This window comes from Phaethon aethereus (assembly GCF_964289735.1).
Source record: "Phaethon aethereus genome assembly, chromosome: 2".
Taxonomy (NCBI): domain Eukaryota; kingdom Metazoa; phylum Chordata; class Aves; order Phaethontiformes; family Phaethontidae; genus Phaethon; species Phaethon aethereus.
The window spans coordinates 132,765,933-132,838,021 of record NC_138582.1 but is presented as its reverse complement, the minus strand read 5'-3'; the positions used below and the strand labels follow the sequence as shown (position 1 = coordinate 132,838,021).

General features: G+C 40.2%; 2 protein-coding genes across 2 annotated transcripts; one reads left to right on the top strand and one right to left on the bottom strand.

Annotated features, from left to right (window-relative positions):
• Positions 1 to 12,271: 12,271 nt before the first annotated feature.
• WIPF3 (WAS/WASL interacting protein family member 3) lies at positions 12,272 to 34,019 on the top strand (the record flags this gene model as incomplete). Its single annotated transcript, XM_082015292.1, has 7 exons — positions 12,272 to 13,551; positions 27,393 to 27,525; positions 28,193 to 28,321; positions 29,757 to 30,521; positions 32,067 to 32,213; positions 32,919 to 33,020; positions 33,979 to 34,019. Exons 1-7 carry the CDS (start codon positions 13,468 to 13,470, stop codon positions 34,017 to 34,019), a joined length of 1,401 nt encoding a protein of 466 aa, XP_081871418.1. The 5' UTR covers positions 12,272 to 13,467.
• Positions 34,020 to 40,348: 6,329 nt separating this feature from the next.
• On the bottom strand, positions 40,349 to 67,328 carry SCRN1 (secernin 1; the record flags this gene model as incomplete). The annotated part of the gene is made up of 7 exons (XM_082014706.1): positions 40,349 to 40,507; positions 42,554 to 42,734; positions 44,627 to 44,792; positions 46,285 to 46,479; positions 49,428 to 49,630; positions 55,609 to 55,790; positions 67,170 to 67,328. 7 exons carry the CDS (start codon positions 67,326 to 67,328, stop codon positions 40,349 to 40,351), a joined length of 1,245 nt encoding a protein of 414 aa, XP_081870832.1.
• Positions 67,329 to 72,089: the final 4,761 nt, after the last annotated feature.

The following is a 72,089-nucleotide window of genomic DNA, read 5'->3' as shown; positions in this document are numbered from 1 at the left end:
TGCCTGTGCGGGGAGGAGTGGAGGAAGGGTGTGTTTGTGTGGTTCAACAAGTTCAGCTCTAGGACTAGGAAGGACACATTAGGCCGGCATGCTTTGTTTTCTTTTGTTACTGAAAGTGGAATATTACTAAGTGAGATTTCTGAATGGCAGCAAAATAAATCTGATTTAGAAGACACTGAGAGATAATATAAAGGCTGATGATTTCAAAACAGAACAGTCTTGGGACAGTCTTTTCTGGGGTAAAAGTTGCAAGTGCTTCTGCTGATTCAGCCAGTGAAATATTGCTGGAATTGTGATAACAGTGATACCTGTTACCATGCATGATGCATGAATAGAATTGTTGAACTGCTTCCTGATGCAGTCAGTATTTTCAGTTTCTCCATCTGTATATCCAGCACAAACTCCCGTTTATTTAACAACGTGTGTTTGTGTAATCAGTGTTAAAAGTCTTCAGTTTGCATCCCTTGCACTGAAAGAGAAACCAAAGGGAAGATGATGGAGGAAATGAATACAACTTTGTTGTGTGATGGCAGTCCGAGCTGGGACGCTTGTTAGGTAGGGGTGTGTGTGTGAGGATGGTTCCTGTTCACTGCGTGGACCTGTGACCCGAAACAGTGTCCTGGCTGGAATGTGCAGGCGGTGCAGCCACTGCTGCCACACACGGCTCGTAAGGGACGTTGCCCAACGTGAGGTGGAAAGATTGAGTCTGCTTTACTGTCAGTTACCAGCTTCCATGTACAAGGTAACATATAAGAAGCTCGGCGTGGGACCCTTAAAGAGGATTGCGTAAGTGTGTTTTGTTTCACTGGTAGAATGCTTTGGATGTTTTGCTGTAGGTGATGATGACAAAATGCAGGTTAGATGCATAACCAGAAAGAAATTCTGTGGGAGTTGATTCTTTTCCCGTAGAAGGTCCTGGTTGAGGAGTGGGGCTTACTAAGCAACACGCAACCCCTCTTGATGTTAGAGTGACTTTGTTATTAAACATTTTTAAGTGTTATCCACAACATATTATTAAGATTGAGGCTCCAGTAGGCTAAGTGGCGTAGGAAATTGCACAAAAGTGCAGATGCCTGTACCAGCTTGCAATATAAGTATGAAACTTGATTATTATTTTTTTTTAAATCAAGGATATACATTCTGTGAAGACGGGGGTGTATAAATAGTTTGATCAGCTTTGCATACAAACCTTCGTTGCTTAGGGGTAGATGCAAAGCTTAATTCATTAACTGTAGCGCTCAAGTCATTGCTCATTTGGATCTGTTCCTGAAAATGATTGAGATGCACTTGAGATTCTGATTCTGTGATTGCACTGGAAAAGTGGGGAAAGAGCAACATATGACTGTATGTATCAAATCATACAGTATAATACAAAGCAACTCCCTCCTTTTTTTTCCTCTCTCTTCATCGGCACCTCCGAAAGGGAATATAAATAAAGATCCTGTAGCATCTCGATTTCTATTACTGCAGTACATCAGGAATGGCCAGGCTAGGGTTGCGTACATAATGACCACTAAATCTGAATTTGCAGAAAGTATTTAGATAATTATTTTTTTTAAACAGTAAATCAAAACATAGCAGTGTCACATCTCAGTAATCACACCATAAAAACCAGCAGTGTTTGTTGAATGTCTTAACAGAACATAGTGTAGATCCTAATAGCTGCTTTTAATACCTAATAATTTTGTTGGTTGATGAGGTCAGTATTTTGGGAAATTCATTGTCCTCTGAAAAGAAGACCTTGAACTGAAAACAGTATCTTAGTCATAACAAATAGAAAAATATTTGCACATTTTAAGAGATATATGTTAAAAGCTTCAAAGTTGAATACCATTATTTACTATTTTATATTACATCTAAAGTAAGTATTAACTTATATTAAATAGTTTAATATTTTAAAACGGCTCCAAAGAGAGGCAGAGTAGTGAAAGGATTACTGTCAGATTTCTTTGTATGTTTTTTAGTCATAACTCACCAATAAGAACTACATGATTTTTCAGAAGCATCTGCTTCTGTGGAAGCTTCTCTTCTCTGTACTCAGTGACTGGGACAGGTTCTGTTCAGTTCAAAAAGTAGGTGAGATCGGACTAGCTCAGTTCAGCTCTTTTATTCTTGACTTCCGTAAGTTACTGATCCTGGATGCGTGTGAGCATCTGCTGCATTATTATGTGGGGTTTTTTTATGCCATTCATTTTAAGGGATAATAAATGAGATCACAGATGAAAAGTTGAAGCAGATGATTGCTTTGGGAAAATGGTACTAGGCTCTGTTGTGCCAAAATAAAGATTCCTTGCTTCTTCAGAACATATATAAATCTAATATCTGAATAAACATAATAATCAACCATAATATCAAGTAAATTCTTTTAGATAAAAGTCTTCAGTACTCACCTTACACTGAGTTACTACTGACTGCTATGCAGTTTAAAGGTATAGCTTCCTAGAATGCCTTTACCGTTACTCTTAGAGATCTTCGTCAAGTAGTCTGTGCTCTTAAACAAAGTAGTTACTCTCTTTGAAAGACTGAAGCTTTCTGAAAAATGGCTTATAGTTGCAAAACCTTAATGGCACTTCACAGTTGCTTTTTCATTTGTAGTCATTCTGTGTCAGGGTTGTCCAGTGGCTTTGTAGCCAGGATGAACAGTGATGTACAGTGCTAAACTTGTAAACAGAAAAAAAATGTACTCCGGGCTTCCAAATCGGAGAGAGAGTGTCTTTTTACACGAAATTGTATTCTTTTGAATATGCCCACCTTAATTTGACTTCTGCATATTGTCAAGTGGACTTATTCTGTATTACATATGTGACAGCTGGAAAGCTGCCTTTGGATTGCTTTGAAAGTATGTGAAACAAGTAAAGCATTTTCAAAAGGTGTGAAAAGCGTGTTTTCTGCCTTGGTAATTCAAACAGCTGAAATGGATTTCCTTTAGGTGACCAGAAATAGCGCGCTCAGATAAGATCATGCATGGGGAGCCTGATTTTTCTTTACATTGACCCTGTGTCATCTTTCACCACCGTTAAACCTTCTGTGATGAGAATGGTATCAGTTTGTAGCCAGCCTAGGCAGAAGAGAGCAACAGTTATAACAGCTATACTATAGCTACAGTATAAGTAAAAAAAAAACCAAAACAAAACCAAAACTAAAACCAAAACTGATATAAACTGGGCCAAAGGTCCCTACAAGATAAAGTTCACTAAACATAAGAACAGCAAATTCGCCGTGAAAGCACTGCTCTTACAAATGCCTAAGACAGCTGCCTCCTGTGTCTGCTCTGCAGCCTCTGTGTAATGGATATGCTATATCCTTCATTTACACTGTTGGCAACTGCAGTGTCTGCCTTGATAAACTAAAGCACTGGCTAGAAATTACAGGGCTTTTGCTAGATTCATAAGATAGGGGTAAATGCTTCCTTCTAGATGAACAAAGTGAATGAACGGGTTTAGAGATAGTAACCCCTTTGTGTTGGTCCCTTTCATGAGCTATATGCAGGTCTGTAAATGACTGCTGTAGCATTTAACTGTTTTTATAGTTACTGTATCATGTTTTTCTCTCTTCATTATAAGTAACAAAAAGGGAAAAAAGAGGAGCGCAGAATATCATAGCGGATCACAAGGGAGGTCTTGGGATCTTCTGTTCCTGCTTCGTATCCTCTTGTTTGAGAGGTATTGTGTTATCGCTTTTGTAACTGGCATAGTTTTGTGCAGTGAAAAATGTACACGCAGCAGTGCTACTGACTGCATATAAAATAGTCCTGTCAGGTTTTGGGCTTTTGTCCAAGTCAGTTACACTTTTGTCGTATGCTAAAGAAGAAAAGAAATAACACTATATCTGTACAAAATGTATAGATGTGCTGTGTTTGTTGAGTAGACACAGAAGGAAAATCATGAGGTGCAGAAAAGGCAAGCCACGCATATATCAGGAAAACAGACTGGTTTTTTAGCATCTTATTTTCAGATGGAATGTTTGCTCCTCTTGGGGATGTGTGAATCACTGCAAAAGTATCTGTCAAATTCTGCCTAGGATTTGGACAGAAAGTTGCTTCAATTGATCAGCTGTGTGAGCACAAACAGCTTAACACAAGTTAGTGATGTTACCTGTGTTACTGCAGCTTGTATTTGCTTGAGTGTTTTCAGAAGTAAATCCTAAAGAACTGACCTCACTTCTACTGAAAACAAAGGAAAATTTAGCATAAAAATTACTAAGAGATGGATTAGTCCCTAAATTAGTAACTTAACAGAGGGGGTGGAGACTGTCTCTGTCGTGTGCTGTATGACTGACAGATGAAGGGCCCAACAGGGCATTTAATGCAGACTTAAGGCCTTTTTTAGCCTTGAAATGACTAAGTGGCAAGGAAATTATGCAAAAGCAGATTGTACAAAATATTCTTGGATCAAGTGATCATGAGTTTACATTGACTTAACTGTAGGATAAATGATGCAGTGCCATGTGGGGATGCTTGAGCTGGCTCTGAACAATCTGTACCAGGAGCTGCGAAGGCCTGGAGGAGCTGCAGAAAGTGTATATTTCGATTGCTTTGCCACTTTCATCTGCCCAGACTGTTTTACCTGTTTTGTTTTTTTTCTCCAAAATGTCAGTCTTGTATCCAGTCTATCATGTGAGCTTTGTGCGTTGGCACTAACACTTACCAGCTCTAGTCAGGATATATCTCCTGGTACCTCCTAGAATCACGTTTCCTTTCTTCAGAGCCGAGTCAGCCTAGTTCTGCATTTTTCTTTGTTTTTCTCAGTACTAGCAACCTGTGCTGAACCTCTAGTATCATGATGCAGAGTTACTTTTGCACCATGTGCAGTGTTTCTTTCCCCAGGGCCGACAACTCTACCTTTTAAATGAATTGTTTCCGTTTGTCTTGCTTTGCGCCAGCAGCAGGCAGCAGGTGAGGTGAATGCTGAAAAGAGCAGAGACGAAGAAGAAAGTGGAGAGGGGGAATGGAAAACCACTAGAAAAGGAGAGAAATTTTCACAGTGGGAAGTAAAGAAAGAGAAGAGTGGCCAGATCCAGACTGGTAAAAGTGAAAGCTGCAGTCCAAAACCAGCATAAAACTTGACACCAGAGTTGGTGGAAACGAGTGAGTCCTCATCTTCCCCCTGCTTGGTTTGATGGTAGCAGATACTGCATTGGAAGTATTCTTGGGAGCTGATTCTGGCAGCTGATTCTGATCTATTTCTTCAAAGAAGAAAAATTGTAGAAAACCACCTTGCTCCTTTGTGTCTACGATAGAAGATTTTTCTGAAGTTGTTCTCTATTGCCATTTAATGCCTAGAATTACTTTCCTTCTTCAGCAGGCAGCAAAGTTAGTTGGCTATTTTTGGATTCCTAGTGTTCATTGATTATTCTGTGTGTACAGGTAGATACCAATCACATTGTCCTTTCTGAATATAATGACCTCCACAAAGACTTTCAGCTGAAGTCCTTTAGTAAGACAAAGGGCTGAATTTTCACTTTAATAAACCCCTATTGTTTCTTCTGAAAACTTTGTTTTACTAGCAATTCAGAAATAGGCCTAGAAATCAAAACATCTTTTGTCAGGGATTCTTTTGGGGAATTAACAGTTGCAACTGACTTTGCCATTTGTTGTTCTTTGTACAAAGTGAAATCATTGTCCTGAGTAAATGGATGTAAGTTTGGAGCTAGATATTTTGTCCATTGTCTTTAAAACCAGCTGACAATTTTCTGTACGAGAAAGCATATTTACACTTTTATGCACATAGGAAGTTTTATAAATATATCAGCTACAACACTTAAGGAGCAATAAGAACACTTTGCATTTTATTTATTTCAGAACACTGAATTAGGTAAAATACTAAAAATGCAACACAATGGTAGTTGTAGCGGGGCTTCCTTAACAGCATGGGTTTTATATACCTCTTACTTATAAGTATGGAAGCCTTACCCTACTGTGAAGAACATCTAAGATGAAGTTACCAACTATGTCATTGGAATGGAGCAGCAGTTTCATCTAGGTTGGCAGATAAGAGCATGAAAGCAGGAATGTATAAGCATGTTCAGAAGTTGTAGCTTAATTTGTCAGGACATTAGGGCTGGTATTTTTTATCATTGGAAATAGATTTGGAAGGGAAATGAAGCAATCACAACTTCACTGAAAATCAGGATCAAAGCTTCCTGTTCTGTCTTTGAGGTGAGGATTTCCCTGGCAACTTACTCCTGCGGGTGATCAGACCATCACCTTTTACATGCCTTCTGAAAGACAATTCTCCTTACAGCACACAGTGACTGGAGCCTGTCCTGGGACACAATACTGATACTGTATTGTTGGGAAGAAAGACTCATGTTGAATTACCAGATTTATCCTCCTTGCATGGCGAGTATTAGACTGTTTCTTGAGCTGGTAGATATCAGCCTGATGTGGCATGCATACATGTTTCTATAAATTTCTATTTCCAAGATGGAAAGTTGCAAAAATAGGATCTCTGATGAAACATTATGTAGTTGAAAGTGAAAATTTTAAAATTGAGACATGGATTTTGAAAGTCTTGTAGTTTTCCGATACCCATGTTTGCAAATTCTTTTAACTTGACTGGCATTTGAAAACAGACATTTGTTGAGCTGTGTATAGCAAATATAAAAAAGCAAGATGCTGAATACTGCCTTGTTTGGGTTTTCTGTTTTGATGCTAGCTACTTAATTGGAAAGGAAAGCTTTCTTCTGTTAGGGGAATCAATTAAACAACTTCAGGAATTTCTTTGGTGGAAACCATTCTGTGTACAGGCACACTTTTGAAATATCTCTCTGTATATTATATGAATGATAGTAAATAAATATATTAATAACTTTGAAAAACTACATTGTGAATAATTAAGTGAAAACATACAATTTCCTTCTCTGCAGCGATCGCAAAACTTGCAAATGTTAACTTGAAACATCAGATTGCTTCTACTGAGAGCTCAAGTGCTGTTCACAGTGAAACTCTTGAGGAGCACAAAAGTAAACAGTTGTCTTCAGAATGTGGCAGTGACCTTGAACTTCACTGAGCTGCACTTTCTTTATTTAGCTTAGGCCAATGATTAACTTTGCTAATGACTATGTATCAAATTCGCCATTGTTGATATATCTGGCAGTGAAATAAGCTATGTCTGTTTTGTGTGGATGGTACAGTATATTTAAAGGAAACCCTTTGTAGAAATTGTTTCCTTTGCAGTTATGTCTTTGTGCAAGTCCTAATTGCTTCTAATGTACCTGATTTGTCTTTGGATTTTAGTTTGACGGTACAGTAGGCGTAATATATTTCTTCTTATGTGTTGTTCTTTTTTCTCGCTCCTTATTTGAAAGAGGATAACGAATTCTCTTATTCTGCTCCCTTACAGCAGTTAGTCTTCTGTGGCAGATCCCCACAGAGCAGAGGAAGCTACACCCTGAAATAGTCATGTATAGGGACGTGAAGTCATCTGCGCGGCTTTGCCTCTGAAGGGAAGTTTGTCAAGGTAGAGCACTTTAATTTCTAGCCTCAGCACCACAGGGAACCCAGCAGAGAGGTCTGCCCATGGCCCACATGGAAACAAGGCGTCTTCAAATTCCTGTAATCTGTGCTAGGTCAGCCCTGGCCAGTTTGTTGTGGTGTTACCAGGCTCCTGACAGAACAAGAGTCGTGTTGTTTTTTCAGGCAGAAGGGGGATGCACCCTGTAGCTGGATCAAGCCTGGTGGAAATAGTGCAAGCGGAGGAGAACTCATGTTCCTTGGCTTGCTGTTACGTGCTGTGAGACAATCCCACGGACCCCATGTAGACAAATGCTGCTTAAGAGTGTTTTATCGGATATTAAATGGAGGAAGAGCCCCCGAGGTTTGTGCATTTCAGCGGAAATGAAAAAGCCAGGTTCTGCCTTTAGTTGCAGTGATGTAAATGATGACTGAGAGCAGAAATTTGTCTTTTAAGTTGTATACAATCCAGGTACCTTCTATCAGGAAATGGAGAAAGGCTAGGATTTTATTAGTCAGCTATAGGAATACACCTGTGAATGTCTTAAAATATATATAGTAAGATGGGTATGTATACGAGTGTTTGCATTTCTTGTGAGCTGTAAAAGTAGGTTGTAACAGTTTCATGCTTCTGCTCTTAAATATCTCAAATACAGCAGAGACTGTCAAATATTTTGTGGACAGGGTTATTTTTGCAGGGGGGAGAGGGACTATGAGGATACTCAGAGGCTGTACCTTGATTCTTCCTTGTTCTGTTCTCTAAACGCAAAAATTCATTCGCACTGAAAATGGTAGAAAGAAGTGTAGCTTTAAAATTACATTATTTGATTCTGTTATAAATAAAATCTAAACTAGTTCATTCCAAACAGAAGTTTTTTCCAAGTGATTTCCAGTTGTGTGACAGTGACAGCAGATGAATTGATCTGTGTAACACACATCTACTCTTCTCTGTTTTTTCTCTTCTCTGCCTCTACATGTGATGCACTGTCTTTACAAGATCTGTGGTGTGCTTGTACCAGTGATTTCAGCTGTTCTCCAGTGATGTTTGACAGGAGCAAATGAGGGCACAATTAGGCTCATTGTCTACTTTTCAAATCATGAAAGTTAAGCAGATGCTTATTAATGCTGTTCGTCCTGTGTAATTTTAAAATTCTGCTAGTTTTCTGTTAATATATAAGGATTTAAAAGCTATAACTCAGAATAATATAGTTAATGGAGATTATATAAAAGCTGATTAAAAGTTAAAAATGGAGTTTGTGGTCTACGTTTTTTCTTCAGTCAAGAAAATAAGACCAATATTGTAGGTAAGCTTTCCTGCACACCTGTGAACCATCTACCCAGCCTTCACTTTGAAGCAAAAAACCTGTATATTTCCCTAAATTACCTATCTCGGAGTGCATGGCTGCAATGATTGCAAATCCAGTAATATTGAATCAGTTATTCTGCAGTCCTTTCTCCAAACTGATCAAAAGGGTTGCATTTTCAATTCCAATCATGTTGTTTCATGTTAATGACTGTCACCTAAAGACCTGACTATAGCCATTTAAAAAAAAAATGCTACTAGTAAAGAAATATTTCAATGTATAAATGCATATTATGTGCACTTAAATAATTGTGATTTTTTTTCCTCTGTCTTTTCCCCTTCTAGACACTGTTGTAAATTGAAGGTACAAGCTGTTTCATGCCTTCCCTTTCCATGATGGGTGAAGGTGCTTTAGCATAGCCTTTTCAGACAGACCAGTGGTGGTTCTGCTGGGTGTTAGTGTGGCATGAGAGACGTCAGCTGCTGTCCAAAAACCGCGTTGTTTCTTCGTGTGGCTCTGTGCTCCCAGCAGCACTTTGTCGTAGTGACGCTTTAGAAGGAGGCTTTTGAGAAGCACTTGGATCAGAGCTTGTGTACTTGATGGCTGGGCAAGGTGAGACCAAACCTACATAAAAGCTTAGGCAGAGGTATTGAGTTTCCCACAGGGGAATCCAGCGCAGGACTGAGAGAGCAGTCCATGAAAAAGAAGGTTCTGCACCTACTCTGTCTTGTCTGACACCTCAGAATGAAAGTCTGGGTGAAGACTTTATATGTGCCTTCAGAAGTTTGGAGCTTGAGTTCTACATTGAGGTCTGTGCTGCTGTTCTTACTTAAACCCAGCTGCTATTCAAGCAAGCGCAGTGAGAAGAAGCAAGGAACAGTCTGTGACACCTGAAGTTACCAGTCTTAGAACTACCCTTACCAAGAGGATAAAAATGACCAATTGTTTTGAGATCAGAGAACAGCACTAATGTTCACTGACTGATGGGACGACTTGGTGAGAAGTAAAACAGCTCAAAAAATATAATTAGTCCTTGTAAATGTACTTCTGAATTACAATTCTTACATTTCACAAAGCTGATGCTGACTCTACAAGGTAAGAGTCATCTGCGGTGGAGTGCAAATGGGATCAAACTAAGAAAAGGAGAAATTAGGCTGAGTGTCAGGCAATCTGAACTATGAGAGTTATTTGACTATGAAAGAGTTTCCCAGGGGAAATAATACAAGCCACATTATTTGGGACACCTAAAATTAGATTTCAGAAAGCACTAAAAAAATGTACAACCTTGCTTTGGTAGGGAGGTGGACTAGAAAAGGCAGGGTTTGGTATTATCCTTTTTTTTGCAATAAATTCTGCAATTGTTGAGCCTGATTCCATTCTGTGGTGTGAAAGTCAAGGGAAGTTTTACATTATTTTTTGCGTGAGAAAACCAAGGCTAAACACACAGGCTTTTCCCCTCTGACTATTGCTAACTTCTAAAACTCAAATACCTGTATCTTTTTGTTTCTCAATATGTATATTTAGAGGAGAGGAGAAGGGGAGCCTTTGTGGCATTACCCTCTTGTCTGGCTCTTAACAGACACTAGAACTGATGAACACGATACTCCTTTTTTTGTTTTTAATTCAGGGTTTATGTTGCTTATAACATGCAAATCCATAACCCCAGCATGTTCTAAGCTATTGTCTGAAATTGCCAACCATATTTTAACTAGCAACTTGATGGGGGGGAAGAGGCAAATGAAATACAGTCTTTAGCCAAGGAATAGAGGCCTCCAAATATGTGTGTTGATATATTGAAAGTGTTGCAGTCTTCTACATAATTTTCTTTAAATAGAAACTGCACGTGAGATAGGTGCAGTGGTACAAAAGGTTCTCGTATCCAGTCCTGCATATTAAAATGTGTAGATCACATAGTTATGACTAAATTTTAAGAGCCAATTTTTTTAAATTGTAAATTAGTTTGAAGATGCCTACCTTCCTTTCTTTGCTATTAGTATCTGCTTGTGTAAATGACAGCACTCCTGCTTCCAAAGCCTGCTTCAACAAATAGAACCCTTACACGGAAACTGTTTCTTCATTGCATAGGTATTAGATGTGATCACCTTCACACAGTATTAGTACCAGTATAAAAAACATATGAATTTGTCTGTGTGCACAAAAGCACGCCAAGATCAGGAACATCAACCCTCTGAATTTGTGATATGAGACAAAGGCAGGCACATACAAAGAATTTCCTGAAAGATAGTTCATCTGTAAAGGATCTGAAACAACATGGGAGGAAAGCTATAGGGCGTCTCCAGTATTTCATTCGAGGACTGTGTGTTATAGTCGCCTAAAATGCATTCTTCTCCTCTGTTGCTGGACAAAAAAGGATGCAGGGTAGCAGAGGGGGATACATGGTGAAGTGAACACTTCCTGTGCACTGAATTTTGGGTTGCAGGTGGCCACACAGTTTCTGGTCCTGGAACTTAGGCTGCATCACTTGCAGGCTTGGGTTCTAGGGCTGGGACTGGTGACAGGGGCACTTAGAAAAGTCACTGATTGCATTTCAGATTGTGACTTCTAAATGCCAAGAGCTGATTCCCGTTTCCTCTCTCCCACTGCTACTCGCCTCCAGTGTGCTTTACCTCCTGCTGCCAGCCACATGGTCTGCCACAGAAGCGTGGGTTGTATTTTTTTTTCTAATTTGACTAAGAGCATATTTCCCAATCTAAATCCTTAATGAAGACAAAAGGCCTGTATTGCAGGGTAGGAAGATACTAACCCGAAACATATTATTAGCAGGGAAGAGTCATTCTCCTTATGTCCGTGTTTTTGAATTACTTAATTGAGGAAAAGAGATATCTTTTGATAATAGCTTTTTGCACAGGGCAACAATGAGGGTGGAACGGTGGAGACGCAGCGCTGCAATGCCAGCTTTCTTGGAAAGCTTCGTTAAGCCATTATTAAAGTGATTGCAACCAATTCTGTTACAGATTGAGGGTGCTTTGATATGCTAGTCCTTTGCATAGCAATCTCTCAAGGGAGAAAGCAAATGTTGTAGAGGCTCTGCATAGTTAATTTTTGATCTATCTCCCGTAAAGTATTTTAAAAGATGCAGCAGAAGGAAAATACTCGGATGTTATCTGGATGTTGTTCACATACACTTGCTAGGAAGTGGACAAGGCTGCATATACCTTTTAACTTCATGACCTCTTCTAATCTATCCGTCTCTAACAAAACAACCAAGCATTCCCTTAAAGATTGTAATTTGCTTCATTTCTGTCTTGTCCTCTCTCCTGAAGCTTTCAAGATTGAACTGTTTCATTTATCCTGCTTACACAGGTGATCCTTAAATTACTTGACCAAAAGGTTTCAGGCAGCTGGAAAAGCATACAGTGCCTGCTTTTAAAAAAAGGGAGGGAGGGGTGAGGGGTATAGGGCTTGGGATTTGTGGTCCTTTCAACTTAACATCAATTTCTAGAAAAACATCAAAATGAGTCAAATGTGTCTAAGTGCTTGGAGGAGACAGGAAAACAAATTATGAACTACAGAGATGTATAAAGAACAAATGTGTCAAATCAATGTAATTTCCTGCTAATATAAAGCCTTACAGAAAGGAAGGAAATAGCAGATGTCATATTTGGTGTTATTGTAGGGCTTTTGACACTGTTTCACATGACATTGTGAAGAGTCTCAGAAGACAGTCATGACACGATGGATGTAAAACTAGATGTAAAACCACATTCGGAGCATTTATCCAAGAGTCACTATCAGAATAAAAGAAGCCATCAAGTATGGCTTACAGAGGACTGTTGGCACTGCCTAGTACTTTCATTTGCAATTTTACTGATGAAATACAGGGGTTCCTTGTTAACTTCACAGATTACTTCAGACTGAGAGGGGATGCAATCATTCCAGAGGCTGGGTTAGAGATGAAAAATCAGTGAGTGATGCACTGTCATTCTGCAGGAGATTTTTTTTTTTTTTTTTAAAGCATATAGCTTTTGTTGGAAGATATGTGTCTTTTTAGTCAATGTGTTACTAAAGAACTGTGAAGAGTTAACATTTTAAAATGGTAGGAAGAACACATGTGACATACTTGAAATGTCTGGTCCTTATACGCTGTCATTTGGTAATAGAAGCTTTAATTTGTAGATTTATTTTTTCATTTATTATTCAATCATGTCTCTCTTTTTTTTTCTTCTTTCTTTCTTTTTAACATTGGAGCAAGTCTAGTGAACCTTACAAAGTTCCTTACTCTGTCCTTAGAGCAGCAAACCTTTGGCTTAAAGTCAGTGGAGTTTTTGTCCCAGCACAAGTGTCTACATGTGGTTGACTGATTTGTTCTCTGCAGAGTTGCATTTCAAGGCTGTGGGCTAGATTAAGGCAAGGCAGAATAGTTAAAGCTGGACAGTTTGGCATCTATGCATTTGGTATTCATGGCACTTGTCCAGATCTGTGAGCTTGGTCTTTATATGACTGTTGTCATCAGATAACTGTAATGAGGTTGTTCATACTGTAGTTTTGGAAGCAGTGCAGTATAAAAGTCGTCAGTGCTGAGAGCTAGAAATTTGGCTGATCTTCAGCTTACAGTGTATAAACACGTTCCTTTTCTTTTTTTCCTTTTTTTTATTTTTCCCACTTTTCTTTCTCCTCCCTTCCTTCCCCTCAAGGACATAGACTTTGGCTATATTTTTCATAACTGCGTGAAGCTAGACATCTTAACGGATGCCTGTGCCGCCGCCTCCACCACCACCTCCTCCTCCACCGCCTCCACCACCTTCTGGAGGGCCCCCTCCACCACCGCCTCCGGTAAGACTGACTTTTCATCTCTATTAGGAAGGGCTTAGCTATAGCAGCCAGCTCAAGAGCCCCTAGAATTTTGGTGAGGATATTCATAGCAAATATCTGGGGCAGATGCTTGGCTTGCTGCCTTTGGTTCCTCTGTTCATTAGAGCAGTGGTCTCCAAAGTGGGGTACGTGAGATAACCCGTTGGGGTGTGGGAAGAAAATGTTAGAATTTCAGTCATAAACCTGTATAATTTATAAATAAATATACATACATTGGGGTGCATGCTCAAAATTTTTTTTACTGCTAGGGGTGCGTGATCAAAAAGTTTGGAGATGATTGCATTAGAGTGCGTGTGGTGAGACTTTAGCATTTGTGAATACTTCTCCAGCCACAGGGAACTAATTTTTGTATTGGTAATGTGCAGGCTGTAAGTGCTAATTTCTTCATCCTCTTTCTTACAGCTTCTGTTAAGACTCACAGTGTTCAGCTGTAGGTGTTGCTCTTTCTAGCACATGCCATCTTCCTGGGGATACAGCACAATATGCTTTTATACATGCGTAGGAACAATTCCGCCTTGTAACGGATCATTACTCAGTGTGTCATGAAGTAGAACATGTGCCCTGCCAGCGTGTTTGCAATCAGAGGAGGATGCTCTGAGTGGAGTTTCAGGGTATTACATTTTCATACGTTCACAATCAGTTATTTTACCTATGATAAAACATGATTAAGTCATTCCTCATATTCTGCAATCATTTGTTCATAGCCTGTTATGCATTGAAATTCTTAGACCATTTTTAAAATAGTTGGCATGGTTGTGTTCAAGACATAAAATCTGTCCTGCCTTTTTTTCATATATTTTTCTGTCGCTGTAGTACTTACAATGTATGTTAGTCCCTGTAGCTAAACAGTACATGGTACTTCAAATGTACTTCATTTCAAAGGTACTCCAAAAAAATTTTTTTAAGAACTTTATTTCTCCGTTGCATTCTCTGGCATCTCTGCCTGTTTTGTTCCCCTGAAGGTCTGTTGATTTTGTTTGATAATGTTCTTACACTGTCTTCTTCTAGAAGGAGGTTTCCTTGCATGTTTCTCTCTGCTGCTTTGCAGGCTGAATCATTTTGTAAACTCTTCATGAATTGTGGAGACAAAGAGAAAGAAGATAAAGACAGCACAGGAAATAAGCAGTGCTTGATTCCTTTTATCATTCTGTTTTAACTTTGGGCACCATGAGCAGTGTTCTCAATTAGCAGCTCCTCCGGGCTGGTACACGACCTATAGTTAGATACTGAAATTAGTGGGCTAAATTTTGTGAGCAACTTAATGCCCGTAACTGCAATTAAAGTCAACAGAAGCTTCAAGTGTTCTTACCCTAATATGTTTAGCTTGGTAAACATTTAAACATTTAAACTTAGAGACACTTTTAAACTCCTCTAACATATGCCAATTTTAAAAAGACTTGAGAAAGCTAAAAGGTATGAACAAGTTTGTTTTTTTGTTTAACCTCCTTTTCTGATGACTAAACCCACTACTATGATAGGGACTATGATATTTTGATACAAGAAGGCTTATACTGTATTTCCATATTTTAGTTAGATCGTTCTATTTCAAATGTGTTCTGCTGTACATAGACACACAGAATTTAGGGTCAGTTTTATCTTGGTGATATGATACAAACTAAACGTATTTCTAATTAATGTCTGATATTAAAGCCTTACAGGTGTTGACACTGAAAAAAGCATATGAACCAACATAAAGGATTAGTAAAATAATGTGAGGGAACATTGTTTTTTCTATAACAGCAAAAGGATTTTTCCCTGTCAAAATTGAATCAGAGAGGGCTAACTTTGAGAGAATCTGTAGTCTGACTGGTGAGTTCAGCAAAAGCACAGAGTCAGAGTCAGCTCTCCCGTTGGTGCCAATTTGCAGAGTAAAATCTTGTAATTGGGGAATCCATAAAACTTGCTACAAACCCTATTTTCTTTTACTGGGAAGCTATTTTCTAGAACTTGGCATCTGTCTTTTACAGCTGCTAAACTGCCCAGCTGTTGTTACAGCTGCTAAATCTACAGTTGGAGGATGGAAGATGACAAATTCTAACAGGCACTTAGGTTTAAGGAAAACCTTCAAAACAAGTAAGTTTTATTTGGCCAACACCTGGAAACGTTCCAAAGTAAACAGCACTGTGATTTTTATTATATTGATATAATTAAACCAGAGTAATGTTTACATGTCTGCAATTAAAAGTTAGGTTTTAATTGTGGTATTGATATGCAGGCGATCCAGTAGTTTAACTTACTTGATTTAGGTTGAAAGTGTCTCTGTGTAGATTGAGGTTTTAGAACTCTCTCTTTTTGCATGGTACTAATGCATGCATACCATAGGCTTGTCTTGTTTTTGTGATTGCATTCGTTATTAAGAGATTTTTTTTCCTGCACATTTGCTTAGTGAATATTATGAGCCAGGATCCCAAATGATTTTGCAGTCCTTCATTGAAATCCTAAGCACTGTTGGCACTGGACTTTTTTGTACTATTAACTCCCTCTTAAGGCAGAAGGAAGTTAGGTTCTTTCCTACTATGTTCAAATATTTGAGACTTGCAGATATCATGTAAGTATTTGTACTGAATTCTGCTCACAAAAGTTGTTGCAAGGCAATACTAAAGTGATTCGGAGATGGTATTTAAGACATTGTAGGAGCCACCTGTGCCCAACAGCTGAAAAGCTACTGGCTGTTAGAGTGTGCTTAAAACAAAGTGGATTTTTCAGGAGGGAACTGTAGGATATCTGCAACAGCAGATGTAGGTGGCTGAGTCAAATTGTAAGTATAGCCAATTGGATTAATTGAGCATGTCTTCAAATGCCTGCCTTCTGAGGGTCATAGATGAAGATGGGAGGGATGAGTAGGCAGAGTAAAACTGTGCCCCAATGTATTTTCTGGCCCTGGCTTACAGAATGGAGATCTTTTCTCTTTCCCTTTCCTCCTCCGCCCTAATAAAGGAAACTTAGAAAGGAGACATTAGGATGTCTGTCCTAAAGCTCTTTCAATGCTATAGGCATTTGTGCCTCATGTAGGGTGGCTTTTTTGTTGTTTGTGTTTTGTTTGGGTTTTTTTAAAAGCTTTCTGCTCCCAGAAAGCTGCTTTTTATTCCCCCGCTCTATGTCTTTTACCCCTTTTACCTTTTAGATTGGCATATGAGGCATTGTGGTTAGTTTTGGTTTGTCATATTTCCTGGAGTGGATACCACCACTGAGACTGGTGAAAATTTTTTTCTGCTTAATCTCCCGAGAGGGGATCAAGAGAGAATTTTGCTTTGATAAACTATGTTCACTTTTTATGTGCAGTGGAGGCTGCTCCCTGCTGTGCAGCCTTTGTCTGTACATTTGAATTCCTGATGTTACGATCAGTCATCACCTATTAAAATGTTAATATTGAAGGAAGTGTGTTTGTGTGGCAGCCCTGCTGGGTTGTGCCTTATTCAGAGAAGATGTTTGTTTAGTGATTCATATGTTTGTGGAGTTCAAGAAAATACTTCTATTCTCTTCAGAATTGGTAGTATTAAAGTCTTAGCATAGAAATTAACCCCCAAAAAAGCACAATGGATCAAATAGTAAAAGCTAGTAAAGTAGCACCACAAGTTTATTTGCCTTATTGGCATACTGAAAACTAGGAGAGTAGGAGAAGAAAGGAATCTGCTTACTTTGGTGAGAGAAATGTGAAACTTGAAATAATGGTGAACACCAGACTGGCATGTAGATTAATCTTAGATGACTGCATTCTTATTTACTTTATCTACAGCAGACATTCTACTTTTTTTTAAACATATGTCGGTGTTTACCAAGTTTGTTATTCTGACCTTATTTTCTATTCTTATAATAAAAAACTTAGAAGAGCAATTCCTCGTGGTATAACACTGTGATAAGTGCATAATTTACACAGAGGTAGGATTTCCAATGTTAAGGAAAACATCAGCTGATAGTTTTCCTCAGGGGGATGGGTTTTTTTTCCTGCTTCATGCAGTTGTCAGAGTGTGAACCTTGTTGAGCTGTTCTCCCCAACCTTTCCAAGAAATTCAGAGTGCTACAGTGCTTATCTGAAGTTGTGTGGGAGTTGTTTTTGCTCCTGTGACATTTAGTACTACTGTTCTTTGGAAGGAGAAGAAACACCGTATGTAAAACAGCTTGACTGAAGATCCTGATGATACATGGTATTTTGATTTGATTTTACCAAATGTAACATGAGAAAGAGAATGTGCACATATAAGTGTGTGTGTGTGCGCCCACATAAATGTGTGCATATGCCTGCTAATTATTTATTGTAAAAATGAAGGTAATTTCTCAAGTTTTCATTCAGACCCCTGCACGTGCAAGCATAACACTGAAAGCTTAACAGAATCATGCATAGTGCCAATTACAAAATATTTAGTAATGTGTTTGTTAATTTTATGTGAGCTGTGAGTAAGATGAGACTTTAGTACTTTGTCATGAAGTCCCTAGGTCAGGAGATGCTAAATCATAATATTTATTGCTGCTAGGTAAAACATATGGGAGGGAAAGAAAGTGGAGGCTTAGTAATCTTGTTGATCACTGACCATCGTACAGACTGTGCTAAGGGCTGGGCAAGGTGCAGCTGAAATTTCTGAGAATGCTTTGTTCCAGCCAAAATAAAGGAATTGATTTATAGTGTTTTAATAATGTATCACATCTTACACCACTCTGCTTTCATAAAGAAGTGAAAGGCAATTATGTAGAAAAAATGCTGTGTCCTACTGTGGTTTATTTGACTTAATTTTCAGTGGAAAATGTGGGATTGCATAGCTATGGCAGCTCGAAGTATTGCTGCTGTAGCCTTCTATTGTAGTCAACAAGTATAGAAAGGGTAAGTGGGAGCTATGAAAGGTGGGGAAAATTTAAAGAAAACATAAATACTAGGTTGATGTTGCTCCATGTATTTCATCTGGAGAGGTACAGGGCCATGAACTGCATATATTCATATGTGCCAATCTTCTTGAATGCTTTACTTAGGATCTCTTAGGTCACCACTTCTAATGTATTTAGGTGGTGAGTTCTGTTTTGTAGGTTTCTTCATAATGTCATGTGTTGTACATGTTGTCTGAATGGACGGCCTTTAAATCTATTTTTCTTGCTGTTTTTCATCTGTATAATTTTCCATATAGAAGTATGGAAATTGCAGTGTGTCACAGAGGTACCAGCTGTAAATGATCAAGCCCAGGTACTAGAAGCAGCCTAGCTGCAGAGAGCTAATAGGTTAATTTACTATTCTAATCACGAGGTAATATTGCCCTGAAAAATCAGTACTCCATCTGTAGTGTATGCAGTGGCTACATATTAAACTCCATCTGTCAATTAATATGACACTTGTAGCCTTTTAATTAAAAAAGAGAACGCAGAATTATAGCAATACTAGAGTTGGACTTCTCTGCATGGCGGGAAGGTGACATTGCAAGAAATGTTAGTTTCTCACTATTCTCCTATCAGGTGTGACCATAATTTTGCATGGATGCTAAAAGGCGTTTCAGAATTACCAGTAGCTTCTACACAGACAACTGGGTAGGAGGAATGGCCTAGCGTTCTTAGAACAGAGTGAGATTAAATTGCGATATGTGTAGGTTGTCACATGTTGAATATTTTCTTATCACTACCCAGGGTAGCCCTTGTCGTTCTGGGGACCCTGCTATGGTAGACAGAGAGAACAAACAGCGGTAGGGTCACCAGTTCCCATGGCAGTATTTTCAGCCTTGTGCTGTTTGACATTTTCATTGCAATGCCAGGGCCTTATTATTTTTTGAAGCCAGTCGCAAGGTGGTTTTGATATATGACTTTCGTGATATTCCTGAACTGCTGGAAACAATCTTAGAGTAGTTTTGATTTTATACTGCCTCCATTTTGGTGGCTTTCTTTCAGTGAAAGAACAGCCAGAATTTATGTTTAAAATGTGGGCATCAGTAAGTTAAATACCCACAGAAAAGCTAAATGGCTCGGCAGGTACAAATCATCATATTGATTCTGTTGCATTTTTGCATTCAGGTACAAAAATTTAGCAACCCACGCTGGAAACTTCAGGTACACCCTTGTTAATAAGCCCACTGCTCGTTTCTAGCAGGAGCAATTCAGCCTCCACGTATACAAGATTTTACATTGTCTGATGAAGCGGTGCCAACATAAAATGAAGAGGGTTTTATTGGGTGCAGTGGTGTTGATTGCTGGTGGTGTTTGAAATGAGCACTGGAATAGAGATGTAGAAGAGAATTACTCCTGCCGTGCTATTTTTTTCCCTTTTGTTGCCTGCCGTTGTGTCTGCTGGTGCACTTGGAGCAGGTAGATGCTAGCGCAGAGCAGGCGCTGGGCTCCGCTAACACTGAAACGCCTCATTGTTTGGGACTAGTGCCAGGACTAGGCGGTGGCTAAAACGCTGGGGAGAGATCTGTAACAACTTTTGCACAGTACTTCCCTGGCTAGAAGCTGAGGAACCAGCTGGTGTAGACACAGCCTATCTAAGTACACACATTGCTCGATGACCTTCTCAACCCAGCAAATTCAGATTGCAGAACTTTGTGCGATGGAGGCTGAGATCATGGTTAATCGTTACTGAGCTGGGTGTAGATGGAGTCATGAAAACGCTGGTCCTGTCATTCTCTTGAAACAATGACTTCATTAGCTGCCAGGAAGCTATTTGGCAGGTCCCCTCATGCGGGTTCCCTCAGAAAAAATGTTGGCTGGAGAGTGACCCCTTGCCTGGGAAGAGTTTCAAGCTCAGCTTGCTAGAAAGTTGAGCGATTGCCTTGTTTACCCAGGTAGACCAAGTGCCAAGAATTAATTAGTTTCAGCCTATGCTGCACAGCAGAAACACAAGAAGCGGCTCTGATCTTGCGATTAACTGTGCAGGTGGAGTCTTGCGAGGTTTCCCATAATTAAAAAGCTTTAAATCAGAGATTGGGGCTCTTTTGTGAATAGATGAATTGAAACTCGCAGGTACTAGATCTTGAAAGCTTCTTTATAAACAACCATTTTAAATAATTAAAATAAAAGAAGTAATTTGTTGTTGACATTTGTTGGATTTTTCCTTAAGCTGGAAGGGGAAATTGTTTTGATTATTTTATTTTGTATTCGACAGTGCATGAGTGAAACCACACCTGATGCATATTTAAGTAAATGCAAGAAGGATGTAAATGTTGTTCTCCGTTTGTGACTTGCTGGAAACTAGGTTTATTTTATTATTTTAATAAGCTCCTGGGTTTTGTTGCAATTGCATTTCTCAGCACATTCCCAGAGGAGACTTTAGCTGCCAGTTTGAGAATTCTTTGTAAAAGTAATGCTCTTGCCTGCTGGGCAAACTGCTTCTGCTGCAAATAGAAAATTCTGAATCCTTGGCATAATTCTAAGTTAGTAATAGTGGATTGATCTTGGGAAGACAAGTTCCTCTGGCGTTTCAGATTTCTTGTTGGGCTACAAATGCGTAGATGACTTTTATAATCCTATGCTACATCAAGGAAAACATACTGGACAGCTTACACTGAGATTTCTGCTCATCTTCCATATTCTACCTCATTCCAAAATCGCCTCCTTCTTTTAATTAAAAATTACAACTTGGTAGTTTGCATGTTCTGGCATCTTACTGTCAATATTTTTTTTCTGTCAGTTCTGGTTTTGAAAAGGATGCAGTTTTTAAGAGTTGAATTCATTTAAATATGTCAGTCTGGATGCTTCTAGGGATCTCCTTATGGAACACCTGTGGTCAGCAGCTTGTGGTTAAGTGGAAGGACGTTATGGAGTAAGGTGCTCACAAGCAGGTCTTCCCGGTTCTTAGTCCACTCTTTTTCATCAGCAGTGCTCCCAGAAGGGTATTGTAGCAGGATGTTGCCCCTTATGGCCCCTTACTCTACATCTGTGCCCTTCAAGGCTGTTGTGAGGATCACCCCTGTGCCTGGCTTTCATTCAAGGGAGCAAGAACTTCATGGCTGGATGGGGGACCCAGTCACCATTGCTGCCTCCATGTTCTCCTACTTGGAGAGCCTTGCTATGCCATATGGGGCAGTGAGAACACTCATAGTCCTTTCTGAGATGATTTACGAACCCCAAGTGAGCTGTGGTTTCCTCTCGATATTCTTAGCCATCTCTGACATGACGTACATAGAGTTATACAGCTAGCTTCACCTTTATGGTCCTCTTCCCTGAACATTCCATATTTGTCTACACCAGAATTCCAGTTATTGTTAATATAGGAATAATATTTGGGGGGGAGTTGCTATATTTTCAGTCGTTCAGGCTCTTCCTTGATGCTTTGCAGGTCCTTGAATTAAGGTTTTCGATGTTTCAGTTGTCTCTCACTGTTGATGCATGGTTTCTTCAGCCAAACTTGGCACTGTCACATCACTGACTGCATTGCCTACGCAGCTATTGCTCGTTTTGCCCTGTCTGCTGTGCTACATGTTGGTTTTAATTGTCTATTGCCATGTTTGTCCATTTGCCTCTGTTTTTCTTGCTGCAACATCTTTCCCCTTCCTTAACAGCCAAACCTGAGGTGCTTGCATGCTGCATTGGTGAGGATCCCTTGCCTCAGCCCATGTCTCTACAGATTTGGCTGAGTACAGCAGAGAAAAATAGTAAGAAAGCAAGGGTTTGTTAAGGGGTGTCCTCAAACTCTTCTTTTACTAAAATATATGCTGTGTATGCCTTATGCCTGTATCTGTGCTTGATCTCTGCATTGAAGCTTTTTTTTTTATCTAGGGGGAAAAAAATTGGCGTGGGAGAGAGTAAGGGTGATTGACACCAGATTCACAGAAATAAATGACATTGTCAGCAAAAGAGAGATCTCTCTGCCCATAGTAAAATACTGCATGTCAAATTGATTGATTTTTAATTTTATTGTTATATGTCTCACTAAATAGATAGTTAGGGATAAGTTAAGTGTATTTAGACTTCTCTTTTGGTTTAGTTTTTTTATCAACTTCAGATAAATAAATATTTTTTTCTGCACAGCTGTACTTCCTGTATTTCCTATAAAAAGTGACCAGGAAAGGGAATCTACTATGATGATACAATTCATTACATGCAGGGAGTATAAATACTTAATCCTGTAAGTTTTCTGAAATAAAAGAGAATGTAGTGCCTTTGGATGGAATTGTGCTTTATTTTATCTTACTTATGTGTCCTACCTATTATAGAGGTAGGAGGAGTATATATTATACTCCATAATATACCTGTTATGGAGTACTGGATCCTCTTTTCCCATCAGCTGATGGGTTTATTCTGAAACAAAGGTGTGTGCAACTGCCTGGCTATTAGGATTGTCCAGACAATGCTGGAGGTACATTTTTGCTGCAACTGTCATGTTTATGAACATCTACACTACCCTGAAGTATTTTGCAAATTCAGTGAAGAGCATATTTAAAAATCAGAGTAAATATAACTCATTTATGGGACACTGTAACCTGAGATACCTGCCCAGGGTTCAGAGGGTTTCCCCTTTTCTGTGTGCAGGGGTGCTCTTTAAAATCTGAAAGAGAATAATTAGTACTTCCCTATAATTAATACTAATATGAACTTTTTCAAATGCCTGGTGCTTTCTGCATGTACATAATTTTCGTATCCGAGCACATATACCTCTTAAATATTTTAAGATCATAGGAGCCCAGAGGGTAGGTCGATGCTCCCACCTGTCTCGCAAGATGTAAAGTGACTTTCTCAAGGTGATGCAAATACTGCAGCAGCAATGTACCCAGAAATGGAGCTCATGGCCATGGATTTCAGTCCATTTTCTTAAAAAAAAAAAAAAAAAAAAGTCTCTCTGATCTTAATTTGCCTGATACCACCCAGTTTAGGGTGGCCCATATATACAGTGTGAACAGAGTTGTTCTGCTAAACAAAAAGATGCACTTCCGCAGAACTCAAAACTGGAAGAAACTGTTACGAACCACTGGCTGCCTCCCCACTGCATGTCAGCAAGTAGCTCTGTGTGGGGCCCGGCAACTTGTGCTGCACGAAAATCACTTCTGCCAGAGAGGATCCAGCCTGGATCTGAAAACCAAGAAGTCGATAATCTGCTGCCATCTGCAGCCCTTTGCTGCGGGGAATGGTCGCTGGCTGCTCCCGTACTTGCTGCTTTCTGGTCAGAGCTTGTCTGGCTGTGTCTTACATGAATTCACCAAATGCCTGCCTCTGCTGGATTAACAGACCCTGAGTCCTTACCATCGTGTCCCTGTGAAAGTTTGTGTGTTGTGCAGGCAGACCACCTCTCAGATAGACTTCAGGGCTGACGGACCAGACTGAGCCGCTAAAACCTGAACTGTGTCCTCTAGCTTTTTGAGTACCATGTTGGCTCTTTCCTGTGCATCTCCAGTTTTTCAACATCATTTTACCTGGAGACCAGAACTGAACATACAATTCCATTTTTGCTCACATTATTTTTTCTGAAAGAAACAAAATACATCAAAGGAGTGTGTTATCCGTCTTTGCCATGGCACTGTGCTAGGAGGTCAGGCACATTTGCTCATGCAGACTCACTGCTGGAGCCCACTGGCAGGTTCAGGCTTGTGGCACTATGGATGTAGGCTTTCATTTCAGAGGTACGGCCAGAACTTTTCATCCAGTCATTTGACATCTGTATATTGTGCATCTTCTTCCACCCCACCCCACCTCCTTTTTTTTTTTTTCTTCTTCCCCTAGCAGTGGGGGAGCATGTTTTGGTTTGTTGTTCTTTTCGAATGGCCTCAAGGTGCAGTGATTTGGATCTCTCTGTATAACTGTGCTGTTCTTATTAATTTTTCTGCCAGTCTAAGTTCTCACCTGCAAATTTTGAAATGTTTTTTTCCATCATTGATGACTTGTATGCTGGAACATCACTCTAAATATTGTTATTTGATGGTATTTTGCTGTTTACAGCTAGTTTGGAGACCTGTCAGGTAGCCCAAACCATGATCTTATACCATGATCTTATACCTTACTGAACAGCATAGCTGAGCATGTAATTTAGGACACTGAAGACAAAAGTAGTGGAGTTTGGTGAGATGAAAAGGAATTAGTTCTTTTATGTTCAGGCTATTTACATGTGTGGTTTGTTCCATTCTGTTTCCGAGTATGTATTGAATGCGCCATTCTTTATGGTAGAAATAGTAGCAGAATAACCTAATGGTTACCAAAGTAATGAGAACCCATCGTTCCCTTACCAATTCATGTAAATCGAGTATGGAATTTAATTTCATTCTGTCTTACCTGAGGCAGCTCTGGCAGCTGATAAAACAAATGATCTTCACATTCTTCTCTGGCTTCCCTTCTGATTTTCATTGAAAGATTGAGATGTTTCTCTTTATAAATAAATGAGGCTGCCCTGCAGATGGGGGTTAGAAAGTAGCCTAAGAATTACATCTTTTGTCTTGCAGCTGTTTTTCCTCTGTGGCTCAAAATATATTTGTCTTCCTGCTGTGATTGGGATTGAAGATTTGACACCCATAAGAGTTCCTCTTTATTTTTCTCTTGACACACAACTTACACATTTAGTATCTGTTCTTGTGCTATGAATTGCAGGCATAGCATGAGTGTGAATTCCAGATTAATTTCTTAATCAAAGGAAGGAAGGTTCCTTTGTGATTGTGTATCAAAAAGCAATATGGTAAAACCACAAATTTGCAAACACAGGACACCAGTAGATGAGATGGTGGGATACTTGCCTGGTGAAATGATTCTTGACCAGAATCGTCACCGGCCTTGGGAGTGCAGGCAGCAAACAAGAAATCCGAAGGAGCTCCGACTGCTGTGCAACCAGGCAACACTACACCCCGGACCATCTTGACTTTGTAATGGAAAAAGAGAATCCCTATCAAGCTACTCAGCAGCTAATCAATCCCCCAAGTCCACCAGGCTGGGGATGGAAGATTGTGTCTCTTACATACATGAGGAGGAAGAAGAAACAGCTGGGGCATGGGATGGAGTCGTGCTTGAAGTAAGAGGATCTATGGTAAGAGAAAGGCAGCCTGTTACGCTGCATTACGGGCCTGCAGAATAGGGCTCCTGTTTTTTTTATGCTACAAGCGGTGACCAAATTAGTGTCTTAGCCACGTTAAGGTGACATCAAGCCACAGGTCACGCACAAATATAAGTTGCCATAAGTGGGGTATTTTAGCCTAATAGCTATCAAGACTTTATGTTCCAGTAGCCTACCTGCTCAGAGAAGGAGATCGGGAAGATGAAGTGGACAGCTGGCATAATAAACAGACACTTGAACCCGGAAACGAAAACACAGCTGCTGGATCTAATTTTAAACATAGGTCTTGATCGGATCCCTCTAGATGCTGGTTGTCCTGCTACAGCAAAGCCATTAGCGGGAGTAGAGAGGCGCAAAGTTCAAGATACTGGTAAAAAGCTTTTGTGAGAAGGGCAATCTCCCTTGTTCCGGTTATGGTATTTCCATTTTTCACAGTAAGTATGGTCCGCTTGTAGAAAATGAGTGGCAATAGTTCCCGGCTGGTACACGGTCTAACGCTGCTTACACATAGAGCTTTTCTGGGCTGTCTCAATGGGCGGTCGGACTCACCGTCCTGAAAGCACAAGGGCAGGCAGCGGTGTTCCAAAGTAGAAAACCATGTAACAAAGTGGGGTTTTAAAAAATGTTTTTGAATAATATATGGTTACAGTGCCAGTCACAAGATTATAATTCCGAGGTTTTACATCAGGTGTCAGGAATGCAGCGGGCATTAGCAGCGATCTGGAGTGCCATCTAGTGGGACTCTGCAAATCTAGCTTGCCTTTTGTTTGTTTTGTTTAGCAAGTACAAAAATAACCACAAGTAATATCGTACCGGTATAATTCTTCATTTAGGATTAGCAAATTAGACATTTTATTAATTCAGCCGCTGGTTAAGTATTTTCAAGTTTCTGCTTTGCTCTCAGAATGCTATTACCAAGTTTGGGTTTTTGTTTTAGAGTGTGACAGTATAGTTCTGCTTTATTATGACTGTGATGCTAAAATTGAGGGCTATGGAAACATTTCCTTCTCTTTAGGAAGTTAGATAACCTATGGGAATTTGCAGTAGCTGTGGACACATGCAGCACGTTGCTCCTCTGACATGAAGATTCCTCTCTGTTAGACCACTCTGTTATCCACAGGATAGGTTTAGAAATAACAGCTTTACTGGTCTATATCCACTTTGGGATAGTGAAACATCCATACTTTTTGAAGATTTTTTTTTTTTAATAACAGGCAACTTGATGAAGTAAGAATAAAGAATAAAAATTTTTTTGTTGTTTTATTATAAAACCTTAAACTACAACTTGACTTTACATTTACGGACCTTGATTAGGCTAGAAAAGGTACTAAAATATAATTGTATTCTTCTAAAGACACTCTGCTTAAATTGGTGTAAATCTCCGGTACAGAGACAGTCTAAATTAGTTAATGATCATATTCAGATATAAGTGCAGTATGCAATTAGCTGTCTTTTTTTCCTAAGGCAAAGTGTGTAAAACAGAAAGATGTTTCTTCTAAGGTGGCATACAAAAACTTTGTTGTAAAGCATTGTAAGTAGAATGAAAACAGCTGAAGAGAGAGGCACTCAGCTGGAGTTGTGGGGCAGAGACTGTAAACAGCCAAGCAAGAGGTCACATTCCATTTAAGCATGTCCCCTAATTTCCTTTCAACAGTATTAGCACAGCTAATATTAGATTCATGTTATATTTAAACTTTCAGCTTTCCTGCCTCCTATACAACTGAATGCTGTTTTTGTTGGTTCAACTCAAAGGCTTTGAAATGACAGCTGCCAAGGATGCACTTGCTCCCGTGTTTGCTTATGTGTCCTTTCTAAGCATGTATTTTTGTCTGTACCTCCCATCTAATGCTTTTATTGTCAACAGGCAAGTTCAGAGGTACCAAAATTGCGAAAGGAAGACCAAAAAGCACGAAATGCACTCTTAGCTGATATCCAGCAGGGAACTCGCTTAAGAAAAGTAACTCAAATCAATGACCGCAGTGCACCACAGATTGAAAGTAAGTATGTGCTCCTGAGAAAGGTCCCTGGGCAGGCTCTGCGGAAGCCTCAGTTGTGGAGGTTGGCTGGGCAATTTTCGAAGTGAAGGGCAGGTTTGAAGTTCAGCAAAGGTCTGCATCTTCATATGGCTTTATGGTGCGGAGAGGGGACACTTTCTAAACTTGCATCCTGCTTTAAGATCAGTAACTATTAACACTTCATAATAGGTCTGTTACTGGATATCACTTTAACAGGCATGCCTTGTCCAAAAAAAAAAAATCATGACTGATGAAATCCTTGAGAGTTTCTCAATAAAGTAACTGTTTAAGCAGGAATTGTTGGCTCTGGCTAAAGAGTTGTTCTATACTAGATAAAAAGAACAAAAAATGCCAAAAAATTCTGCAAGCATAAATTTAATGTCATCTAACACAACTTCTTGCTGGTGCCATCATTGGTGTGAAATTAAAAAAGCACCAGAGGGTGCTGTCCTCCATGATATGGGTCAGAGAGTAATGGCAATTTACTGTATTAAAAGTAACTTTCCTTGCTGAGCCTGCCTGAAGAGGGAAAAGTCTGCTCTTGACTGTTTGTTGGTGCTAACTCTTAGCAGCCTGAGGGTAAGGAGGAAATGACTTTCTGATATATCCTGAGTGGTTTTCTGATTTTTTAATTATTTTTTTTTAACAGAACCTAAAGGACCTAACAGAGATGGAGTTAATCCAGCCACTAATAAAGGTGGCTCTCAGCAGCCTCTGGGAGGTTTATTTGCTGGTGGCTTTCCTGTTCTCAGACCAGCAGGCCAGAGGGACATGCCGGGTAAGGGCTTCATTTATATGAAGGAACAACTGGGTGGAACTGCGATTTGGGATGAAGGTACTTCGGGGTTAGCTTTAGTGATTGATTTTTATAATGAGCCCTTAATTCATCTTGTGACCATGGAAGGCTCAATTAACAATGTGCTTGAAATCATCTTTCTAGCTCTCAGGTGCCTTATTCCTTAAAATGTCAGTAATAAGCTATCTCTACACTGGGTAAGAAGGACATTGAATAGATTGTACAGAGTTTTAATGGAGATTTTTTACATTTGTTCAATGAAAACTTTTAATTGTGCCTTGAATAGAGTATTGAAATCTGAGTTTACCAACTTCAGCACAAATGGCAAGGAAGTCGTATTTCCTTTCCTTCATTACCATGTGTTTCTATGCTATTACAGATTTGTGTGTTACTTTAAGGATTTATATTTAACATTTCTGCCCTCTGGACTGTATAAAGTACCGCTTTGATCCAGCAAGGTAATTTACTGACCTGAAAAACAAGGCAGTTGTCACTTCACAAGGACGGGAGGAAGGCACGTGTGGGAGCCCCGCTGCTGCTTTCACCTCAAGCAGTGCCATCATCAGGGAGGGGTGACTCTGCGTGGCAGCAGTGACCTGGCGCTGTCGGGCAGCTGGTGCCTGCTCAGGCAGCACAGCGCAAAGCAGGCGTTCGCGGGGAAGGACAGAACTTGGCTCTGCCTGGGGCTGGGGTTTTTCTCCTGGAAGGCAAGCCCAAGAGGTGCAGCACTGCTTGTGACTGGGCCTCCTCACATAGCTGCAGTAGCTGCTTTAAGTTGTTCTTCAGACTGCGACCATGCCTGTCAGACTGTGTGAACATAGAATGAGATGCCTTTTTTGACATCTTGCTTTGTGAAAAATCCTTGACATTTACTCAGGAAAATACATTTTTGTAAGGCCAAGTTTTTGGGCATTTGCTGTTGAAAAGGAAACGTTTGAATCTATGCCTTCTGGAAAGCCTTTGAGGCACACTACTTTTAAGAACCTGGCTTTTATCCATGGGATTGAGATTTATGTAACGTCTGTGTGAATTTTTTCATCTTAAGCAAGTATTTAACTTCAAGAATGCAAGCTGATGTGTGTACCTGTGTTCTTTGAGGCCTTTTCACTAGGGCTCTCAATTTCTCCACGTTCAACGGGCTGTGCGAGGCAGATGAAGCCGCTATGAAGGACCCCAGGCCTCCGCAGGAAATCCCCCTCTCCTTAAACGGTTTCATTTTGTAGAAACTGGGGGACAGGGAGGGGAGCAGGGTCTCTCAGCAGGTCATTGTGTATCTAAGCCGAGTCCCAGGTACCCACTGGAACCCATCACCTCCTGAGAGTAACCAGGGGCGGATGAAGAGTTTGCTCATTGCGCCGTTTCGCCCGGTGAGCGGGAACGACGCCCTCACGCGATCTCTGCCATCCCTGTTTTTCAGCTGGGCGGCCTGGGCAGCTTCCCGGAGCGCGAGCAGCGGCCTCCCGGGCCCCTGCCCCACCGAGCAGCAGCGGCACCGCCGCGAAGGGGAGCGGCAGCCCCTCGCAGCCCGCCGAAAGCCCGCGGGCATCTATCCCACCAGAGCCGGCCAGCGCGCCCCGAGCCGGCCCCGGCCCCGGGCGGCCCAGCCTGCCCGCCCCGCCGCCGCCGCCGCCTGCTTCCAGCAAACCCTCCCTCGCTTTCCCTCCGCCGCCCCCGCTCCCCGCTGCAGCCGAGCGCCCTCCCCGGGGAGTGTCCCCCGGCGCCGCTCCGCCGCCCCCGCTCCCTCCTCCTCAGGCTGACAAACCCACCAAGTTTCAACCAGGCGCTTCGCACCCGCCGCCCCCTCCTCCTCTTCCTCCTCCCCTGCCCCTCGTGCCCCCCTGCGGGTTTCCCGCCAGGACGGCCGATTTCTCTACCGCTGCTTCCTCTCCATCTGAAGGAAGGGACTGTCCCCCTCCCGCACCGCCTCCCCCACCTCCTCCTCCGCCACACACGCACCCCCTGACCTCAAACAGGCTCTCCTTTCCCCCCTCCCCAGCCTTCAGCAGCGCTCTCGGCAGTGCTGACGTGCCCCCTCCGCTGCCCCCCAAGTCTCCCCACTTGCTGTCCCAGTTCCATAAGCCAAGCAGCAATATCCAGTCGCTGCCGCTTCCTCCCACCCCCGGCCTCCCTCAGCCCGCAGCGGTGGTGGAGACCAGGAAGAAGAGACCCGGCCGAGGCGCAGGTGAGAGCGGCGCTGGGGGAAAGGAGGCTTTCTTCTCCCTTGTGCTGACGGCGGGAGAGCTTGGAGGGGTGGGGATGAAGAGCACAGGTAGCAAGAGGGAGACGTCCACCGTCTGGGAGGAATGTCTGTAGGTTGCGTGGCATGTAACACGTCAGGTTCTTCTTAGCAGTGGGCACGCACAACATATAGCATATCTGTGATTCTTGGAAGCGACATGCTGATCTGTGAAAGCAACCTTTTGGGACCACTGGGCTGCCTCTTGATTTTGTGTTGGCACTGGTGCGTCTCCAGTAGCGCAACGACTGAGCTCAGTGGTTCGACAGCCTCAGGTGGGGCAGCAGTCTGCCAGATCTGCAGCTGCTCGAGTGCCAGCCTACCCGTGACTTCCCTCTGCTGCGGTACCTGTGCCATCTGGAGCAATAGTGGCAATGGCTGGGGAATGTTACAGGAAAGAATAAGACAAAGATGGTGTAGCTACAGGCATGGATGAGCAAAGGCAAACATGGAGGCAGCCCTCTGCTTTGCAACAAAGAGGAGCAGCCGGTGCCTCCCGTGATCGAGGTGGTAGGGCCAAAGGTTTCTCAGAGCACTTGGGAAGTGGGGATATTAGCTAGTGTTATATAGCGTTTGCTTGAGCAGATGGTGGAAGGAACTTTTGTCAGACTTCTCTGATACAATGAAGATTAAAAAAAAGGAGCCTAGATCTGTGTGGGTTTGAGAAATGGAGACAGCTACTTAATAAGGAACATCTGAAGAGAATGTTCTGTACCCTGTATTTTAGCAGCTACATGTCGAGAGAAAGATTACTGGTTCCCTTTGACAGCCCTGGGAGAGGCCATGTAAGTACAGCAGATCAGGTGCTTTGTGACAGCGATTAATGCTGCACAGGAGCTGTCTGATCAACTGTTATTTTATCGAGATGCCTGTTTCTCATGGTGGTTCAACTGCTGAGGTTTCCATAAAATTAGGCTGCCTTTCTGTTGGTTATCTAGGGGGGGAGAAGCAGTTTTGAGAGGCTGCTAATTTGGAGGCTTTGGGCTCCCTCCTCCTTACACAGCTCCTGTGGTAGGTCTGCCCAGAAGAAGTAAACTTTGAAGGCTCTTTTAACTCTTCATTGAAATGCACAAGAATAATGGTAATTCCACTGCGTAGCTGCCGAAGTGTCAGGAAATTATTTTTTTCTACAGATACCATCTAGTGTGTTTGGTGTGGGCTTTTTTCCTTAAAGAAACTGCTTGTCTTGTGAAAGTGGAAGGACAGTCTCCCCCTCTGGTCTGGGACAAAACCATACTTCAGAACGTCAGTTTCTCTAGAACTAGAAATAGTAAGCCCCAGCGAACTCCAGTAGTGACTTTAATACTTAATGCTATAAATCCATGGTCAGGCTCGACTAACAGCAGCTATGAAGCACCGTACAATAGCTGGGTAAGCGTGCCCCAAATATTGCGTTCCTTTTACTCTCCCTTCACTTTTGTGTGAAGCTTACTGTCAGGTTTGTAAAGTCATGATGATGTTTATGTGCTAGTCTGCTGCTTCTTTTTAAAGGAACTGGTGCTGGGAAGCTAGTCACTCCTCCACAGCCACCAGCAAGATCACCAACAACTGAACTGACGAGCAAGTCTGGAGTCTCAGCCTGGGCTACAGCTCATGACCCCTACCCACCACTTAAAAATGGAAATATGCACATCATTGGTAACATCATCTAAATCAGATCTCTTGGCCTTAATGACTTCAGTACAAAAGCCTCTGTGTGTGTCAGACTCAGAAACTCATTTGAGACTTTGTTGTGGGAGTAACAGGGCAATAACGTAAATGTGGCAATAACTAGACCCATTAGAAACATTTATGTACAACCTTACACACTGAGAGAAAATTAAGGCTTTTTCACAAAGGTTTTGAATCATCTAGTAGACAGGAAAAGCATTCACGACCTGTAAAATTATTTTGTGAAAAGTTGCTGTAGTGTGCTTATATTACTGTTCTTAAAACCAGTTCATGGTCATTTAGTAGCTTCAATCCTATAAAGCAAAGACTGCTAAGAATTATTTCTGCAGTCTGATGAATTGGCCATTCATTCCTGCTTATAGCTAAATGGCTTGAAAACCACTTAGGAATACTTCTGTTACCACAACATCATCAATGCCAAAAACTGGAATGGCAGCCAGTTTAACTGAAGCTTAACTTCAGTTAGTAGCAGGCAACATTCGCAATTAAGCCAGAAAACTTGTATGGCTCACAGAAGTACTCGTCAGGATTGTTTATATGGAGTAAGCCGTTATCAATTCCAGGGGAAAATGAGTCAGCATTTTTAATTGAAATTACTTGTGGCAATTTTTACTGTTTTTTTTAACTATTTCTCTAACAGTGACTAATGTTTATTTCCCTGAAACTTCCCAGACGACTTTGAATCTAAATTTACTTTCCATTCTGTGGACGATTTCCCCCCACCTGATGAATTCAAGCCATTTCAGAAAATATATCCCAGCAAGATAGCTAGAGGTAAGTGTGTAAACATGAGAAGGTCTGATAATTATCCAATAGGATTAAAAACGGGGAGTGAAAACAAAGGAGAAACCAGCATTGACATGAAGGACTGGGCTGCTAGCATAGGCACACACAGGAATGGGATTTGTTACAGTGGTAACAAGGACCAAAGATACAATGAAAATCACTTAATTAATTACTTTAAAGTCTTAGTAGCTAAAAATAAAATTATGTGGCTTGACATGCAGTCTGTGTTCTTTAGATTGTTGAATCTGCAGAGCCCTCGAAAGGTAAAAACGATGTCACTTAAATAGACTTAGGCAGCTGCTGAGTTGTTTTTTCTGTTTATGAACTTGTGAAATCACAAAAGACTTGATCCATGTCTTCTGTCATGTGTTTTCATTTAAATCCTATGCATGGTGTTTTACCCACCTGATTAACGAAGGGACTTAGAACCAGAACCTTGTCAGGAAATTAATGAAAGACTGAACCTTGTTCTCCACCCCCTCCTTCTCCCCCCTTAACTTAGGAACTTGGTATCTGGTCAGTGTTGTAAGGAGCAGAAGTTCACCTATCCAGCTTTAAAAACTGGTAGTTGAAGGTGCTGAAAGGTCTCATGCCCATATTCTGGTTTCTATAAAACCTATCCTTCTCTGTATTATTAGATCAACTGTTGACATCCAACTTTTCATTCAGGTGTTTTTTGTTTTGTTTCTGTGCCATGGTACTTTGTGTGACTTTCCACAGCAGCCTCAGTCAGTCTAAATCGTCTGCTGTATGACCTGATCAAAGGCTTTTTACTGAAGGGCTACAGAGCATGAGCTATATATCTCTCTCTTTATATATATATATCAGTTCAAGGACTGGAGATAAATGCATCATCCCTGTTGTAGAACTGCACTGAAAATGTGTATCCAAAAAATGTATGTATCTATCTATCTCCTCTGATTAAACCTGTCCTATCTATTTACAGATCCCTCTAAAAATCCTCCATTAAGAACACATGTGAGATGAGAAGAATCTTCTGCTGCTGTCTGGATTGGTATTAAAAAAGAAGAACATTAAGATAATATATTAAAACAGAAGGGGTCCCCATTACAGTGATAGAGATTATAGTTGAATTGCAAGTGCTGCAATGTTTAAGATTTCTATAAACCTGAACGGTGATGCAAATGATACTTTTTGAACTGGCCTACAAACCGCAGGAACATTAGCAGAGGCTTTTAAATTACTGTATATAGGTGGATATTTTTTAAGCAAAGCAGCATAAAATTTAATTTCTTTGTAGTGTTGAAACAATTCGCATTCTTATGATGCTGACAGACGATACCTCAGAATACTTTTTGCATTACATGCCTGCAGTTCATTTTTTCTGCTTCCATCATAATTTTGGAAATCCTCCAGTTATTATTCAGACATTTTTCAAGGAACTGTCAGAAACTAACATCATGCCTTTAGTTTCTTTATGTGTTTCTTCACTTTTGTATTCTGCCTATCCTCAGATTGCAGCAGAATGGGACTTTCACGAACAGATGGGCCCACAATCCTTTTCTCATCAAGCATGAAGAGGAAAGAGATGACAAGGAGCTGTGGCTGCTGTTGAGCCTACCTCCTAATGATTACAGATCCTTATAGGATAGTGTCTGAAGAAGCCCAGCTGGGTAGGGTGGTCATGGACTTCACAAAGACGACAGAACTTTTCCAAACTTGAGGAAAAAAAAGTTGTTCTACTGTAAGCAAAAACAAGAAAAAAAAAAAAAGTGTGTGTAAATACACATGCCATGAAGTATGTATGTAAGGGCATGTCTCCTGTCTTTTCCTGCTGGCAAAGCGGGTATTTACCATTTGTGTGACAGGCTCTCTTAACCCAGTGATTAGGAGGCCTTGGGATGAGGGGTCCAACACCTACATTTTAAACAGGCAACTAGAGCTGCTGTTGTTCACTCATAGCAGCAGTGAGGCTTCACTCTCCAAAACACACCACATTGGAACAAGCAGTCCCCAAAGTGGTTGTTCCCTTGAGCAGAGTTGGTTGAAAAAAAGTAACAACCTAGCAGCAGACAAGACTTGAGCTTCTACTTTTAATATGCGGCCTGGCCTTTGGATCACAGATGTTCAGATCTGGCCATAAGATGTCTTTTTCCAGCAAGAATTACCCTTATTCTTGTGCATTTCATTGCATTAGGAGGAGTGTTGCCAGCAGGCTGAGGGAGGTGGTCCTTCCCTTCTGCTCAGCACTGGTGCGGCCACACCTGGAGTACTGTGTCCAGTGCTGGTCTCCCCAGTACAAGAGATACGGAAACACTGGAGAGAGTCCTACAAAGGTCCACTAAGATGATAAAAGAACTGGAGCATCTCTCCTATGAGGAAAGGTTGAGAGAGCTGGGACTGTTCAGCCTAGAAAAGAGAAGGCTCAAAGGGGATCTCATCAATGTATATAAATATCTGAAGGGAGAGTATGGATGGAGCCAGGTTCTTTTCAGTGGTACCCAGTGGCAGAGCCACAGGCAGTGGGCACCAACTGAAACACCAGAGGCTCTGTCTGGATATCAGGAAACACTTTTTGATTGGGGGGGGGACATGCCTGAGCACTGGCACAGGTTTCCCAGGGATGTTGTGGAGTCTTGCTCCTTAAAAGACGCTAAAAAACCATCTGAAGACAGTCCAGGGCAGCTGGCTCTTGGTGGCCCTGCTTGAGCAGAGGAGGTTTGGACCAGATGACCTCCAGCCATTCCTTCCAACCTCAACCACTCTTTAATTCCCCTTCGTAGAGCTTTCCTGGGTTCCTGCACTAGGGTCAAACAACTCCATGTGATACTACAGGCTTGGGGAAGAGTGGCTAGAAAGCTGCTCAGCAGGCTAAGATGGCCAACAGCATCCTGGCCTGTATCAGAAACTGTGTGGCCAGCAGGAGTAGGGAAGTGATAGTCCCCCTGTACTCAGTACTGGTGAGGCCACACCTTGAATACTGTGTTCAGTTTTGGGCCCCTCACTACAAGAAGGACATTGAGGTGCTGGAGTGTGTCCAAAGAGCAACAAAGTTGGTGAAGGGCCTAAAGCACAAGTTGGGGTTGTTTAGCCTGGAGAAAAGGAGACTGAGGGGAGACCTTGTCACTCTCTACAACTACCTGAAAGGAGGATATAGTGAGGTGGGTATCAGTCTCTTCCCAAATAACAGGGCAAGAGGAAACGTCCTCAAGTTACGGCAGGGGAGGCTTAGATGGGGTATCGGGGGGAAAAATTTCTTCACTGAAAGGGTTGTCAAGCATTGGAACAGGCTGCCCAGGGAAGTGGTTGAGTCCCCATCCCTGGAGGTATTTAAGAGACCTGTAGATGTGGTGCTCAGGGACATGGTTTAGTGGTGGACTTGGCAGTATTCAGTTCACAGTTGGACTAGATCTTAAATGTCTTTTTCAACCTGAGTGATTCTATGATTCACCAGCTTGAAAAAGGGCACTGCTGTTCCAAGGTGAGCCTGGTGCTAACAGACAGGCTATTTACAGTTCTGGCATTAAATTCCCCTCAGCTGCAGCTGTAATAATAATACAGATCACGGGTGAAAATCTTTCCCTACAGCCATGCCCTTGAACAAAACTATTTGGAAAAAACAGGTAACTGCATCTTTACATCTCTCTGCTTTTCTCTCCGTTCTTGCAACAGCTCAGTTATGCTGTAACTCCTGCTCCCTCACTCATGCTCGTGGTGTGGCGACAGTGCAGGGTAAGAAGCTCTTCACCTGTAGGACTCCAAGAAAGCATCATTAGTCTTTTTCTAGCTTATTATACCTTGCTGTACGTCATGTGAAAAGAAGGAAAATTAGTCATGCTTTGACCAATAGTTACTGTCACTGTCATTATTATAGTTACTTGATAAATATGCATGATGTAGTAATAAGCAGGGGTCAGCATATATACTGCTTCTCAAACAACTGGAAAAGTTTAATACTGCTTTGAAGAATATTTTGCTACAGTACTATTAAAGGTGACTTATTGTTGGTTCTCATTTGTTCTGGAGCTTGTGTACTGCTCTGTAATAAGTATCTTCATAAGGATTTTAAAGCTCACTTACTTGAGTTGCTGGAGAGTGGCCAGAGAAGGGCAACAAAGGTGGTGAGGGGTCTAGAGCACAAGTCTTACGAGGAGCAGCTGAGGGAACTGGGGTTGTTGAGTCTGGAGGAGGCTGAGGGGAGACCTTATCGCTCTCTACAACTACCTGAAAGGGGATTGTGGTGAGGTGGGTGGTGGTCTCTTCTCCCAAGTAACTAGTGACAGAAGGAGAGGAAATGGCTTCAAGTTGCACCATGGGAGATTTAGACTAGATATCAGGAAACATTTCTTTAGTAAAAGAGTGGTCAAGCATTAGAATAGGCTGCACAGGGAAGTGGTGGAGTCACCATCACTGGAGGTGTTCAAAAAAACACATAGACGTGGCACTTTGGGACATGGTTTAGTGGGCATGATGGTGTTGGGTTGACAGTTGGACTTCATGATCTTAGAGGTCTTTTCCAACCTTTATGATTCTATGATAATACTAGACTACCTGCCAGAAGATATCTAAAGGAGAAAAAAACAAAATCACTCCTGTTTTTATTATGATTAGTGGTATTTTAGAAGCAAACAACATCTTTCAGGGATTAAATAGAAAGCCTGTGCAGATTTGCAAGTGTTTGTGAAATGTTATTTCTACACATACTGGATTGTTGTTCAAGATCCATTGAAGCTTCTGAAGTTGCTATTACCCAGTGAAACAGAGAATCACGGTGGCAGTTGGTCCCACTATGTCCTTGTACTGAGCCACAGCTGCACTCAAGACCACTGAATGTTTTAAGGCCATGGTGCTGCTCTGGTTTCCGAAACTTGTAGGACTAGTGACTGTACTCAAGCATGTTGCTGGAACACAGGTTGGTTTGAGTTTTTTTAAATGCACTACACAGCTGAAGAAAAAGCAACATACTATTAGAAAATTATTACCTGGATCACCATGCTCAAAACAATTTATTAGTTCTCTCATATAAGCATTTCCAAAAAAGGACATAAATTCCCACAAGATAATTGCAAATGTTGATTTCTTCTTTCTTAAGAAACAGGCAAATAAGATATATTATACTTTTAGCAGGAACAGCTTCCTCTTTCATCCTGCGTCCTCAAAGGTTAGAGGTCAGAGTTGTGTGAAGTGGTATATCCTAATTTTGTCCCTCTGGATGGGGCAATCATTTTCTGCCTGTTCTCCCCTTGTTCACAAATATCCAGCTACTCCTATCGGGTAGCAAAGTGCAACAGCTCCTATCAGGATGCAAGCATAGAAGCAGCTTTGAAGTCCAATGTGGTATATGTTAAGTGTACTCTGGTTAGGAGGTTTTTTTTCATTCAAAGTACCCTTTCATTCCAAAAGTGGATTTCATGGGAAATTAATTTATTTCAGTTGTGGGCAGTTGGCAAAAGCACACTGCTCTTTCAGCTGGCTTCATCCAGCACAATGCGCTCTGAAATGAAGTGTGCTCTTTGCAGTCCCTATTCTGGCTAGGTAGACGGAAGCTAAGTTTTAGGGTTTACTTGCCTATTTTCTCCTTCACTGTCACTGTTTTTAGAATACCTAGGCACAGGAGCTATTCCTGTGATTAAGAACATGGGAGGACTGTATTGTGAATGGAAAGATTATTAGGTCATAAGAGAAAATATCTTCATATTTGCTTTCTGTAAGTGAAAAGGCCAAGTGCTTTCTTGTCCAATTGCCAGCTGTCATATAAGGTAATACCAATGTAATGAGTTTGAATGGAACAATTTCATAAAAAAATGGCAATGACTATTTCCCTAATGCACAACTCCCACTGTTTCAAGTTGAGGTGTTGCTGCCTTCTAAGGAGCTTCTATTTCCTCAGTACAAGTTCTTCACCATCCCCTTCCCTGAACAGTGAAGGATTTTAACTCCATATGCTGACTTCTTGTCTGAACCTCCTCTTAAAAAAAAAAAACAACCATCTTCACATGACACAGGAATACTGGTTTAATTTTTGAAGTCTTTGCCCTATCTCACTTCTACAAGAAGAAAATACATGAAAAGGAGGCCTGTCTGTAAGACTGTCAAGGAAGGGAAGCATGCTGCAGAACTGCACATACTATAAGGAAGCACGACAGCCATTTCTAAACCTGACCAGATGGATTGCCACACCCCCCACTAACTCACTGGTACTTAATGGATTCATCAGTCACATACGCTCACCACGGAGATTACTAGGAACTGTTCAGCAGTACAAAGGTAGAAAGATGGAGAATAGTCAGGTATTGATCAATGTCCAGCATCTATTCCCTCAAAAAATTCTGAATTTGTAGCTTGTATATAAATATGATGCTATTAATTGCATCTTAGGAGCCAACAGGTTATGCATAGAGGTCTTAGGCATCCAGACTGGCTCTGTGTTTCAGTACTCTGTACTAGAGTGGCAGCTAGGTGCATTACAAACCCAAGCTTCCCTAAATGGGGTCCAGCTGAAGGCAAAACTTAAGATGGGGGACCTAATTCTGATAATTTGTACAGGCATAATGTCAGATGCTGAGTTACTGTAACCAGATATGCCCATGAGGCCAGCACAGCAAGGTCAAGAACCAGGACTTACCTTCCTGCCCCCTCAGACCTGGGATTTCAACTCTACCATTCTTTGTATGAATTAGCAAGAGAAAAATGCAAGTCAGCTTTGCTGCAAGTCTAGTCCTGAGCAACAGAGGAAAAAACCAGATTGCTTGCAATGACAATATGGCAGTTAGCCTGATGAAGTTAATCTTTGCTTTAATTGGTTGCCCAACATACATACTTAAACATTCTGTACTAAATTAGCCAGCATGCACACAGTAATTGGACCAGTCAGTGACTTTCTCCTTTCACTATATACATACACATATAGGAACACCACAAGATTGGACAAAGGAAAGCAATTTGTTAACCAGATACAGCTAGCAAGTAACATTTTTTCCTCTAGAAATGTTTTTCCTACAAATTCACAAGTGTGAAGACTTTCTTTCAAGGCTTGAAGAACTTTGCAGTCTTCCAGTGAAAAGGCTAACAATAGCCACTGTAGCTGAAATGAGATAAAATTTGTTTAAAATCCATCCCCAGCAAGAGTGAAAGGGAAAAAAAACTGCCTGCAATGTAGCATAGGGGAAAAGGGACTTGGGAGACAATCCAAGCAGATGCACTGAGGCAGAAAGGTGGCTTTGGACCTGATTCTGAACACCCTTAGCTTAGTGTAAAAGAGAAGACAGAGGGTCAGAATCGGATCCAACATTTCACATTCACTGATACCTGGTACCAGAAACTCAGTATCTAAAGAACTGAAGTGTTTGCTTACTTTATTTGAAGAACTTTAGTTCTGTGTCAACACAGTCATAGAAAAGATCCACTACTTCAGCAGGATCCAGAACCTCTGTACGAGTAAGGATATCTTCCATTGCTTCTAAGCCTTGTTTTTCAAGGTCTAACATAATCCTCATCAGTTTCTGGCCTTTATCCTAAAGGCATGAAACAACCAAACTCAATTAACCAACAAACAGGCTGTTTAAGCATTTTACTGTTCTCTTCTGTTATGGAGATCTTTTCAAGTATTTTTAAAAATGAGAAAGCCTTTTTAAGTACAAACTATTTCTGTTCATAGTTTTTCAGTGGTCAAAGGCTAAAAGGAACAGTGCTGGACACTTTATGCATTAAGAAAAATAATCAAGGAGTTGCTAAGTTTAAAGCAGAGAAGGAAGATGGAGTGAAAGATGGATAGAGGAAAATGGTATAAGGCTTGTACACATGATGAAGAGGTAAAGTAACTTCTTAAGCCTGTAAACCTGCAAACAGAACTATATAAGAAGACTATAAGCCCTGAGGATTGTACAGGTCATGGTATGTACACATGGGTACCCCTCAGATCATCACCTGCAAGATGATGATTAGATCTGAAATGATATGTAAGGTAACAGCATTAAGACTCCAGATCCCAGGGAAGCCCTTGTGTGTCATTCTGACTTACTGCTCTTCATGTTTCTGGGCAGGAAATTCACTCCTGAAGAAGGTGGTGTTTTGTTTTATTCAGACATTATTTAAAGTCTTTTTTTTTTTTTTTTTTAAATGGAGAAGTGCTGTTTGTTTTGCTTGCAGCTTTCAAAATTGAATTCCAGAAAAAAAGGCATTTAGAATGAATGACGGTTCTGAGCTTTCTGGGGCTTATACCAGCATTTGTGCAGAAACAGTAGAGCACCTAAGCTAAGGTTTAGGCTCTTGGGTGGGCAGTTTTTATAGCATGATGCCTGGCTAAAAACTACATTTCTACCACAACTGGTGTCACACTGTGGGACTTTAATAGGGAAGAGTTCACAAGATGCTAACATGCCTCTTCTAGATCTTCCCTAAATCAGCACCTTGCATAATGCTATGGGAGCCAGCTGCACATTGAGTCAGTGTTGCCACAGAGGCCACAGATTTTAAACTAAACCATTCCAAGGGATTAAATCCCACATCTAGCCAAAACTGTGTTTAAATAAAGTTTGTATTAGCAAAGGTTACCATGGTTTCCTTAATCACTAATGGAGAAGTCTGAATGCTGTTATGATCTTAGCAAGACTGTGACCTACACAAACATGCACAGAGGAAAATGGCAGAAAAGCAAGTCCTTTGTGGAAGTTCAACACAACTATGTGGGTCTTCCACAAATTGCCCAACATACCAATACCAGCATAACTGGCATGCCCTGGTGATCTCTCCCTCTGTTTTACTTCCTTATAGCCAGTTATCCAATTTACCGCTGTAGTTGTAATTGCAAATGTCAAAGAACAGTTGTTGAAATATTTGCACTATGACAGCAAAACTTGCATCTTAATTGGGTGGAAAATCCGTACAGAATAATCCCCTTCCTGCCTTTATTTATTCCAAAATTTATTTTCATAAGAGATCTTCAACACTTAAGGTTTTTACACTGGAAGGTTTTCAGCCCTCAGGTACATGTTGCATGGCATTGGAAAGTGTCCCCTTTCTTCTTGCATGGCATCTTCAGTTAATTCTTACAAATTAACAGAAATGCATTAAATTCAGACCTGCAAAACTGTCATGTGCAAATTATTCCTTCAAGAAAAAAACCCTCAAACTATGTAGTTCTTAATCCAGCATATAATTTAAATTACAACATTTCTGCCATCATCCTATCTCATAATTCTGATACTATGTTGCACTAGCATGCAGTATGCAATAATCACTTAAAGACACTAATGACATAATGGGGACTAATCAGCTTGTCAGTTTGACTTTTCATTTTGTAAAAGTAATGGAGCAGAGGAACACGCTCAGGACAACCGAAAAAACTATGCAGAATAGTTTGCCCTTCAGGGGGCATCATTATTCAAGCTAAACTTGCAAGGATTCTAAGAATATTTAGAGAATGCTTTTTTGTTTTAATTCTGATGGCATGGAAAATGTTTAGCCAGAATAGGTTGTATCCTTGTTTTTCAGTGAGTAACTCTGAAGTAAATTACTGAGTTAGGAATCTACATTGACAACCCAGGTCCCACAGCTCTTACCTGATCATTCTCAAGGAGAGATCGGGCCCATTCATGCGCCTTGTACAATTCATGCCTGCGATCAGGTTTCTCCTGGAATCGAGGTATCTTTTTAGCAGGATCATCATTGCCAAAAGAAGGAGACTGTACTTTTGGTACTAATTTTACATCATCAACAAAAATAAAGGGTTTAAATATGGACCTGAAAGAAATGAGAATTGCAGTAATAAGATATTTTACATATGTTATTCAAATGTTCACCAGCTATTTAAAACAACAGATACAGAACAGCATAGGTAATTCATCTACACTACACATGGACTAGGTTAGAGAGTTGATACTGGTTACAAGTGAAATAAATCGACGTGCTTTAAAAAAATTGGGTTTGCCAATTACCGTAAAACTTTATTACTCGTTTTTACCTACAGGCTTCTTTGGTCTCCTTCATGCCAGTTCTGCCACTTCTTTAGAAAAGTAGCACTGTATTTTCCTCTCCAAGTTTTTTTAACAAATCTCAGCATTCAGCCTTATATCAGCTTTTCTCCTCTGTTCATACTGCCATCTCTCCTTCTCCCTCCAGATTTAATTGCCATTAAAATCACAAACACACACTTGTGTGGAACAGGGAAGATTACATACCTTGCTCAATATCAGAGGATTTGGCATATAACCAGCAGTACTGACAAATTTTAGGGGCGGGGGGAGGGCAGGGAAGATATAGCTACCAATATTGTGACACTTCTCAAACAACTTCCATACTGCGTTTGGATCTAAACTCCAGAGACACAGACAACAAAACCCCAGCAATCTAGGATCTTAATTCTGAGACTCAGAGAGGGTATTGGCAAGTGCATTCTCTTCAGATACACAACAAAACAGCACCCTGCATTCAATAAAGCAGCTGCCAGAAATGCAAGATTTCTGCAAAACATGATTAGTAACCACTGCCTGCATACAGTCAGCAGGTTCATTGCTGCTACCCTTTCCATCACTGTCACGAAGCCTTGCTGACTAAGAGTTTATGTGACTAACTAGCTACACTTAAAAATAGTGTTTTTTTAATGCATTAGCGTGTAAAAGAAAGCAAGAAAGGCCTCTAAACAAGGTTTTCTACAGCTAGGCTCTCCACCTTTAAAAAGGACAGAAAACCCACTGACACAATTTGAAGCCTTGCTCTTTTTTATCTCAAAGGATTTGCATCAAGAAACGTTTTAGTAAACAAGCTCAAACTTCTTTCTTAACCCTGAAGGTCTGAGGTGCATAATGCAAAGTGGGTGGAAAGTCCCTTTGGCACAGATGACTTCTGTAGCACTCTAACACCTAATGCTTACTACCACTCTTCTTACAGGAATGACTGTCGGCTCTGCAAGGGCACCGTTTTCTTCTCCCCATAACCTCTTTGCCTCAATGCAAGTGGCAGATCTCCTGAATAACTGCAAGTGGTTTAGTTTAATTTCTGTGAATCCCAGGTGGATTCTGTTTAAAACACAAGATAATTCCTTAGTTCTTTGACGATCTGGCCCATGAGATCCCTTATCTCCTCTGCTGCTTTCAACTAGAGAAGACATCATTTAAACCAATAGGAAATTGTCCCTCCAAGAAAAAACACACTTGGGACATCTGGGACTTGCAGGTTTTACTCTGTTGACATTTTGATGTCATGCAAGGGTACCTATAGTATAGACTCCCTCTTTGCTAGTTAGACACTTCACTCGTTTCAGTTTTGCACCCACCTGTTCAAGAGAAGTGATTGAAATGGTCCACAACCGTATCATCTCAACAAGAACCCACTGCAAAGCAACTACGCTGGAGCAGTAGTTCCTGGGTCCTCCCTAAACTGCATTTACTCTAAAACCTCTGAATTTAGGCAAAGTTCCAGATCCAGCCTTTCAGCCCAGTGGCGTCCATTCAGAATTGCAGCAAGATGCAGTTCAGTAACACAGGACTGTCAAACTGCACACCAACAACCACTGACTGCATTTCTGGTTAGAACATACTCTTGAAGCATGTTCCAATTCAGGTAGCAGGGTTCATTTAGTATCTTTCAACCCACTGTCTGCTCTGGACCCAGGGAGCCCCAATGCTGTGGCTTACCTTGAAGGATCTGGTGTGCCAGTAAAGTAATGAACACAGGGAAAACTAGGGTCCTGAGGCAGAACAGACACTATACTAGCTGTGGTAAGGAAAGATTCAGAGTCCACACAGACACCACTATCCTTGTCGCGCAGGACATCAATCATAGCTTGTGCAGAAACGTCACCTATATGAAGGGGGGAAAAAGATTCCTGAGTGTTCAATGGCTTTGGCCTCTGGTAAGGATTTTAGCCTGAATGGGCTTTGGCCTAATATGACCGGTGACACTCGACATGGGCATGTCACAAATCCCAGTTAATAGTTTATATTTAAACAGTGTAAACCCAGAATGAACTTATCTGGCTACTAACAGAGAACACTAAGAAGTATTAAGTAGGCATTACAATTGCTAGGTAGGGAGAAATGTCATTAAAAAGGTATTTTTCAGGAAGAAGGCCATCATGCCTGTAATACTGCTTTAGCAATCACTATGAACAGACTCCTTAGATAAAACACCCATTTTCCTCTGAGAAGGTACCTCTACACAAGCCCAGGCAGAATGGGAGCATGCTCATCTCCCACTTCTCATCTATTTCCATTAGTTGTCAGTCAAAATTCTGAAACATCATCTAGCATTCACAGGGTCTTGCAGCAGCAGACCCAGACACTGAGATTTTTCTCCAAACCACTATCTACAAGAATCACCAGGAGACATGGAATGACCCAGCAGTCTGCAAGATTTGCAGCCATAGCCATCTGTCTGTAGGGGCTTTCAGGCTTTTTAGTGCTATAATCCAGGTTTATTAAGACCTTTCACCTATGGTCCTTCAGAATTACTGTATTTGCCCCTCAGACACAAACCACGCTCCATGTAATTCCATAGCCTTAGCAGGAACTCTGCATTGCCATAAATATTTCACCTCTACCCTCTTCTTGACATTTGCCAACATGTGAAAATGCTAACAATCTAGTAAATTCATACCTGTAGTAAAGGGCTTTTTATAAAAAGATAATTTGTACCATTTCTCACACATGAAAGAGCAGATACATGTCAGCCATGCACTGCTGCAGGCTGGTCATTTCAGAGCTATTTTGGCCAGCTGCAGAGAACTTATGTCATTAATAAATTTTAGTCTGGAATTAAACCCTTCCTTTGACTGAAGGCAATCGGCACATTGTCTGTTCTGGCAGCTTTGTTCTGCTCGACAATGAAAAAGGGACTTCAGTTTGCAACTGACTAGCATTGCTCTTCCTTAAACTAGGATCTTAATTCCTTCCCTAAAAGCATAAGGAAACCTCCCTAAATGTAGAATCCATTGAGCTCAAACTTTCATACACGAGGCCATATATTTTTTTTAATACTATAATTTTAGTATTAGGTAGGGCCACTATAATTACACTAAAGCACGAATATAGTGGCACATCAGAACAACAGTGAAGAAAGTTATTTTGTAATTGCAATCCTGTTTTAAAACCTTAAACTCGAGGGGAACATTAAGGGCTTCATCCTAAATTGTGGCAAGTTTAGGGACAGTCTTCAGTTATGGTCTTCCTTTCTACACGGTTTACATGTAGAGATATTGTCCTCAGTCACATATAGTTCTGGACAGAATGACTGAAAGGAGGCAGTAGTGACTAAAAATCCTTCTGCACACACAGAAAGATGGTTCAGCACTTACCACCTTGCTTTTCTAGGCTCTCCCTGCCAGAACAGCAGGCTAAATGGTCATCAGCAAGAGAGAACACTTCAGAAAAATTGAAGTCTGAGTCTCCATTCCACCAGCCTTGACTTCTCACGTAATTCCTTAGTTCAGGATGCTCAGCATCAATTTTTGTAGTTAATGAAAGTTGATTGCAAATGCATTTCACCCCCTCTGTAGAAAAAGCCATGTATTAGTAGAAAGCATTAATACAGTTTTTCTTGGAGAAGCTGGAAGGACAATGTAATTTCAATTAGGAAACAAATTAAACCATGGGTTAGGATGTTCATTTGGCATGCCTGCTAACTACACAACTACACATACAGAGAATTAGCAGTCACTGCAGGTTGCAGAGCTCAATTCTCTGTGCCCTACTTAAATATTTACACTGCTTTGTGATTAATAGTGGTATTTAAGTCAGAATACCAGCTTCGTATCTGTATCTCACACATTCTGACCATGAAGTAATAGTGGTCTCCAAATGCCAAAGGCACTTGCCTAATCTTTTCTGCAATGTTGTATTCCACTGCCACAACAAGGCTTGAGGTCTGACTTGAGTTCAAAATATATTTCAGCAAAGCTGTGTTTAGTTTAATAAATCTTCCCTGCCCCCCCCCAAAACTGAAAATTTAATTTGGAAAATGTTTTTAAAAGCTTACCAATTGCTTTAAGCTTCCCAGTTGAAAGCAGCAAGATAGGCTTAAATTACACTTAATTTTTCATCCTTAATCTTTAAACTTAAATTTAAAATGGCATGCAGTAAAAAGAAAGTGTAGGTAGCCTTCAAGGAATATTAAAGGTATCTTTAACTTGCTTTTCTCAAAAATACTGCAGTGCTTATATATGTATATCTACAGCATGACTAACAGTGGCCGTTGCAGATTCCTCAGAGAGAATAAAGAAAATGCGTCAGAAGCCAGAGAAAGAGCTGATAAAGTAAATCTATAAACTAAAATAAAACCAGATTCTGGAATTTGGCACAAATCTTTTCTTGAACAGAAGCCAAAGCAGTATTTGTGAAAGCTATTAATACTGCCTTCCACAAAAGTAAGCTTGCTTTTGTAATGCCTCATGCATGCAATTTAAATAATGAGTAACAACTTACAGTAGGAAGTTCTGTGCATCAGTCTGCAAAAAACTCACTGTCATTCAGTTCTGACTTATACTAGGGTCACTGACTGCTTGTTCTGATTCACACTTTGCATACCTTTCAGGGAATTTTCTTGACTTGAGTGATAAGTATATTTGTGTTCGTATTAAGCTAGGCAAGCCACTTCTTAAGAGGTCTTTAAATATTAAATTTAGTAACTCAGGTAAAATAGTATTTCATGGTTTTGATCGCCCTCAAAAAATTAAAATTTATCAAGCAAATAAATTTTTCCACTCAGACAGAAGAGCAGTAATAGGAAGGATTTTAAAGTGTTTATCCTTAAATTACTGTCAAAGAGTTGCTTGATAAATATTCACTATAAGCTTTACAGAACTGCAACAGTAATATTAGAAACAGAACAACTCTGAGGACAGATTCAGGGAAAAAAATGCTTTCACGCTGGGGAATGAGACATTCTCCTTGTTTTAGTAGCATTTGTGCATTCATTTGAAAGCTTAGAGGTACACTTATGGCTGCAAAAAAGAATCCCCTGAACAAAGTATGAAATACAGAGCTCTTACATAGCCAACAGCCTTTCCTCCTGGCAGCCTCGGCAGGCTGCAGGAGATGGAAACTACTTATCTGCAGCTCACAGGGACCTCCTGAAGAGAAATGCACTGGTAAAAGATCGTAACAGAGCTTGCAGCATCATTTCAAAAAGCTGCCAACAGCAGATGAAGGCAACAGTTTATTTGCTGGGAAGAAGGTTCTGTATTGCTGATGCAGCTAACAAGGCTAAGTAAAAAACACTGTTCTTCAAATATCAGCCAGGTAGGTCAACAGAAGAAGGCAGGCTGTTGCTGCATAATCCCAGGAACCTCGGGAGCCAGATGCTTTCCAGAATTTGGATTTTAATCGGGACAGCATTACCAGTCTTCCCTCCTCTATGTTTGGTATCTGTTTGTGCTAGAAGACTTCCTCCATCTCGTAGGTATCCTTAAAATGCAAGCTTTGCTTGGGAAAACACCATCCCTGCTAAGGTAAACTGGCTCATATTTGATGGCGTGAACTGACAATAGGCCATCACACAACGTTGCACAGCCTGGTGTTATTTCTTTGCTTTGGAACTTTCAACAAAGTTAAACCTCCCTCCTCCCCACATCTGCTATCTCCCACCTTTCAGTGAAGGAGAAATGAAAAAAATAATTGAATGGATCTGTCATAGCTCAAAGCATGGATGATAAAAATCCTCTTAAATTATTAAATTAATTCAAATGTCAGTAAATTTTAAAAAGCTCTACTCCTATGAAAATAAAAATATCTTCAAAACTAAAAACAACAACTAAGAATAAATTAAATATATGCCTTAGACAACTGTATTATATTAAGTCGTCATATATTTGCCGGCAAAGTTTTTAGTAAGCTCAGCCACCAAGCCAGTGAAATCTAGAAGTTAGTTTGGCAGCTCTGGCTTCACACATACAGAAAAAGAAACCACCTACAAGTTTAAAGAGCAGAAAAATACTGTTTTGCAGTATCAGATAAGAAATAGGGATATGAGGGGACTGTATCTATTGCAGTAAACCAACCAGCAGCAGCCCATTCAATTTACCACATAACAGCAGCCCTTTTCTCAAAGCTATCAATGCTTCCTTCCCTCTAAATATTTTAGATTTGTAAGTAACAATCTGGGCATTAACTCCATCAAAAAGACTCTTGACACATTCCAAACAGTAAATAAATCTGGGAAAATACAACACTTACCAAAGATAAAAATCATTACATAGCTTATGTATACAGGTAACAATCTCTAGCTTCACAGAAAACGCTAAGTCACATCAGCCAATGCAAATCAACATTTAAAAAATAAGAGTGTTAGAAATATAGATGAAGGTTAAAATTGATGATTTAATCAAACACTTGCATAAATTAGTCACTTATTTAAACTCTGTGACTTTAAGACCAATTCTTCCAAGACAATTCTTTACAGTTATTTATAATAATAAAGGTTTGCTGTGAGGGATAAACTGACCTGTGATTTTTTCTGCTGCCCAGTACTTTCCAGAAGTCTCCAGTATCCAGGCTTCATTCCTGTCCACAATCAAAAATGCACTTTGGAAAGTATGGCATGAACTCCCATCTTCATAATAATTCCCACCTTGTCCATGCTCTTCCAACAGAGCAACTATTACATCCAACGCTTCTTTAGCTGTTGCACCTCTTTCTAGGCCAAGTCTGTAAGAAAATGGTAAAATAGAGACTCAGACAGACATCTAACAGTAACGTCTCCATAAGTTATTAATTTTAAATATCAGCACTGATGTGGTTTTAAAATACCGAAGTGTCAGGTATGCCTAATGTAAGACTTCTTGCTTTAATGAGTTATGAGAATTACAGAATGAGATATTAAATTATTTAATTTGTTTCAAGTCTTTATTTTCTACACTGGTTCTTTATTCTCAACCCTATCATAGCTGGGTTTTAGTTTTTTAAAAAAGAGTCCTATTACCAATAGCCTCAACTGCACTGTAAACATGCAATGCTCTATTTATTCCCCCCAAGCCTCTCCCACCCCCCTGGGCAGAATAAATTTGAAGGACAATTTGCAAAGGTCTTTTTAAAGTAACAGCTGTATGCAAGTTTACTTTTCTGTACAGAAGAGTGGGAAACTGCAAATTAATATTACCAGAGATCAAAAAAGGGAAGGAGTATTCAGTACTACAATCTCTCTACAACCTGTCTATCCCAATGCTCCAATATTTAATTGGCCATAGAAGCTAAATGTATGCTTTCCTTTGATGCATACTGCATGCTGCAGACAGAAGCATTTGTGCAGTAATGCTTCAGTGTTCCTGCAGAGGCTTCCCCCAAAAAAACAATTTTACAATTAAACAATTAAACACCAGATACGGCTTTTGTCTGAATTAAGAGTAACTGTATGTCTAAAAACATTTTTTTATAAGGTAGTTTGAGCAAAGCAAGGGTATTTTAGGGAAAAGTAAACTGAAGCACGAGAATAGGTTTTACAAAGCTATAGGGAATGATTGTATCCTGCCTTGAATAAATGGGATGAAATAATCCCTTCAGATAATTTACAGCCTTAACCAAGTCAACAATGAAAGCAGTAAACAGAAGAGTCCAAATCAGACCTGCAAACAATTCCACTGGTTCCAAAATGGAATTATTCATAATGAGGAAATGCAGTATTTCAAGCAACAGCATATCCGTGCCACTACGCTTTGGGAGAGTTCACCTCGATCAGTCCAAAATTTCTCTGTTGGTTATGTCACTTTAATATTTTCCTCTGTGTTTATCTTTCTCTAATAGCTCTATGGACAAAGTCATTTTGACTGATGGATAGTTCCAAGAAATTCACCTTTTAAAATTTAAGCACTATGCTAGCCCTTTCCATTTCCTTGGAAATCACATGACAAGTAAGCACTACTCTGTTTCTTTCCTCAAAACTCTAGTACACAAATCAGGTCCTGATAACTTGAATACAAAATTGTTGATCTGAATACTTTTCAACCTGATCTCTGCACTTGGCCTGTTTTGTTAAACAGTTGGCCACTATTAGCCTTGGTTTACGTTGAATTACTAAAACCAGTGTTTTCGTCTCTCTTAGCAGTATCTATTTATCAGTTAGTGACAAAGGAGAGCCAACTAGAATTTTAGGTCCTAACTTACAGTGACAATTTCTCCCCATCATCATCTTACTTTGCATTTATAGAGTTGTCTTGTTTCTCTTATTAGCTGAAACTCGTTTTGTATCATTGTCTCCATTTTTAGTCCATATGCATTTATGTTATTCCTTCATTCTTTTCATCATCGGTGCAGTCACTTTCAAAGCAATACAGAGATGCCAGTCTTAGCACATACCATAGACATCATTTAAAAGCCAGTCCAAAAGCATGTCTAATTTATTCCCTAAGAACAACTCCAAGAGCTGTCACTGCCACAGGTGAGTAGGCTGACAACTACCTTGGTGGCTATATAGTCACTAGATTCATTGATAATCTGCTCCCTTCTCCCCAGTTTATGACCAAAAGCATTAGGATATAATTAGAACAAAACCTGCCAAGAGATATAACATCACACGAAAGCTTTTAATAAAGCCTCCCTGAAATTTTCCTTCTGAGATAGCTATAGTCTAGCTTTCTCTGTCAAAACTACAGCAGAGATTCAGGCTGAAGAAATATCTTTTAGATAATTTTTTTTGCAAATGGGTCCAATATTACATTTACTTCCATTAAACAAAGGCCTGGGCTCTGCTTTTGTTTGGGTACTCCTATCTGTCAATCACAAGGGACAGCAAAAAACAAAGAAAACAAAAAACTCACCCTATACAACCACCACACAGCTCATCTCCACAAACAGTAGGTCTTGGCAGTTATCTCAGCATCCGTGTCCTGGGTAACTGCAGCATAACCCTCCCACTAACACATTTCAGAGTACCCTTCAAGGCAAGCTGGAGGAAAAGTTTTAAGTAATTTCACCCCCAGATGAGAGCTTGAATTAATCATTAAGAAAATTTCAGTCACTTAGGACAATCCACTGCCTCAGTACCTCCAGTATGCTATCACAGCATATTATAACCTTGTCAAAACATTATCTTAAGCTTTTCAACTTCCCACATCAGTTACAGATGCAGACTTTCCAAGTGAAGTAACTGACATACATGATGATGGTGTTCTACTTTATTCAGTTTTGATGTCTCTAAGGAAAGAAATTGGTAAACAAATTAATACCATTTTAAAGAGCATTCCTGACTCCTTGCCAAGATCGGCATCTCTGTGTGGCTCTGGAAAAGTGATTGCACCAGCAATGAAAAGAATGGAGAAATAATACAAACACACAGGGATTAAAAATTAAGACAACAATGCAAAAATAAGGGTGTATTTTGCACATCTCTTCATATATACCTTTTGTATGATAATGTCCTGTTCTAACTGTATCAGCATAAGCAAAACAGTACACCATCTCTTCATAGGAATGTACTTCCTTAAGTAGACAGGTGCTTTAGAGGCAACTGTGCTTCAAAATAAAAAAAAACCCCAAACAAACAAACAACATAAAAAACTGCAGCCACACTAGGAAGAATATCTGAAGAAAATCCTGATAAGCTAACCAATGCAGCAATACCAGTGCAGCTTTCACCGACCAGCTTTAGAGCAAATCCCTAGAACATAAAAGCAGCAATTCTTAGGAATTTGTGCTGGAACCTGTTCTCTCTCAATTCTTCTGTCTTTTGTGACTAGGTTCATGTTCTCCATTTAGATAAACTGGAATGGAGATGAGCCTGCATGGAGTAGGACCAACTTACACCTCTGAAGTCAATCGCACAAACTTTACTCATTTCTTAGTAGTCATTCATATGTTCTGACATGCTGTGATACACTATCAAGCTACAAATCTGTAGATATCTGTCTTAATCTTCAGATACAGAAGTATACTAGGTAAACACACTGTTTTCAGCAGCCAGTTACTACACAAGCTAAAAACTTTGTGAAATACATCTTTCCTGATGTCCATCATGATCTTTATTGAAAAAAAGCTTTGTTGTTGAGGTTGCAGGGTGAATTTTCAATTTCCTATTTCAACAACAAAACATGCTGACTTCAGAATTATACTACCCTGCTGAAAGATGCCTCTGGCCTATTTAACACCATGTGCTCTCACAACACCCATCTACAGCCTTTGTCCATGTTGGCTGTATTTTAAATCCTAACTGAAAAGTGACAATTCCAGATGAGTTCAAAGAGAGAGGAAGCCTCCCCTACAGAAAAAGAATAATCACTTTAAGAGAACGTAGAAGAAGCTCTTAAGGGAGCCTGAGCATTCAAGCAAAATTTATTTCTACTACCTGGATGACATTCCTGGGTTGACAACTCTTACACTTGCTCTGAAGAACATGTTTCAGAGTATAAAGCTTTTCGTTTCTTTTGCAAGTGGCTAGTCATACATGCACACACAGAGTGTCAGTCTTCATCCTTCAGCTAAGATCTGACACAGATGCAGAAGTCCAACATATACATAGGTGTGAGAAAATTTTGGCCAGCAGAGATGTACAGTTCTTAATTAGACTTAAAATGCCTCAGTTTATTTTTATTCCAATAAATTCTGAGCGATAAAATTAGTCTGTTCTGCAGATGGGTAAAAAGAGGCAGAGCTGGTGCCAGCTGCTTCATTGCAGCCTATATGATTTATTTAGTACTCGATGGCTCTCTATTCTATGAGGTCATCCAAAACAGATAAGCTTAATGCAACTGGCCAAGTCTTCACAGTAAGAGAAAAAAATCACTTTGGCTGGAACAAGAAGCAGATGGTAGTCTACAACACCCCTCTAGTTCTCCTTGCCTGAAGCACTCTTGCATTCATGCTACGCACAATTTCTTCTGCAGATAAGAAGGAAGAGAGGGAGGGTAGTACCTACAGGTGATGATCAGTTGTAGTTTATGAACAGTTTCTCCTCCTTTTGATATCTCCTGATTTGCTAGTGTGGGTAAATCTAGAGCTGCTGGATGACGTATATATTTGAATGTTAAACAATATTTTGAGAATGCAATAACTGTGACCAAAATAAGCAGAACTCTGCACCTAAACCAATGGTTTGTTAAAGTTTCAAAAGGATGGTAGTAGGGAAAAAATAAAAGTGGAGCTTGGTAAGTCACCTAACATATCCCTTTTCTTGACAAAAGCTTGTTCTACATTTTCTTAGAAGAGCTCCTGAGTCTCTTCAGTCTCCCTTGATGCAGTTAAACTCACTAGTCCTCCTAGGTACAGCTTCTCCACAGATTCCTTCCGCAATACAGAGTTTAGGGAAAATACCAAAGAGAAACATAACCCAAATTCCCTCATGATTTTCTCATTGGTCAGATTCTATAAATCTCTGATCATATTTCCCATTTCCACTGCCTTCTCTCCCAACTGGCTCATATTCCTCCTGATTTATGGTAGCTGTAACCAGATACTGTATTTCTGCAGAGATGTTGTTAGAGAACATTTACAATTACAGTTTCAGGCAGCTATACACCTACCAACAATTTCTTCTAACTCATGCTTCCCAGCTTGCTTATGAGAACACCTTCTAAGGGTTTAATGCCCTCTTAAAAGTCAAGGTATCTATTTTCCATTCTCTATCCACAAAATTTGTTAACTTATTACAGGAATAAAGTAGAATGGCTTGACAGGATTTTTCTTGGCTAACGGTTATTATTGCATATTTATCAAATCTTTGATATTTAAGTGGGTTTTCTTCTCCTTCAGGAACTAAGGTTAAGTTGGTCTATAACCACAACTCTTTTTAACTCTATTAAGTATAGCCACAACATTGAACCCTTTCCAGTCATCCAGAACCTCTCCCATCTTTCATTAGTTCTCAAGAAAAATGAGAATTCACCTGAAATTGGTTCAGCCCGCTCATTAAGTATCCTAGGGCAACCTCCAGCGGGACCACTGGGTCTAACATTGATTCGCTTAAAGAAGCAGTTGTTGTCCTGTTCCATCTTTAACTAAATTGAGTCCATTTGCTTCCTTTCTCTTTGTAGTAAATTTGCACCATTTTCTCTTTTTCTTTCATTTTCAGCTTCTTCCCCCACCCAACTCTCCTTTAAATTCTCTTCACTACAAGATCAGCATGCAGGTTGAGACTTACAATGCAGCACAGGCCTTTTAGGCAGACAGCCTTCAATGAACAGACTTACAGGAGTTTGTTCGCCAGCATTTAAATAAGGGCAATAGTTTGCATGGGAATGCATGGGCTGAAGTGAGGCACAGTAGTTTGTTTATGCCTACAGTTGGCTATAAGCCCAGGATAAGCTTTTTAGATCAGAGTAGGTTGTTGTAAAGTGGGGGAGAATGAAGGCACACCAGCAATATGATGTTACAAATCAGTTACCAGTTCCTTACTAACAGTTCCTTACTAACAATGTAATAATTTCTCTTATCCTGTCAGAATAGCCACTGCTAGACTGTAGGGTAGGTAGACAAGGTAGTGAAGCCACATTAGACTGATACATACTTGGTAGCCAAATCCAGATTGCAAGTGTTTTCAGTATTAACTCAGCTGCGTCTGCGGCTCTACCTACACAGGTGTCCTGCTTACATGGTTTTAAAATCTCCTAATGCCAGCACCACAAAGCTGTTGCCTAGTATCATCATCATCTAAACCTTTGGTGTTTGAATGGCTGGTCACAGCTCAGCGAGCCACCCACCTGACAAGATCCATTCCAAGCAAGGCTTCAGATTCAGAAGCTGGTTCTCTGGTCAGGATGGCTTCATTAGCTACACAGACACCATGCTCGTTAGCTCCCATTTCTGCCCCCCAAAGCCAGGAGGGCCTGCTCAGCACAACAGCATGAGTCTTCGGCACCTGCTCAATCTCAATATATGTGCACTGCAGAGAGAGCAGGAAGAGAAAAACAATTGCAAGCACTTTATCTCATGCTGTGACTGAAGTAACACAAGACTTCAATGTACAGACAGGACGCATGTTATTTTTAAAAAGTCATTTTAACTGTCATGTTTGAACCTTTACATGCTTATATTGCAAAAGTCTGGGAAAATACATCTTTCTTGATAGTTGCAGGCTTCAAAGAGACAAGCAGAACCCAAGTGCTAGAATCAGCAGAACGCAGCAGTAGACAAACTGTATTGTTACAGGAAAGAAACACAGGTAATGTTTGTACATAGTAACAACATCAAAGCATTCCACCCTCTCACCTAAGCACAATCTCCAGTACTTTATTAAGTACATAGTGTAACAATGGTAACTGGACAAAGTACAATAGAAGGCTTCCCCCCCTCCCTTGCTGCCTCCTCTGCAGCTGCCCCCAGTACTGAGACCGCTGGTAGAAAGCACACCCCCCCTCCCTCCCCCCAAAAAAAAAAAAAAAAAAAAAAAAAAAAAAAATCAAGGCTTGAAAAGATTCAGTGGAACACTTTGATAAACAGTCACAGGAAATAAAACACAGGCATTGTTTTTGTTTAAAACTCATGTTTCTGCTATTTTAAATGGTCTACTGTAATCAGAGGTCAGTAGATGTATTCTGACAAGTCAAAAATACAGAGGAAGGCTGTTTCAAAAGCCATTGAAACTGCAAGGAAGAAAGACATTATATGTTATCTTTCGAATATATTTACTGACCATCTTTGATCAGAAATGGCATTTTTAGAGTCCTTCACACTGACCATGCAGGAAGGACACAAGAAATGAGCTTGCCACCTTCATTAGGAATTGTGTGCAAACAGGTCAAACTGTCATCTTTCTATAAAACCAGGCAAATTATAGGTGAAATAAAGAGTATGACTTCTCACAGAGGACACATGATAAAAAAAGGTGGGGGGAGAGCCAGGGAACTCCCTTGTTCTAAAGAGTTAAAAATAGAGTAGGGACATGCTTCCCTTTTCCTTTCTGCTGTGTGCTTAATTTTGATTTTTGGCTTAGGCAAAGACCCCAGCAAGGACTTATCTGCTGTATTTGTTGGAGAAAATCCCTAATATTTGACCAAGCTGTTTGTCCAAATTGCTTATATAATAATACACTATGATTTTGTAGAGGCAAACTCCTCATCTACTGAGGCGCAACAACATCTGACACTGGCCAGGAGCTAAGATCCAACTAATAAAAACTCTTTATACAGTTCACGCTTTGTTTCATTTTCTAACCAAGCCACGCCAGAGTAGATATTTCTTATCTAGAGTCCCGCTTCTCCATTTCAGCTCTCAGGAAGCAAATCTCATTTTTATTACATTCTGTGCAAATTTTTTTAGAGCTTTAGGTCAGTGCTGTTTGGATAAGAACTTAATGCGTATGTGTGAGTGAACAGAGAATAACTGTATTTCCTAGGTGTGCAAAGGAGGAGCTGCAGCAGCAGGAAAAGCAAAGTGATTTTAGGGAAGTGATTGTGCCCCTGTAACTGGTGAGGCCACACCTCAAATACTGTGTTCAGTATTGTGCCCCTCACTACATGAAAGACACTGAGGTGCTGGAGTGTGTCCAGAGAAGGGCAACGAAGCTGGTGAGGGGTCTGGAGCACAAGTCTTATGAGGAGCGGCTGAGGGAACTGGGAAGATTGACGCCATAACTCTGAACATCCCTCCACCCTTTCCTTCTCCACCCCAACTTTATATACCAAGCATGATGTCATATGGTATGGAATATCTCTTTGGTCAGCCTGGGTCAGCTGTCCTGGCTGTGTCCCCTCTCAGCTTCCCGTGCACCCCCAGCCTTCTCACTGGCAGGCCAGCATGAGAAGCTGGACTGTCCTTGACTACTTAGCAACAACTCAAAATATTTGCATGTTATAAACATTTTCTCATCCCAAATCCAAAACACAGCCTCACACTAGCTTCTGTGAAGAAAATTAACTCTATCCTGGCTGAAACCAGGACAATGTGAAGACATGACCTGAGCAGCTATCAGGAGACAAGTCTGCAGCCAGGCAGACACCAACCCCTGCACAGCACAAGTCTTGGCTCCCTACATCTCATAGGTGGTCAGCTAGCTGGAGCCATCCTGCAGAGCCATCCAGGACATTCTGAACCCTGCAGCAGAAAGCAAAAACCTAGATGCAATGTGGAAGAGAATTCAGTACTCCATAAACCCCTGCTTGCATAGCATTCTCTGGCTGAATAGCCCTTTTATACAAGCTTGCTTACACTGACGCTTTGATTTTCTAGAAGGAAAAATTATGAAAACACTCTGAAAAGTGATAGTTAGGCTAAAAAAATGCTGAATGCCTTTTCTCTGCAAAACATATTCTGGCTATCCTTGCTACCACACGCTTATTACTTGGGGCCTCACTCTAAACCCAAGCATTTCCAAAGCTGCTATTCATTATAAAGATTTTATTGTCAATGGTAGCAGTTGAGAAAGGGGAAAGAGGAAATTGTTTGCTCCTGCTTGGATGAACCAGAGCATTCTGAAAAAAAGTGCTTTTGCTTTGTAACATGTAGTCAGAGGCCAGAAAACATTCAGAGGCCTCTCTGTGCACCTCAGAATACAGCTATCACCTTCTATATTGCTTCTTTATGTTCCCCAACCCAATGACAAGCAATCATGGACCATATTTTCCTTGTTATTTTCAGCTTCCATACAGTAAGTCATGTACATAGACAATGTTCAAGCCTTATTTATATAAATTGCCTTGGAAGACCTAAATAATAGAAAACCATTCCAATCTGATAGGCAGCTGACAGGCCTTGTGAAACTACCATTGACTTGATTCTTGTTCAACAATCCTTTGCCATGGTTATTGACAATGATGAAAAAGCCTTGATGAGATTTTACTTTCGCATTAGAATTATTTACTCCAGTAAGAAGAAAAGTAGGCACTCAGTAGGACTGATGTATTAAGGCAGGTGTTTGGTTCATATTTGTTAATAATAGGTATGAGCTTCTCAAAAAACTAGGGTCCAGATCTGACAATAGATTATTGATTTGAAACATAACCCTCTCACACTTCCTAACTCCACCACCACCCCTTAAAATAACATCAGAAAACTCTTTTACAAAAAAGAGTATCTTCATGCAGGAAACAGAGAAACTGGGCTATCCACCTATAACCAAGACACATCAATTGTAAAGGTAGGTCGACTAAAGCCAGTGACTGTATTTGCAGCGCAGCAAGCCACTGCTACCTATTCCACAGAAATCAGAACATATGATTATAGCAGCTCAGACACAGAAGGAAATAGTTGAGGGAAAGACAACACCAGAAAACCTCACTGGCCACTAGATCTCTAGAAATTGGAGCTCATATAATGACAAGATTTCAAAAGCAAGAACAAACCATAACCTTCCTGTCCCCTCTCCTGCACCCCATCAATCTGGCAAATCCCTCCAGCACAACAGCATAGCAGCCTGTTCTACCGAGAGCTGTGCCAAACTAGGCAATGACAAACAAAATAGACATAAGGTACTGCTGTGATTCTGCTTCCTACCAACCCTGTCTTTAAAATTCCTGAAGCATCCAGCCTCAGCGTTTCCTAACACTAACAATTTTCTTTTCATATGAATGCTAAAAACAGAATAATACTGATACATTTGGTGGCAAAGGCTGTGAGGGACCAGTGTCAGGCTCCATTGATTTGCTAGAACTCCAGCCCTGAAAGCAGCATAACTGGCATCATGCCCTGTGACAGTAAATTCCCATCGAGAGATATAAAAGTAAAGAACAGAGACTTCACATACAAGAGATACAGCCAACAACTTTAGAGAGAATTGAGCAGGCTGGAAACTAATGACATTTCTTTTATTTCACTTACAGTATCAAGAAAAGAATCTTACCAAGGCAGTTCTAAGTATAGTACAAAGCACAAATGTACCTCCCACCCTAGCTAGGGCATGCAGATATGTTGGAGGTATTCCAAAAACAGACACTACAGTGATAAGCACAAGAGATTTCTTCTTTCATTAATGAAAAGAAACTATTGTGCAGCTTCTACTGTACTCAGGCTGCAGAAGCCTGATTCTTAGCACTATCAGTCAGGTCATTATGAAATATCAATGAAATCACATAGGCTTCAGCATTGGATAACAAAGGCAATAGTCAGGGAATGCTTTACAAAGAAATGGTCTTTGAAGAAGCGCCATAAGATTCTAGACTACAGAAGAGATTCCCCCACATCACCCCCTCATCAGATTCTGGCTCTAACCTGGCATTAAGACTTTGCTTAATTACTTCAAGCATTGCGATACCATAGCACATATTTGAAAATAGGCAAAGTATCTGTACTATTGCAGTAACTTGAAAAGTTGCACCATGGCTGCTTTTAACCTCTTCCAAAAGAGGGATGGCAAAAATGTGATGAGGCAGTCTCACAGAGACTATGCAAGAGAAATATGCAAGCAATAACAGGAAATACAGTAGATGTGGCTAGCTGATGATGTTACCATTGCTCGCTTGTGCACTAAGTAGCACTAAGTATACAGTGGAAGACACCTGGATGACTTTACAGTACCCATTAAGCACATCCATGACATCTACTAGCAGCAAAACTGTTATACTGCAGTGGAGGGGACAGCTGTACACCAGGATAAATCTAGCCTGGGTACATCTCAAGTAGTCAGCCTTAGTGCTAGCAGTCACATAGCCAAGCCAGCACGGTGAATGAAAGTCTCTCCAGTGGCATGATGAATCCGCAGGTAACCAGCTTTCAAAAGCACACGCCATGCTAGTACTTATATCCTCATGTTGTAGCCAGATATAAAACAGCAGCAGCATTTACTAAGTGTACAAATACAGAACAAAACCAATTTCTTCCATAGTAGAGTGCCTCTTACTTCTTCATATTAAGAACAGGTTTTCCCTTTTTATGAAGGCCCTAGTACACTTCATATAAGCTTTCGTATTGGCGTACTGTTCCTAGCTGTTTCTATTCATTGCAACCAATAACTGTAAAATTTGAATCTGTATACCTCTGATCTTTAGCGGTGTCATATATCTTGAAGTCTAAGGATGGTAGATTTTATTCTAGAAGAGAATTATAGCAGCTAGAAAAAGCCAAATAGTCTCCCTGTCAAAAAGCAGGACCACACACCCTCTGACCTACTCTATCAAGCCACCAAGGAGCCTCAACAATGTCAGCCACAGTATGGACATGTGCTCAACAAAATGAAACATAAAAATCTTTAAACAAATAAAACACCACAAAGTGCAGCAAGGCACCCAAGGCTGAGAACACTCTCTGAAGACACTATACGGCAAAGTTGATTTAGCAGTCAAGAATTCACGTCTTGTTTTTTAAGTTATAAATCTAGCGGTCTCCTGGGTGATGAGCAAAAGTAAAACTTAAATAGGGATGAAGCTTATTAATTTGATTTTTTTAAATCGTAATAAACAGATTTCAAAGAAGCCACAAAAAGCCCATCACAGGAATATCCTTTGAACTCTCAGATATCTTGGGACTGATTTCTTTGCTTGCCCACTTTGAAATGCCTGCTCACATGTCTGTTTTGCCACAGGTAAACAGTCTGGGTCAAGATGGGATAGCTGGCATTTTTTTGCCCCACACAATTCCAGCACTCTCCCTCTTTTTCCTCTCTGTTCCAATAAAAAAAAAAATTAAACAGATTAAGAAAAAAAATACTTCAAGCTAACCAGTTTTGCTTTGGTAGCAGAAAGGAGAAAGCAGCAGCACTCCTATGGTAAAAACAGAGGCTTTGAGAAGGCAGAAACATGCAAGAGATTATGGCTTCTATCTCTGAACTGCTGCTGGCTCGTGCATTGTGTTACAAAGCAAAGGCAAACACATTCGTTTAAAGGGCAGTGGCCTGCAATGGAGCAGAACAGAGAAAACACTCACATTACCCAAGCAATAGACTCGGCTGGAGGCAGAGAAAAACACTTTATCTCTTTTATTAGTTGCTGTCTACCTGCATAGTGCCCCTCCTCTATCTCTGTGCGAAGTCTAAAGATTAGTTTAAACAAGCTGGCTTGAGGTAAGCCATCTGACTGCATGTGTCATGAGACAGGCTGCTTACACAGCCAGTTATCAGGTCTTAGCTGAGAGGCAAGAAAAAGCAGCTTCCTAAACTATCTCTGAATTGTAAGCCTTTAGACACAACCTTTTTTATCTACATAGAGTAAGTGAAGAGTTTCATCATGGGCACAAACACTGCTATGTTTCATCACGGTTTCCTGCCAGTCAACACTTATCCACAGAGGTATCATAGTGAGGGTGCCCAGGTTCAAGTTCACAGCTGGTGTGGCACTGTCAGTCTGATCTGGAGGCTTCCCAAAGAACAAATTCTCAGTAGATTCAGCTGCTGCTTGGCTTCTGTTACCAGATTCTGAACATCTTACCTCCAGATGTAATGCAGATAACCCAAACAGCTGGCAAAAGAAGGAATCAAAGTATACCAGAACTAAAGTGCAGCCACTGCCATAATGCCTGGTGATTGTTACCAATACCAGAATTAAGATACCTCCAGGTAATACAAAGCCAACTTTACTGCAGCCAAAGTCTACTTTCCAAGCTTTATATCTATCTTACAACATCAGAGAGAGATCCCTTAGTTAGCTTCAGGAGAGTTTTTAAGTCTGCAGTGCTCAAAGCAATGCACAGCAAAAAATCTTACTTCTCCTCTGAAAACTCAGAGCAAGAGGAGGTAAGATGGTATCCTTTAAAAAAAAACTATTAAAAAAGATAAAACAAAAAAACAACTAAGGCATAACTGTGCCATGAAGTTTTAGAGAACACAAAATTCTTCCTACCCCACAGAAGGCCGGCATTAAGCCCAGAAGAGTGTTTAATACCAACATATTAGGAAAATTTTGCATATTCCACAATTTGATAAGCTGATTTTGTTGTAGACCATCCTTTCCATTTTCCTCCCTTCCACTCCTCCAGAAGAAGTTGCATGCTATTAAGATGAAAGAGCTTTTACAGCTCTATAATGAAGCAAGAAACCATGACTATTTTCCAATCATGGATAAAAGGTCAAATTAGAAGAAAAGGAAATTGATCCAAAAGAAAAAAAAAATCCACCTGGAAAATTCAGCTAAAAACCAGTCATCCACCCAAGACTTCTTCAGAAGAAAGAAAACCACAGCAAGCAGCAGGTTACTAGAGAACAAGAGAAATCTAGTCAGTAAAATCTACCTTAAAAGTAAGACAGAGGGGCTTACATCTTAAAACTCATACAACGTTAATTCTCACTAACACATGAAAAACTCTTAAAAATCCACATCTGGAGAAAAAAAGAACACACTTACTTTTAGTAGAGGAATTCAAAAAAGGACTATAGTTATGCTTAAGGAAGCAATATTTCACCTGCATGCACAGGTTTACTAGACTGACCACTACAGCAAGGAAGAGTGCTGATCGGCATCTGCCACTGCAAATTTACAATGCAAAAGAAGAACAAACTTTTGAGAAAACTGTCACACACACACACAGAGCAGATCTTTATGAAAAGCCCCATTGTTCAGGGTCTTGGGAACCTGCTGACATGGAGGGAAGGAATTATGTTGATGAGTGAGTTGCAGCGTTACTTGTCTGGTAGATTGAGCCACAATAGATCAAACTTAACGACTTGCATTACTCAATGAATTCCCTTGTTTAAGGCCCTGCCACAAACTAGCTGATATAGCCTGCCTGACTCCTTTATGGCAATAATCTAGCTGAACTACTGTGCCATTTTTTATTACATTGTGCATTATCATATTTGCAAATGTTGAGCAGCACAGAACATAAACAGGATACAGATTTCCTGAGGGCGTCTTATAAAAGAACTCACGCTGTTAGGGTGTTGAAAACCACCTCTTAACAGAGGTTCAGAATGAGAGTGACAGTCATGGAGAAGTAATCAAAATTTGATACACATTGGATTACATTACCTGCAAAGAATAAAATATAATGAAAAGACAAGTCCACCATTATTGCCCAGTGAAGATGAAGGATCATGTATCTAACATAAGAAACCAATGCAAATGTGTGATATGGAATGGAAAAAAGAGCTGTTCATTTCGGGGAAAAAACCTGCACTAAGATGGATGAGACGAAAAATTTAGTCAGAGGCACAAAGGATTACTGACTTAGGAAACAGTAACACGAAATTGGTCAATTACATTTTTCCATTTGCAAAATATTGTACATTTAATTTTCTCAGACCTGTTTAGTTTTATAAAACACAAGGGAAAGAAAGCTGTAGCAAAAAAACCCCCACCCAACAATAACTGAACTGTTGGCAGTTTTCATGGGTTTTAAAGAACAGAGTAATAATTCTGAATGTGTCAAAGGCTACATCTAGAAGCTTTGACATTCCTCTCCACTCCCCCATTAGCTAATTACCTCCGACAAGTCAATAAGCTTGCTTAAAAGGTGGATATAGTGTTGCATGCCTGCTACTTAAAAAACATGAAGCAGCTGAATTCAAGCCTTTCCTTCAAAGCTTTTCTTAACTTTTAGAGGTACCACTAACAGTACACAGAGAACTAACTGGCTTTGCAGAAGCTCTGCCTGTAAGCAAGCATGCCTTTGTCATAAGACAAGAGCATGTCTTAGACACATCCCTACCATAGGAGAAATGCATACATTTCAGAGAATTAGCAAAAAATGAAGACCTTCCTTCTGTTCTGCTATCAGAAAGAGTTAGCATGTTTGAAATTGCAATCTTCTCATTCACTAGTGCCCTGAAGTTCATAAAACAGCAAAATCTAGAAGCAAATCTAGCAGCCTAAAACTTAGATGGTAGAGCTTTTATTGATTCAGCCGATCATTCACAATTTCTACAGCAAAGGGGATTATTACAACACTTTTTTAAAGAGCTTTGAAGTGGTCAGTTTTAAAAGAAAATAAATTTTAAAAAAGAAAGGGTTATTACTAAAATGAATTACTCTACAATGTTGATATTTGCGAGACTTGTTTGATTGAACACTCACTCTCTCTCTCTCTGAAGGTAGAAAAAAAATCTTGAACCTTGAAGAAAAACTAACAAGCAAATCTATGCTTAGGTCTGTCCAAGGAGAGCAAAGGAGAGCAGTTAAAGGACTGCGCAAAGCTACCAGACAGTCTTTAGACTCAATGAAACCATTAAAATCAGTATTTTGTTTTAACCAGCTTGGTCTACTCAAAATACCTGTGGGTTTTTTAAAAAAAAACCAAAACCCGACATTAAAAATACCTAGTGCTAAGTGTGACAAAGATGCAGTGATAAGCGATTGCTTGCACTACTCTGACAGCAACTGAAGATGTTTTTATTCTGTGCTGGAAGGAAACGGGGAGAATTTTGGTAAGCATCTGGAGCCTGTATGTTTCTGTACATCGCTGTACTTGCAAAACCTCAGGCTAGCTTAATGAAGAGTTATGCAGTAGCATAGACTAGCAGAGGCCAATGTACCCATCTAATTAGAGCTTAAGCCTCTGCTTAAAAAAAAAAGTACCGGCCCACTCCAATTCGTTGTCTAAAAGCACATCACCACATTGCAACAAACTCTACCTTCATTAAAAAAAAAAAGGTTCAACTTTTAAGGGGAAGGCTTGCAGCTACTGGTTAGCAGAATAAATCTATAAACTGCAGTGTCCTAGGCAAAGGGATTGTGCTCCCCGCTTCCAAAAGGACTGGCAAAAGAGTCCAGTTTATAACTGAGTTCTATAAAAGGCATTAAACTGGTTAATCGTGGAGTGGGAAAATGATCATAATACATTATACACAGCTTAATTGTACCCTTCAGCAAATTATGACAATCTCATCAAAGAGTAAGATACAGGGCAAACAGACCAAAAGAATCAAGTACTCTAACATTAAACTCTTACAAAGCATTCTCCTTTATGGATACAAACACTCCAGAGCAGCTTTTGGAAGTTCTTCTTCCACAATAACAGATTTTTTTTCCTTTCCAGTTCTATGAAGAGCCATTTTAAAAAAACTGCTCTGAAGTTTTCTTCTTGTCTTATGGTTGCACTTGTGTTCTGTATACTAGCATAAGTCTACAACAGTGCTACTCATACAGCACTGCAATTCACAGCACTCAGTGCTTTTGGACAGGGGAGGGGATTTTTTCATAGCCAAGATTAAACCATTTAATAATACATGAGTTGTACTACATGTTGGTAGCAATAGGAATCAAGAGAACACTAACTGTTAGAAAGAACAGCACCAAATCCTCTGAAATTTGGAAGTCATCCTACTTGAAAGACAGAATTAAAACTGGCACTGGCCGTAGGGTCTCTTCTGTGGAAGCAACAATTATGATATCCATAAGGGACCTGTAGGGATGAAAGATACCAGCCTGATGCATCCTAGTGTCCTCAGCCTTCTACACAGCCACAGGGACAGGAGGAAGCTGAATGCAGGGAACCTGACAGCTCCTTTTTTCCCAGTTGCAAGCCACAGCAAGAACCTGTGGACTCTACAAGCTCTTGACAGGGCAGATCAGGCTCTGTGTTCTGTACTAAAATGGCTACCCCCACCAATCCTTCTCTTTCCTTCTGCTGCCTCAGTCTCTTCATTCCACCTTCACTGCACACTTTCCCCTCTTGCTGTCTTCTTGTTTCATTTGTCTGCTTGCCTCACCCTTCATATCTGCTTATCCTTTAATTTATCCTGTCATTAAAGTGAGGCTGCAGTAACAGTCTATAACTAAAATTACTTCCAGCAGGGTCCCTTTCAACCTGCATCCATGGCATCAGCGTCCAGCTTCAGGACTCCACATCCAGCCTGCATTCAGAGAGAAGCCACAGCACTGAAAATTGACCATGATGCAGGTGCTTCAGCTGCAGAACACGTCAAAGCCAACTGTATGTACAAGAGTTATGTTTGGCTTACAAAGCTTATGCTCTTGTTTTCCTCCTCTTACATTCCCTTATTAAAGCACAACTTCTTTGAGGCAAAGATTTCTGGCTACCTGTTTTGCAACATGCCTAGCATAGTCAGGCCCCATTACAACTGTCAAACAACCACCATGAATTGTTATTCACATAGTAAGTGACAAACTTTGAAAATTTGCTTCTAGTTCCAGTTAGCCAGGATATTTTTCCCTTAAAAGGAAAAGGCAAGCAATAAGCTACACGGTGCAGGAATCTTAGATGTGAACAGTTCAGCCTGTCTGCTGGAGAAAGTACAGATCAAGGACTTTTCCTCAATTAAACAAAAAAATTACATTCTCAGTTTCACTTTCAGGACTTTGAAAAATCTTGTCTCCTCTCTACTCGAGAGGTTTGAGGGAAGGGAACAAGGACTCCACAATCTGACAAGAAAATAAGACAGCATTCATTTCTTCCAATAATAGTAATTTCTCACAGTTTGAATGTAACAATTCACTGTTACCTCAACTTTGCTTCCCGGATCATGAGCTGCACCAGCAAAGTAGACCACCTCTTGGACTTCATCCCTAGGCCGTGCAGAATTCTTTCCAAACACCACCAGCCCATCTTTAGAACATGGGGGAAAGGCTACAAAACAGTAACTTGGAGGAGCTGCAGCCATCCTAGAAAGGAAAGGAGTAAACAAACAGAAATAGTGTTTACTGAATTCATAATTGCATGCATTAGAGAATCAGTCAGTCTACCACTACTTTTTGCAGCTAAGAGACAAGACATTCCCGCTGTCAGTTGATTGTGCAATGATAATGGAAGAAAATGTCAGCTCAGAGGCGACTTATCTGGATTTAATAAAAAGAATTACAGTCATTTTCAGGCATTTTTCACCCAAGCCTTGTGAAGGCATAAAGAAGAGGAAAAAAGGCAAGATGACTGTACCTTAATGAGTCTACTTAGTCCCCACAGAAAAAGATATTTTGCACTGGAGCTGTTAAGGAACATTTGACCTAGATGTATTCTGCTGACTCAGAGAAGTGCAGGGACACAGAATAATTTTAAATAATTTACTCTCAGTTCCTATGCAGTTTAAAATTTAAAAAAAGGAAAGAGAAAACATGTTTGAGGGATTCCTGAGGGAGGACAATGGTGTAACTGGAAAAAGAACAAAGATATAGCACAATTATATAAAAAACTGTCAATTTATCTATGCAGATCAGAGAAAGACTGAAGCACTAATTGCACTTTATTTCCTCTGTGGATTGTCTACATTGCTGCTCTTACCTAAAGTTAATTGATTGCAGTTTATTTGTTTATGCAGGCTAATGTGAACGTTGCCTAAAATGCGTATAGGATAGTACAAACATTTTAAGGTTTTAAGTATTTGCAATGACAATACATTAATAAGAAAAGTAAACTGTTTCAGGACTATGACACTACTGTTGCTGGTCTTGGTACATTGCCATATCTGACATTTTTTCCACCATTCAGGGAAACTTCTGGCACATACACCTATGAAAGAAAAAGGTGGGGTGTTTATTGCTTGTTAAAATAGCACTTAACACAAATGTCTGAGATTTCTTCATAGATCTTATAATTGCATCAGAAATTCCAGCCCCAAAATGAACAAATATGTTCCTCTCCTCCCTCCACGATACCCTGAACAAGTAAAAATATCTGCACACATTTGGATTCCTTAGAAACAACTAATACAATCAAAAGTTTCTTCCAAAAAGCTGCTAATTTATTTGAAAGAAAATTCTGGGGGCCGGGGTGTGTGCAAAGCTGGTTTTGATCATTAACTTGGACATCTTTCAAACCATTAAAATTTGACTTTTTATTTTTCTAAAGCAGTACCATTTGACCAGACACTTCTCAGAGAGTAGCAGGCTTCCAATATTAAAGCAAAGAAAGAATGCCTTTCAGATAAAGGCTATAATCCATAAAGTGGTAATTATTTGTGAAAAAAACACTTAAGAGTTTGCCTGTAGACTATGAACAGGTCACACAGATGCTCAACCTTGCAAAAAAACGTCAAGAGAAGATGTGTGTTAAAGGTGTCCTCTACCAACACAACGTGGGGTGATGAGATGCCTAGGGAACTCACACAACCTTTTAATTTACGTAAGGTTATATACAAAAATAATCAGCCAATTGATTTGCAAATACATTAGGAAACAAACCAACCCCTTTTTACAAGCAGAGTTTTGACCAGTGTGAAAGGACAAGCTACTATAAGCTGGAATGACTTCAGCTGATAAAATACATCCAGCAGAGGACACCTACCTGCAAACTCGCATATTGTGCCACTAAGTCTCAGTGCATTATTGGTTCTAGATGACTGTCCTGCAGACAGACATGAAGACAAAGTCCCACTTTAATAGCCACTCTTATCCCTTGCGAGTCACCACAGCATTTGTGATTAAACTGAAATGCAACATGTAGAGCGTTGCCCAAGCTTCATCCCTAATGAAACCATTTGTTATTTTGCTATGAATTATTCTGAGAGTGTACATTTATTTTGCTGTGTCAGTGATGTCAACATAACTGCTTTCCAGCATCCTAAGAGTTCATATCTACCTTCAGTAAGTCATCATTTAATGCTCTAAATTTGTTTTCTGATGTCTTGCCAGACCAGACAAAATCTTGAGTAACTTGCAGGTTTACTGTGGATCTCGGTATGCAAAGGAAGTATTTTCTTTATTCTAAACACAAACTAAGTGGATTTATTTGAAATACATAAGGCAGCAGAAAGACATTAGACATCCAACAGCCTAGAAAGAAAGGTTAAAGTGATACACAGTACTAATTTCTATTACATGAAGTTCTTCAACTTACATATCAAACATACTGCTTATAAAGATGGGAAGGAATGCTTCAGCATTGTGTTACTGAACAAATTGGAAGGTATGCCAGATTTTTACATACCTACAGACTGAGTAGGCAGGGAAAAGAAATAAAAACCTGTAGGTATCTAATATTCTACAGACTCCTAAAGTCCTCCTTGGAATAAAGCATTTATTTATTTATTGTTAGAAAACAAATTTCTGAGTTTGTTTTTAGTTTGTTTTGTTTTGGTTTTTTTCCCTTTAAATATACCAGCAGTTACTGAACCAAAACCTAATTGACGTTTTGGTAATCCTTTTTAAGTATGAGTAAGCTACTCTATAACTACACTTCATTTCAACACACGCTATATTTTATATAGAGGAGTATATAACACTTAAACACTGCAAGGTGAATGCTACAACCTTGTACTGAAAACATGATCGTCGTCAGAGTTGGCACTGGGATCTTAAATTACGTTTCTAGTGAAGGAAGCTAGCTAGCCATCTACTATGGTTTAAATCTACTCAGTTTGCTAGGTTGCAATTTTTCCTAGAACCTCATTTGGATCATTTTAAATATGGCAAGGATGGCAGTTTCTCAGATGCGCCCGCGACCTGTATTAGTTCAGAACACTACTGAACTTGTTCTTCCTCCATCATGTAACTAAAACAGTCTGTTAGCAGCTACCTATCTAAGCAGGGCATTTCTACTTGCCTACTTCATTTTCCTTTTTTCTTAGTTCAGCTTCAGGTTGTCCTCATTCTCATTTTCACGCATTTGCCACTTCTTTGCCCTCTCACAAGATACCATCCTGACTCGATACCGAACAAGCATCTTTCATTTACTGGAGGAACAGAATAATTCTCCTTCACAGTACCTCTCATAAGTCAGGCTAATTTGCAAAACCACCTACTGTTAATCCCTACTCTTTTTTCACAGATCATTTGCTCCTCCAACAAAAGGCAATCCTGAATACCTTTGAAAACACCAGGAATTACTGCAAATACATCTCAAAGAACACCTTGTTGCCCATTCGCAGCCACAGCTCTTTGCCACAGGGCATGTGAGCATACAGGCCTGATTTTCTCAACAGAGCATACCTCAGACCTACATTTTAGTGTAGACAGAGGTAAACCTACACCATATGTCAACAGGCCCTAGATTTGATTGCAGACCATTACATTCATGGATGAGCCACTGGAAGTTAAGAGAAACAGGGACCATATAGTCTATTATAGGCTATATCCAAAACCATTCTGCATATGAAAGCACTAGAAATAGACAAACAGCTGTACACTATGCTATGCCACTACATAATAACTGCTGCAGTTTCAGGTACTTAACAGGCATCACACTTGGGTGACCTAGAACCATGGTGGGCACAAGGGTTGGAAAACCAGTCCTGAGCAACAGCCATAAGGTACTATACTCCACTTGCTACCTTTTTATTTGAAAAAAATGTACTACAGCAGCGATGCAATATTGCAGGTGGTCCTATTTTTTCCAGAGTCTCCTGGTCACTATGGCACTTAGCTTAATTTGTGTTCTGACACTTTGAAGAAGCTTTGTTTGGCAAGTTCCTTTATTAAGGTCTTCTCTCATTGTGATAAATCTCATTTAAATACTGCCACACCAAATCAATTCTATGAACAAATCAACATTACTGTCAATGGTAAAACAGACAAGCTCATAAGTACCTTGATGTAGAAAGGAGTAACATCCTCTGGGTAATGTCTGGCTTCAAACATCACAATGTGAAACAACAGGTACAACAATTATCAGGGCTTCAGAAACACGCCTGAACATCACTCTACTCCTGAAATGAGGTGAACATAGAAGTGCTATTGCCTAGCACCACCTCAAGAAAACTAACCCATAAATCTTGGGACATAAATTAGTAATCTTCAGGTTGAAAATATCAAGATCTGGAACATTGCACTCTAGAATTTTTCCATTTCACAGTATGAAGATCTTACAAATGCTAACATGTATTAAGAAGGGTCACAAATTCTATTAGAACATTATTAGAACAACTTGCACTACTAGTGTCAAAATTTGTCCACAACTGGACTTTTAGAGTGGTCAACAAGGAATAAAATTGTTATTCTTTAAGTCTGTACATAGAGGTTGCTACATAATTTAATGAAAGCTTCATTTAGATATCATTTTTCAGTTAGAAAAAAAGGAACCGACAAATAATGCTGTTATAGCAACAGACACAGAGGACAGATTGCAGTATCCCATCCTCCCTTCATGAACACAACTGTCAGAGACTGAAGCCATGCTCCTAGGAGAGTAGGGATGGGCATAAATTATTCAGTGTGTTTTGGAGCCCTCCTCCCAACCCAGAAAAACTGAAATAGCTATGTATCCACAACAAAGCACTCTGAGCTTAGCAAGTCAAGAGTCCAAACTGGAGGAAGGAATATTTTCATGCTAACTTGCTCAAGACTTTTTTTGCATTTTTGGGGTTTTTTTTTTTCCAGAATAACAGTGTGTACTCCTTCTCTGAAAGCTGCAATTTGGTACTGAAATAATCTTTTATAAAGGTCAAGAATTTGACTACTACAATAAAATTACTTCTCAGAAAAATAACTTTATC